General features: G+C 44.3%; 5 protein-coding genes across 9 annotated transcripts in view; 2 read left to right on the top strand and 3 right to left on the bottom strand.

The window, feature by feature from the left end:
- The window catches only part of LOC125292158 (E3 ubiquitin-protein ligase TRIM35-like), a 22,199-nt gene extending 14,651 nt beyond the window's left edge, over positions 1 to 7,548 (top strand). For all 3 annotated transcript variants that reach the window (XM_048239345.1, XM_048239346.1, XM_048239347.1), the window contains one exon: positions 6,706 to 7,548. In XM_048239345.1, coding sequence (XP_048095302.1) covers positions 6,706 to 7,247 — 542 coding nt within the window. In that variant the 3' untranslated portion in view covers positions 7,248 to 7,548. The remainder of the gene's footprint in view (positions 1 to 6,705) is intronic.
- Positions 7,549 to 15,830: 8,282 nt separating this feature from the next.
- Positions 15,831 to 31,383, bottom strand: LOC125292151 (volume-regulated anion channel subunit LRRC8C-like). Its single transcript, XM_048239338.1, has 3 exons — positions 31,217 to 31,383; positions 19,144 to 19,286; positions 15,831 to 18,804 (listed from the first exon to the last, which is right to left on the bottom strand). Exons 2-3 carry the CDS (start codon positions 19,279 to 19,281, stop codon positions 16,588 to 16,590), a joined length of 2,355 nt encoding a protein of 784 aa, XP_048095295.1. The 5' UTR covers positions 19,282 to 19,286; positions 31,217 to 31,383; the 3' UTR covers positions 15,831 to 16,587.
- Positions 31,384 to 31,563: 180 nt separating this feature from the next.
- ankzf1 (ankyrin repeat and zinc finger peptidyl tRNA hydrolase 1) lies at positions 31,564 to 53,610 on the top strand. 2 transcript variants are annotated; one of them, XM_048239336.1, is made up of 16 exons: positions 31,564 to 31,893; positions 32,781 to 32,950; positions 33,405 to 33,580; positions 38,634 to 38,736; positions 40,866 to 41,077; positions 43,014 to 43,129; positions 44,940 to 45,093; positions 47,113 to 47,335; positions 47,763 to 47,864; positions 48,900 to 49,094; positions 49,332 to 49,511; positions 50,318 to 50,621; positions 50,839 to 50,950; positions 51,219 to 51,386; positions 51,937 to 52,007; positions 53,368 to 53,610. In XM_048239336.1, the coding sequence occupies exons 2-16, from the start codon at positions 32,815 to 32,817 to the stop codon at positions 53,492 to 53,494; spliced, it is 2,379 nt and encodes a 792-aa protein (XP_048095293.1). In that variant the 5' UTR covers positions 31,564 to 31,893; positions 32,781 to 32,814; the 3' UTR covers positions 53,495 to 53,610. The 2 variants fall into 2 exon arrangements, with proteins under 2 accessions (XP_048095293.1, XP_048095294.1); XM_048239337.1 differs by lacking the exon at positions 31,564 to 31,893 and adding an exon at positions 31,911 to 32,070.
- A 577-nt stretch (positions 53,611 to 54,187) lies between these two features.
- On the bottom strand, positions 54,188 to 60,368 carry LOC125292167 (beta-galactosidase-like). The gene is made up of 3 exons (XM_048239357.1): positions 59,485 to 60,368; positions 58,949 to 59,167; positions 54,188 to 55,693 (listed from the first exon to the last, which is right to left on the bottom strand). The coding sequence occupies exons 1-3, from the start codon at positions 59,647 to 59,649 to the stop codon at positions 55,490 to 55,492; spliced, it is 588 nt and encodes a 195-aa protein (XP_048095314.1). The 5' UTR covers positions 59,650 to 60,368; the 3' UTR covers positions 54,188 to 55,489.
- A 4,518-nt stretch (positions 60,369 to 64,886) lies between these two features.
- The window catches only part of LOC125292156 (beta-galactosidase-like), an 8,206-nt gene continuing 1,324 nt past the window's right edge, over positions 64,887 to 71,768 (bottom strand). For both annotated transcript variants that reach the window (XM_048239343.1, XM_048239342.1), the window contains exons 4-11: positions 70,638 to 70,698; positions 68,934 to 69,028; positions 68,323 to 68,503; positions 67,558 to 67,616; positions 67,066 to 67,187; positions 66,337 to 66,377; positions 65,126 to 66,089; positions 64,887 to 64,949 (exon numbers count right to left, since the gene is read on the bottom strand). In XM_048239343.1, the coding sequence (XP_048095300.1) occupies positions 65,347 to 66,089; positions 66,337 to 66,377; positions 67,066 to 67,187; positions 67,558 to 67,616; positions 68,323 to 68,503; positions 68,934 to 69,028; positions 70,638 to 70,698 (1,302 nt within the window). In that variant the 3' untranslated portion in view covers positions 64,887 to 64,949; positions 65,126 to 65,346. The remainder of the gene's footprint in view (positions 64,950 to 65,125; positions 66,090 to 66,336; positions 66,378 to 67,065; positions 67,188 to 67,557; positions 67,617 to 68,322; positions 68,504 to 68,933; positions 69,029 to 70,637; positions 70,699 to 71,768) is intronic.

Below are 71,768 nucleotides of genomic sequence, written 5' to 3' on the forward strand. Positions count from 1 at the left end.
AGAGGCCCATGGGGAACAGGGGTGAGGAAAAACTCCCTAGAAGAGATACATATAGGAAGAAACCTCGAGCAGATCCACGCCTCAAGGGCCTGACCCATCTGCCTAGGGTCAATACAGGACCGTAAGGTCTGTATACATGACAAATGCATATGATAGTCAGGTGTAGAGAATAAGACATGGTGTTAAAAGCACTTGAGCTGAAAGTTACAAGAAGTGGGGTGATTATGTATCCGGTTTGATAATTCATTAATCCTGATTTAGTGACAAAAGTTCAAATAGTCCAGCGTTGGATTTGTCCAGGGGAAGGGAGTTGTCAAGGGGCATGTGGTGGGGCATGGCAGACGGGCCAGGAATCCGGGCAGAGTCATAGGCAGGTGATGGGTCGCTAGGCTGTACGGGCCAGGAATCCAGATAGGGGGACAGTAATAAGGCAATCGAGGATGGGACTTTAGGTGAGATGGGTGAGAGGAGGGCCAACACACGGATGGTTGATGACTGGTGATGATATACCTCACAAGTGAGGTATAGTAAGGGGAAAGAAAGAGAGATGTAGAGTGGGTTAGTATGACTGAGAATCAAAATGGTTAATGTCAATAAGTAATTAGTGGTACTATATATTGTTACAGTATATCATAGTGAGAATAGGCAAGAGAGGGAGAGTTGAGAGAGACAGAAGGGGAGAGAGGATTTGTTGTTGTTGAGAGAGGATTTGAGGGGTTGTACGGCGTGACACATGAAAAGTCCATGACAGCACTATGCTATAGCAGCATAACTAAGGCATGGTGAGGGGTAGTCGACACCAGCGCAGGTATGGTCAGTGACCACCATCGCACGCGCGACTGGGGTGCCAGTCACACTCCAAGAATCCCTGAGGTGGGTAAAGTTCCACACCGCACCATACCTAACTATGGGAGGCAGTAAAGAGGTATGTTTTAAGTCTAGACTTAAAAATAGGGAGGGTGTCTGCTAGTCGAATTGAGGAAGGGAGATTATTCCAGAGGAGGGGTGCGCGATAGCTGAAAGCTCTGCCTCCTACTGTAGTTTTTGAGATTCTTGGAATTACAAGAAGGCCAGTGATCGTAGTGGTCTGGGTGGGTTATATGGGACTAGGAGATCTTTAATATATTCTGGTGCCTGGCCATTAATGGCTTTGTATGTTAGAAGTAATATTTTGAAGTCAATGCGACTTTTAACAGGCAGCCAGTGTAGAAATGCCAGGATAGGGGAAATATGTTCATATTTTTTAGTTCTAGTGAGTGTGCGAGCAGCTGCATTTTGTATCTGTAAGCTCTTTAGACAGGTGTTATTGCAGCCAGCGTATAGAGCATTGCAATAATCAATCCTTGAGGTGACAAAAGCATGGATTAATTTCTCAGCGTCTGGTAAGGATAAAGACTTCCTTATCTTTGAAATGTTCCTTAAATGATAAAATGAAATTTTGGTAATCTGTTTTATGTGATTACTTAGTGATAGGTAACTGTTGCAGGCTGATTCAATACTGTGGTGAGCTTTGAAACCAGACTGGTATAATTATTGGATTTTATTCATATGCAAGAAACCAGTTTGTTTCGACACTATTTTTTCTAGTATTTTTGACAAAAAAGGGAGATTAGATATAGGCCTATAGTTGGCCAGGTTGTTAGGGTCAAGGGTAGGCTTTTTGAGGGATGGCTTAATAACAGGTAACTTAAACGACTGTGGTACATGGCCTGATAGCAGTGAGTTATTTATAATCTGGAGCAAAGCATTATCCAAGAAAGGGAGAGCAGTCTTCAGGAGATGGGTAGGAATAGGATCTAGTAAACTAGTTGTAGATTTTGATGAAGAGATTGTGGAAGTGAGGTCTAATATGTCGATAGGTGTAAATGAATTCAACATTGTTCGTCTCATCTGTGATTCAATTATATTTTCGCTACCGTTCAGCAATGGAGTATGAATATTTGGTGAGACTGATTGGTTATTAATCTTACCTCTAATTGTTTCAATTTTGTCATTGAAAAAGTTCATGAAGTCATTACTGTTTAGGCATATAGGGATAGATTTGGTTACTTCGGTGTGGCTCTTCGTCAGGCGGGAGATTGTGGTAAAGAGAAATTTTGTATTGTTTTTGTTTTCTTCGATCAGCGAGGAATAGTAGGTTGACTTAACTTCGTTGAGTGCTTTTTTGTAGGTGATAAGGCATCTTTCCATGCTTGGCGAAAAACTTCCAATTTAGTGGTACGCCATTTTTGTTCAAGTTTACGCGCTGTTTGTTTGAGTGTTTTTGTCTTTGTGGTATACCATGGAGCACGCCTTACTTGTTTTCTCATTCTCTTTTTGAGTGGTGCTACTGAATCAAGGGTTGAGCGTAATGAGTTCATCACATTATCAGTTAACAAGTTGACCTCGGCTGGATTAAGGAAAGGGCCTTCTGATAGGCCTACCACATGAGTCGGAATGGGCTGGATTAAGGAAAGGGCCTTCTGATAAATTTTTCTATGAAAGTCTGCATTAGTTTTTTTTTCTAGAAAGTCTGCATTCGTTTTTTCAGATAAGCCGCGGCTGTAGTATTCAGCTAAATTAGGTACTGCATGTTGCATGTAATGTCATTGTAAAAGTAATTAGATGGTGGTCAGTTAAGGTCGGGTGTTGTGGCAAGATTGTTAACTGCTCTATGCTTATGCCGTATGACAAGACTAGATCAATAGTATGGTTATCTCGGTGCGGTGTAGCCAAGCCAACTGCAATGTCTCAAACCTCCACAATAATGTTGTTTGGTCTAAACTGGGTTGTAGGGGTAACTGTAGCTCTCAAATAATATTATACCCTAAAGATAATAATAACAATTGAATAATTATATTAGAGCTTCCCCTTCAAAGAGTAATATCCACCACTGACACAATTGTTATACATGTTGGGATGGTGACTTTTTTAGTATGTAATAGATTATGTTTACAAGTTAGCCTACCCTAGTTAAATGTACTAGTAGTGTAACTATTTAAATTACTTTTCCAAATTTCTAATGAATGTTTTCAAATCTTAACCATTTTCAAATGTTAAAATGTCAAATGTCAACCTTAAAACAGTACTCAACACTGACTAACTCAGTCACATGAATTAAGAGCATCATTTAAAACTAGACTGCATTTCCGGCAGGAATTGCGAAAGTGTGCTTGCCCTGGTCCGGTCAGCAACGTGAGCAGACAGTGGCATACGCTATGCTGAACCTGGCTTGATCCAAGCATTCTAACAGTGCCTTTCAGTGTTGGGGAAAGTTCTGCGTCTGAAAAGTTTTTTGACCAATTTTCAAAACCGCACCCGCCCGCCATCCGCTGGTTAAATAATGTATATGGGTGATGCGGCGCTGCTGACGTGAGGCTAGAAAGCTCTTGCCTTTTCTAGAAAGACTGATCCAATGCAGCAAATATATTAAAAGGCTAAAGTCCTACATTGGCTATGTTGTAACCTATCCCCAGAATTTCAGCAGCAAACTCAGTCTCTGTCTCGCAAAACAGTCTCCAAATAAAACGCACATCGGCCTGTTGCCTATTCTGCCAGCTTGTGCCGATATATCGTCCAAAATGCTTGATTGCTTTGCATTCTCCACATTTTTAGCTACATTTTCATGTACCACATCAGCATTTTTGTTCAGTGAATCTTTTGTAAATTGCTTTACAATAGCGTCGGGCCCTTGTCAGCAGCCTTCGGCTTGCCTCTTGCCACTATTCACTCCTTCGTCTTCAACATTCCCTTTTCAATATTTTTGGCCTCAATGTGTCCAGTTAGTCAGTCTGTCTGTTTTTAGTCTTGGATTTTGTGAAGTAAATGTCTAAATATCACCTGCTTGCTGCAGCTTCCTTTTAAAACAGCATCTTTTTTTCTCTCTCGAGCATTTAATTTGCTGCCGGCTTGTGTCTCCACATCGTCCAAAATGCTTGATTGCATTGTATTCTCCACATTTTTAGCTACATTTTCATGTACCACATCAGCATTTTTGTTCAGTGAATCTTTTGTCAATTTTGACTCATTATATCTGTAACTCTATAAAACACTTACTTTCATAAAGGACGCACACCATCCAGCACATACACATGGAAACCGATATTTTAGGTACTTGGCCAACTTAAAACGTGTCTCTCTGAAGCTCTGCTCTAGAATCTTTGCTCTGAAGGCTGTTCCCAGTGTTGCTACATCAAATAAACGAGATTCTTCCAGGTATTAAGTGTACGTGTGATTATGAATGGATGTGTGTGGTTTGCAATTAGAATAAACAAGAAATAACATTTCCAATAATTTCCCATGATAAATTACATAATATTTGCACCTTCCTTACTTGTGAAGCTCACACTAATTCCACCGTATTGAAATCAGAGAATGTCTAATAAGGGGAGAACCGCCACTCTCGGGAAACTTCCGGTTTCTGAACTGGTTGCAGTTCCTGTTCTGGTTCCACATGAGGGCGCTCACGAATAAGTGCAGAATGAATGGAGGTCTATGGAGCTGTACCCCTCAAATCCACTTTTCTCGGGATATAATTTTTGCCCAGAAATTTGAATGTTGCATGCAAAAGAGGGGGCAGAGAAAATACAAACCGCTGAGTATTATATTTTTTTGAGTCACTTATTTGTTCTAAAAGCCTTTCAAATCGTCAATGACGTCATTGATTAGCAGAAAAGCTAGTGTGTTGTGGGCAACAACGACCCAACCTGTAAGAAATCAAAAGGGCGTAAGTACTGCGTTCATTCAACTTTTGACCTATAATCCATATTGATCTTGCAGAAACCACAATCCAATCTTCGATTTTTCAACGACAACCAGGTGAAAGAGACACATTTAGCCGTCTAGCTCCATAGGCCCCCATTGTTTTTGCACTTATTCGTGATCGCCCCTAGCGCAACTGCAGCAGATTGCAGGTACAATGGAGTTAATAGGGAGTGATCCGGCTCTCCGTAAACGGGCTCTGGTGAAATGTAATACAACGTTGCCACCTAGCATTCAGATGTATTTAACATTAACGTGACATTTCCTGCTTATTCTTTCGTCAACTCCATTTGTGCATACTTGGAAGGCTTGTTTGAGATCGACTGAGTCTGACTTGGTCTGGCTTTCTACGTAAACGTGATCTTCAGAGGCTAGCCGGGAGGAGCTACAACAGAGGGCAGCTCATCCCGGCCAGACAGGCTACAGTCTGCCTGACGTGACTCGCGGGAGATATCGCTGAATTTTGTTTGCAATAAATACAGCAGAACTTTCATTCTTACTCATTAAAATGAGCATGATGACTGACGAAATAAATTCTTATGATGTAGTTTAAATAAACCACTGTTTTCATACAGTTAACAGGCCTGCATTGTAGCACATAAATAAAAATAAAATATCAAGTGTTTCCCCTATATGTGTGTCTATTTATTTAGCCAACAGCAGAAAATAACAGAATATCCAAACGTTTTCAGTAGGCTAGCCTATCATTGTTGCAGAAATCACGTATAAGGTAAGGTATCCCTTCGATTTCTGTTTATTTTCGCATATTCGCAAGGAAGCAGCATGACACTCCCGTCAAAATCGTCATGAGGAGATTCCTCCCAAATGGCCCTATCACGTCTTTGAACTGACGTCATGAGGGCGTGTTTCAGCTCGTGCAGCTCGTGGAAGGCAACTGCAAGATCTGTCTGCAGGCTAAGACTCCCGCGATATTTTAAGGTCATGTGACATGGTGTCACGGTGGTAAATCCCTCCCCAGCTGACAGAAGTGTTCAACCCAGCATGCATCACATCAAGTCAGATCTGCACAGATCTGCCTGAAGTCGAACACGCCTATTGTGATAGTACAACTGCAAAGGTGAAAGGTGATAGTTACCAAATACCTGTGGGTGGTTTGCCAAATGCTGGGAACTTTTGGAATGTTTTAGCTTATGCACCCTCACATTAGAGTCCCGAGTTCATATACAAAATTGATATGGTATCGATATGTGACAGTGTTCCTGAGATATGGACAACTTCCTGTTTCGGAGCTTCGCCGCCGATTTCGTTTGGCTGTGACGGGCAAATAGCCTGGCGGGCCATCCTATATCATTGAAATGTATAGTCTGGAATCTAACCATTTACCTCGCTTAATCCAAGGGGCGGGCAGAGAATTGTCTTTCAAACTGCCTAGGCATGCAATAGGCCAGCCTTCACGACCATATCCCATATCCGGGTCGGCAAAACGGCAAATACATCCTTCTTCGAAAGGAATTACTTAAGTGCATTGTGTTGCTCAACTTTCAAAGAAAAGCACAATTAAAGAGAAAAGCTTAATTAAAGAGACACCACAAAGGAGACTATGAGATCATTCTGAGGTCACTATATACTCTAGATTTAAAATCATAAAAAAATACTGCTAAGAGTCTGTTTTTAAAATCATAGCACAAATCTTTCCGTAGATTGCTTTTAAATCAAACTTTGGCATTTAACATATGGGTGGCGCTGCAAATTCAAACAGGAAAACCAATCAAAAGCATGAGAATAGCATTAAACTTTACTAAATTACTGTGGCTGCAAAGGAAAGCATTCATGAAAACATGCAAAATAACAAATATAACATTCAGCATATAGCCTATAGCTTTTTTACAGAAAATATTCAGATGTAACCCCATTGCAATCATGAACATTTTCATAACTGTAATTCAACTGCACGTTATTTTTCATATTTTTCACCCAGGCCATATGTGTTTGTTCTCTCTGTAGCTCCTGTCACTCTGGACCCCAACACTGCACATCTACGTCTCATCCTGTCTGAGGATCTGAGCAGCATGACATTTGGTGATGAGTGGCAGCAACTTCCTGATAACACCGAGAGATTTGATTGGGTTGCCAGTGTCCTGGGCTCTGAGGGCTTTAACTCAGGGACTCACAGCTGGGATGTGGAGGTTGGGGAGAACACACGGTGGTATTTGGGTGTGATGACAGGGTCGGCCCAAAGGAAGGGAGACTCAACCTCTATGAGTGGACGCTGGATTGTGTATTATAATGATAGTAAATATGCAGCCCATTCTCCATCACAGCCCACCACTCTCCTCCCAGTAAAGCAGAAACTCCAGAGGATCAGAGTGCAGCTGGACTGGGACAGAGGAGAGCTGTCATTCTCTGACCCTGATAATAACACACACATACATACTCATACACACACTTTCACTGAGAGAGTGTTTCCATACTTTAATGCTGATAGTGTGTCTGCTCTGAAGATCCTACCAGTGAAGGTCTCAGTAAGAGTAGAGCAGCCCAGTTAGAGCTTATCGTGTCTCTGTGTGGACCAGAACTGATCAGCATGAGGAGATGAATCAGTTAGACTCTGAGTACTGAGAGAAAACACCAACATAAGACAAACTGACTCTTTTTTAAGGCTTTTTAAGGTTTTCATCCAATCGTTCTTTTCTCTGTTGTATGGATGCAGTTTCATGTTTTTTTGCCGACTCTAGAACTCCCCCTATAGAGTCATGATATATTTATATTTTTCTTTGACGTTGTAAATGATGGTTCTCATAGCTTGTTCCCCCTGTACACAATGAAACTGCTTTTGTTGTGAGGCAAAGGATCTCCAAAGAGCTATATCTAATGACAAGGTAATGTTTCAAGCTCTATGGCTATGTTAGGTGAACGATTCCCCTATTACAAGTTAGTTTACCATCAAATTGGCTTCGTAGATGTTTACCTTTAAAATATTTTAAAAGGGCTAAAAGTTTAGTAACATGTAAGTCAATGAGTAGCTTAAATTTCCATGGAAATAGTATGGAACAGTATCATCATTTAACTCACATCATGCATAAATACATACTAAAATAATTACTAGACAAACACAGGTGCTAGAGCATGAGGAGTAGGGAGACAAACACAGGTGCAGAGCATGTTAACGTAAGGGAGACAAACACAGGTGCTAGAGCATGAGGAACGTGTTCCTAAGGAGACAAACACAGGTGCAAGAGCATGAGGAACGTGTTCGTAAGGAGACAAACACAGGTGCAAGAGCATGAGGAACGTGTTACTAAGGAGACAAACACAGGTGCTAGAGCATGAGGAACGTGTTCCTAAGGAGACAAACACAGGTGGAGCTGAGGGCGTGTTAAGTAAGGAGACAAACAGGTGGTGGGAGACAAACACAGGGGCTTTTTTTTTGCCTCAGGGCCACATTGGGTTTTGAAAATGGGCACAACCCCCAAAAAAAAAAAATATATATATATAAATATATATATATATATATATATATTTTTTTTTTCATAGCCTAGCATTTAAATGATTACAATGACAAAAAATATCACGTTTAGTTCTCAATCTTCTGCCAGTTTAGCTATAGCTAGTGCTGTGCCTACAGCTAGTGCTGTGCCTATGGCTAGTGCTGTGCCTCCACAGTTTATAAATGGTCAGTAGTGGAAACTACTATTGCTTTCATAATTTACTTTTTAAAGTTTCTTATAAGAAGGAGATATAAATTATCAACAATGACAAGCCAGCTAGAACCTGCCGCTCTCTCTCCCTCTCATGAGCGCTCAGACGCATTCCCAATAAAATGGAGTAGCATAACGTTCAAGTTAGATCTGCTGCAATGTAACATGATGTTTTGACACTGACATTGTAAACTAAGAAGAGTGAAAAGCAGTTTGCAGCAAAGCTAACCAACGTCGTCACAGGAAAAAGGGGGACAGCCGTGGCCTACTGGTTAGGGCTTCAGCCGGAGGGTTGCTGGTTCGAACCCCGACCAGTAGGAACGGCTGAAGTGCCCTTGTAGTCTGGTAGGAGGGGGTCACCTGCACCCGAAAGGTATATTTTTTTTAACCTAGTTTTTTGTAATCCTTAAGGTGTCTAGAAAAGGAATTTTGATGTTCCCCACGCAAATTATTGTCCCATATGTGTTTTTTTGTATCATCTTTTGTGTCCGTGCTTGATTTCCGGCTGTAAAAAATGAAAACTTTAAATCTACAGTACATAGAATCTGAACAATACATCCTACAGACACAATCCACCCCAATTTCTCTTTGTCTTTCCATGGGGAATTGATAGATATGAGGATTGTCATGATTAGATGATGTATGGTGGTATTAAAACTCAAATAAACACCAAAAAATGTAACAAAATCGGTGACATTGGATCACTGGAACTCCTCCCCTATGGACCCTATTGATATATGTTTTCTAACTTTTGTATTTTTACAGTCTTTAAGATCTCTAATAAGCAAATGTTGATGATCCCTACTTGAAATATTGTCACATGTTGGTCCAAATGAACATCTCCGATAGTAAGGAGTTACTATTCAAACCGTTATATTGGTATTATATTTATTGAAACTAAACAGAAAACCACTTATATAGTCAAATATGTGTGTATATAGGGTATAAAAAATCCCCATTATAATAAACTGAAATAGAAAAGAGTGATTCTAATTAAAGGTCAAAAGGTCAAGGGCAATGATGTCTATACATAATACGACAGGTCTTCATAATCAGTCTCTTGCTCCTTGTCTTCTTCACCATACACACAGAACTACAGGACTACTGTTGGACTACTTTTGCACCTTCACCATGACACTCACTCTCTTGAGCACCTCACCATGCACACAGAACTACAGGCCCTGTCACTACAAGCGTCTCATGCGTGATCACCCTCAAGCACACTGGATTTTTTACATTTAATTTATATAGTATATTTAGTATTTAGTTTTGTTAGTTTTTCTTATCTCCTACTGTCTCTATTGTACAGTGGAGTTTGGTTATATGTTTATACTTATATTTACCATTTCTGCTGTAAGTGCATGTTGTGTGTGATGTCTGTATGCTACTGAGACCCCCTGAATTTCCCCTTGGGGATCAATAAAGTATCTATCTATCTCATCTCCATCCATCTCTTCGACTGTTTCCTCCAGAAAGTCAGTGAGTGAAGTGGGGAGGATAGGTCCACAAGATCACACTGGTTCCAGGGTACCCTCTTCAGTCTTTTCCCAGCCTTGACCAGGATCATGGGGCTTGGGACACCAGAATGTTGGTGTGGCTGCTCTCTTGTAGATGGCCAGACGGTGGTTGACACGGTTGATGTGTGGGACCAGGTTGTCTCTGCAGTGCGGGAGCTGGGGACAGATCCACCTTGGATCTGGTGGTAAGCATCTCATCCTCTCCAATCATTTTTTTCAGCATGATGCTGCGCACGTTGTTCACAGATTTTTCAAGGGCCTGGCCATACATTACACAATCTAAATGCCTCGATGTCTTCCACCACATCTGGCTCCACAGACCACTGATCACCAAGTTTTCTGAGGACATAAATAATTATAGTATTACAAAGTCACAATGTATCAATACCTATGTTCAGCATTAATTGCATACAGCAGGTGCAGAACAAGCTGGGTGTCAGTCTGTTCCTGGGTTGACTCCACCTGAGGTATCTCACATGTGGTCACCTGAAACAAGTTATTGAGTAAGGTGTGATAGTATATAGTAACACAACATTTGACCAGTTTCTCATGTATAACTGGGCTTGGCTAAATATTTCCCAAAAGTTTCTAATAAAGAAGAATAGTGAGAAAGACTGTTAAAATACTCACATTGCCACCCGATGACTCCAACTGATATGATTTGCCTTCAACGACTACCACTGCTGTTCCACATTTTTCCAGCCATGATGCAGATGCTTTGCTGACCCACACCTCAAGTAGCAGTTTACAGAATTGTGTCTTGTTGCAAGGAAGAGTTTGAAGTCACTCGGCTTCCTTGTTGCAGGAACACCTACTGTATGATGTACTGTTGGGACACGCCACAATGCAATCTCTCCATCTTCCATCAAGTAGTGAAGCATTGCAGCCTTGTTGGTCTTATGAAGAACCCATCAGCTGTGACTAGGCTGGGAGGAACTGGCTGCAATGCTTCACTACTTGATGGAAGATGCTCCTGAAGATATTTATGAAGTAAGATATTGGATATTACAGATTATTCTGAACCACAGGTGGGTCATTATGTTTGAACAATTCATGCTAGATGCTTGACATTTTCAGGGAATATTGCATGACTGTAGATGTTTTCGAATTCAACGTTATTAGGCCCAGAGATGATTATTCACGATTATGGCTTGCTATGGTGTTAAAATAGCAACTTTTGATGACTATATCCTAAAGCCGAACCACATCAGATCTTTTACATTTTTATATATAAATCGCATATTAGTGCATTATTAACAGGTAGAAATATGTCCGGAAGAAATCAAAATGTATGATTTATGACACATTAAAAATGCAAAAAATAATTTCACATTTATGTTTTAAGTGTATATTTCCCATGTATGACAATGTCTACCTTACAAACAATCATATGATAAATAATGTGTTTCATTTAGCACATGCAGAAAATGTTGAGTTGGTAGCTTTACTAAAACTATGTTATATGGGTGATTGTCTTTTTCCAAGGTTGCTGTGGACATTTGTTTACTTATACCATGTGATGTTTTGTTTATATAGCCATGTGTTTCAGTTAACAGTGTCTCTGTCCCCACCCCTCACCTGTTTCTGTTCATTAGCCTTATCACCTCACCCGTTTCTTGTTATGTTCATTAAGAGACACTTTCTGACATGTGACCCATTTTCTCCATCCAGATTTAGATATAAGGCCAGACAGGGCACACCATAATGTGTTTACTTGTTCAACACATGTGAGAATATTAGTTAGTGTCAAGAGCAATTTTATATTTTAGTACACATGTTGAAGCCTCAGAAAAAGTTATTAAGATATGATATCAACATATCAAAGTAGGTGCTTTGAGGGCAGCCGTGGCCCACTGGTTAACGCTTCGGACTTGTTACCAGAGGGTTGCCGGTTCGAACCCCGACCAGTAGGCATGGCTGAAGTGCCCTTGAGCCAGGCACCTAACCCATCACTGCTCCCCAAGTGCCGCTGTTGTTGCAGGCAGCTCACTGCGCCGGGATTAGTGTGTGCTTCACCTCACTGTGTGTTCACTGTGTGCTGAGTGTTTCACTAATTCACGGATTGGGATAAATGCAGAGACCAAATTTCCCTCACAAGATCAAAAGAGTATATATACTTAAAATACTTATATATAAACATGGAGTGCAACACAGGCATCAGTTTAACTTTCAGGAAAAAAAAATAGTGTCAAATTGTGTGGAAACTTCACTGACATCATACACCAACACAGAAAAGATATTATTCAACTTTATCGCCATTGTGCAGAGTACAGACAACAGTAGACTATTTTCTTTTTAACATCTAGTTGTGGTTGTTTCAAGTTGGACAGCTTTCATACTTAGTGGCTTGTCATTTTGAAATTCTTTTATAAATGTGGATTTGCTATACACATATACATTGCCATATATATACTACTTGAACTCAAAGTGCATTAAAACATAATTTAGCTTCACATGCTAGTCTTGTCCATCATGGTGACCCAATGCCTTAGTCATGATGTCAACATTGGGGGTGACCAAATCTGTGGTGGGGTCTGGGTTACCCCCAAACAGATTTTCAATACATTTCCTGCCATGCATTTCCTGGATTATGAGCCCCTAGGCATAGATGCAAAAAGCCCCTCCCCCAGTTAAAATGGGGGGTCTGGGGGTATGCTCACCGGAAGATTTTTCAAAAAATGAACCTTTAAAGGATGACTTCTGGTGAGTTTTGTGGAAAGAGAAGAGAAGGGTTGAGAAGAAGCAACTTCACGCAGAAGCTTGGGCTTCAGGGCACCCTGAGCTCTTGGGCCCAGTAGGCCCATTCAGTATTCCATCCCTGGACCTTTGGTATGACTCCATTTGTCTACAAAATGTAATTTTTAAAATACATTACAATAGAATATCTTGTTAACCTCTATATTACACAGAATGCAATGGCTCTTTGACTATTACTTACACCAGAGGATTTTTTAAACTAAGGCTTAGGCTCCTAGGTTTGGACCTATAGCCTAATGAGATTTTAGATTTTGATTTTATTATGCTGGCGGCTAATCACACAATTTTAACGTAGTTTGAAAGGGACAGGATTCAGGAATAGACTAAGACAGGCACCTCTTCTGTCTGACTCACCTCACGTTACCCATGCATTAGGCTGGTTTCTGACAGAAATTGTGGTTTGTACCAACATGTAGAAACACTACTACAGCCATTATTTGGTGAATGGAGGTACAAATTCCTTTCTTTGGTTATTGTCCGCGATTCACATTAAAGCCGCAGTTTTTTTGATCATATTCACTGAAACCGACACTATGCTCCGACAGAACAACATAAATCAGCCGGTTTTTAAAAAAACCACACTTCTACCTCCACCTAGAGCGTGTTATTTGTTTTGCAAAAATCCACAGCTCCCGGTTCTTCTGGTCCAACCATTGGGGTATACTACGAATCTCGATTCGTGGGTTAGCGAGGTATGTTGCGCTCAAAGCCAGGGTATGCTGTGACACGAAAGTGGATCTGTTTTAGTGTCGCTATATCACCATGGTATCTTATGCTGTCAACCAAACCTGGTCGGACCAATCAATTGTCTTAAAAACGAGGTTATGTGCTATATCTTACTTACTTATAGCTCAAATCGTGCTTTTAAATCTATCCCACTATGGACATGCATACCATACAACAACTGATGACAATGGATTTATTTGTCTTAAAACGAAGTCTCATGAATGCGTGTAATTCTGTCATCCCATATCTTAGTTTGACAAATATATCACAAGTACTAACATTTTCAATTTTGAACAGTCTGGTAGCCTAGATATGTCTGTGCTTCGTAGTATATACCACAGTGCTGTGTGAGATCTGACTGTCAATCACAAACTGGTGCAGTCTGATGACAAACTTCGAGGGTGATCGGTGGTAGTGGGGGAGGGGCATGAGAGTTATAAACATTCAACATTTTGGCTACGTCCCCTCAATCTGTCAGACTTGCCAACTGCAGATTTAACTGTAGGCTATCACCGCCAGTGCATCGTAAAAGTTTTTTCCAACTTGTGTGCTGTCGCCACATTTGAGCCCTACGTTTTGCCTGCATGGATGCATGACTGAGTGCACTTTACAGTTTTTCTCAGTCGCTTTGGTGCTATTCTCACATCACTATTAACATTTGCACAGCAGTGCATTTCTCAAAACAATTAGTGCAAACTGCAAAACCTAGTGGATGACCTGCAAAAGCACGTCACTTGCTCAAAATGGATAGTCCATTCCTCAAAAGCACATATTCATGTCAATGAAACTGTCAGTGTCATCAAAATGAGAAGTCTTGACACCATTGTTTATGAACAAGATAGTCAAATGGCTTTGTCATGTTTTCATTATGACAGTTCTCTCAGTGTTTTCCAATGCAAAAAAAAGTCAGAACTCGGTGACACTACCTGAACATGCTCAAGACAGCACTATACAGTACTTGTACAGCCATTTGAAAACTACAGTAAAGTTACACATTGCTGTAGTTAGGGGAGTAAGTGAGTACAAGACACTGAATCATGCATTTTTTACTGTATGCTCTTTGCAATTCTACAGCATTGTGACAGAATTTGATAACTAGTTCAACAATTTTGTATGTAATGACTCAAGCAATGAAATGAAGACTATTAGTTCTATAGGGAACGACTATTCAGTATCCATAAGTATAGTTCATTTTGACTGACATGACATAAGCAAATGGTAATGTTAAAAAATAGCAGAGAATTGTATAAAAGCAACTGATACATGTCCAATAGCATTTGCAAATTGTTCAGAGGAAGGAGAATTTGCTACTATGATGTGCACAAATGACTAAATGTTGTGGAGGTTGAACTAATAGAATTTTCATTCTGATCTGAAAAAAGCACTAAAGCGACTGAGAAAAACTGTAAATGTAACATGCAAGATGCAACAACCATTTCTAAGAGGCCTATAAACAGGTTCATTTCTGACATTACTACATGAATGTATTATTTATGTTGTTAGACATGTTTCACTTTCGCTATCATTGCGAGAAAATAGGCTACAATATGGAAAATCATTTAGATATTCTTAATCTAAATTAAATAATAAGATGTGAAGAGCTTGTGTACAGTGGCTTGTTTATCTCATTGCCCATGAAGAAGTATAGCATACCAATGGTAATCTCTCAGAATATCAGTTGACAGCTGCACAACTCTAACAACATTTTCTTGACATTTGACCTTTCAGCCCCCTAACACCTCTGAAAAAGCCTCTGGAATGTATTTTAAATAGTTCCAGTGATGAAGGAAATGCTTTTGCCTTGCCCTGTCTAATCCTAAAACAATATTTAACTGTAAACCGTATACACATTGGCTTTGAATTCACAACGTACAAGTGAAGAAATTGCCAAACCAGAAAGTGGCTAAATAACAGGTGAACAGGTGAGACAATGATTATGCTAATAAGCAGATTCAGGTGAGCGGTGGAGACAGAGAGACAAGGAGCGAAAATCAGCACATGGTATAAGTCAAATGTCCATAGGAAGCCAGGAAAAAAATCAATCACCCTCAGCACTGAAAACCATGTTTGATACCTTAATTGATATAGTTTGAGTCAAGGTACCAACACAATATTTTGAGCATGTAGGCCTACTAATGAAAAGATATTAATGTATTTCCGGTGCTACAGTATGATTGTTTTTATGATAGACTTTGTCATATATGGGGAATATGCACTTGAAAATTAGGTATGAAGTTATTTTTTTCATGTTTGATGCTCTATAAATGAGATATTTTCATTTCTTTTGGACATGCACCTAGTTGGTAAGGAAGTACTAAAACAGTAGTATTATATAAATAAATTCAAAACTTCTGATGGGATTCATTGTAAAGATATTGGGATCAAAACATACTTACATTTTTCATAAATGCAATATTCAGCAGGTCATAGCTTGACAAATATTCAACTGTAGGGCAATTATTTTAGAAGTTGAAGACAATTAACAGTGTAGAATACTCCCTGAAAATGTCAAGAATCTAGCTTGAATCGTTCAAAAGTAATGACCGAAGGAACTTAGTCTTTTAAAAAACAAAATTTTGTGAGCCTGTTTTTTAAGCTTCCATGTCTCAGACAATGAAATAGGTACATGCTTAAACTTTTGCACAGTTGTTGCTGGGTATAATAACATTATTGACCTATAAGTATAAAGCAAATCCAAGATGGTCAGGCGGGAGGCACGGAATGACCCACCTGTGGTTCAGAATAATCTGTAATATCCAACATCTTACTTCATAAATATGGGGACGAAAATATAACAACCCGGTCTCTGCTTTGCATGATTTTTCTAAAATCTGTTGATTTGGCACGGAATGACCCAGGTATGCTTGTGATTACAAGGACAAAATACATAAATTGTATTGCCAAATTGTAAGCTAAAATAATCAGTATAACATATGTAGCCGTCACCAACTTGGTCATTTCCAGTAATAATAAATCACATAAAACACATGCTTACTGAAGCTGCCATTCACATAGTTTGCACCATAACATATATTCTGAGGGTATCTCCTGCCAGGGCAAGCATAAGCATATAGGTTTACTTCTCCATTAGTGCTGCTATAGCCACCATAACATATGAACTCTATGACGTCTAAACATGCCCTGGACAGCACAGGATTGGAATGCACTGAAGTGTCAAAAATGCCCATTCACTCTGAAGTCATTTTTTCCCTCACATCTAAGGGCAGTGTCTCAAAAAGTGCATACTCCACTAGCAGACCACAGCGCTTTAGAAGCGGACAGCTGCCCAACTCACTAGGCAGGGCTACCAAGTGGTTTCCTTTCAGCTCTAGACAAGTCAACATATCCAGGTCGGAAATCTTTGATGAGAGCACAGACAGGGCGTTGTTGCCCAGCTTGAGCGTGTTCAGCTTCCTGCATAAGAAAAGCTCATCGGGGACGGTGGTTATCTTGTTAGATGTGACTGAGAGGTACTGAAGGTTCTGCAGAAACCTAATCTCAGGAGGGATGAAGCTGATGTCGTTGTGGGACAGGTCCAAGTACAACAGCTTGCTGCAGCAGAACAAGTTAACAGGCAGGACCTCGATCTTGTTAAAGCTGAAGAAGAGCCTCTCCAAGTTGACCAGTTTCTTGATGTGCTCGGGGATCTGTGCGATGCTGTTGTGCCACAGCTTCAGGCAGGTGAACTTGGGCAGGTGTTGGAAGCTGACGATCCCCTCGATGGAAGCCAGCTTGTTCTCCCTCAGGTCCAGCGACTGCAGGTTGACCAGGCTGAAGATGGCGTACGGGATGCACTCGAGGTCACAGTGCACGAGCTCCAGCTCACTCAGACTCACCATCTTCTTCAGACTGTTCAGCGTGACCAGCTTGGTGCCGTCGTTGTGGACGTACAGCCTCTGGAGGTGGCTGGACACGTCCACTATGGCCTGAGGGATCTTGGTGACATTGCTCTTGAGCAACAGAGTCTTCAGGCACCTCAGCTCCTGCAGTGACTCCAGCGTAATGATTCTAGAGGCGCTGGGACGCAGTGAGCCAATCAGGTGGAGCTCTTCCAGGTTCCTCAGCACGTACAACCAATAGGGAAGCTCGTGGGCGCCTACAAACCACACCCGTAACACCTTCAGGTTGGCTTTCAGGAAAGGCAGGGCAGCCGTGTCCACCCTCAGCGAGCACTGGTACAGGGACAGCTCCTTAAGTTCCTCCAACTGCTCGATGGCGGCCGGGATGGTGACGTTGTTGATGAGCTCCATCTTGATGGCTTGCAGCTCGGCCAGCTCAAAGAGGGCATCCGGCAGGCCCGGGAGCATGATCAGCTGGAGCTCCAGGCGGCCACTGGCGTTGGTCTGCAGCCGCCGGCGAAGCTTTTCAACCGACCACACGTGGTTCAGGTTGAGCTGCCGCAGCTTGTTCTCCGTCACCTCGGACAGGAAGATGGCGAAGCGCTTGGAGTAGAGCTGGTCGTACTGGTCCATCATGTGCAGCAGAAAGGCAAAGTCGTTCCTCACGTCCGGGATGTCGTTGACCCCAGTCTCCTTGCGCACATAATCAAAAGAGTACTCTTTCAGAGAGCGGTGGAAGAGCCAGTAGGTAGTGTAAAGGCATATGGCGCCACATATGACCACAATGAAGAGATAGAAGTAAGACAATTTGATGAACACGCCAGCCATGTTGTGAATGCAGCAAAAGAACTTGTACCCAGTCATGTCCTGAATATCCACGTTACAGGTGATGATGATGCTTATCTTGGGGACGAGGGCACCGTTTGAAACAATGATGAAGATGAACATGAACACCTTCATGATGGTCTGGCGAATGTATGTCTTGGAGAGCAGGTTGCTTTCCTCCACGTGCAGCCGGAACTTCTTGATCCGCTCGAAAAGGGCCTTTGCTTGCTCACACTCCTTCTTGTCCAAGACGCTGCCTGCCGCCGGTTTGTCCATCACAATCTTGCTTTGTGTGGAAGACACAGACTGGCTATTGACCAGGTTGATGTCCCCGGGGGAAGCCTCCTTGTCCTCCAGATGCTCTCCTGACACCTCAGACAAGGCCCGGGTAGTCCAGGGCGACTCAAAGCACTTCCCCAAGATGGAGACAAAGTGTTCGATTTTGGAGCTGGACTCGGGGAACTTGAACCAGAAGTTGCTGCACACGATGAAGATGATGGTCTGCATAAGCACCATGTAGGGAAAGACCTTGGGGAACCAGTGGAGGCTCGTCTGGTAGCAGATCTTGTGAATGAACTTATACTGCATCAGGTCCAGGTTGTTGTCCACACCCTTGCTCTCCAGATCTGATGCCGTGGGCGAGATTGAGGAGGAGTTGCAGCATTCAGCTGTGTCGTGATTCATGGTCAGCGGACATGTCGGACTTCTCTGAGGAAGACAGTACATTCTGTCATCCATCACCTACAGACAAGAAGAAACATCAGACATGTCCTTAAATATTTAGCCAAAATGGCTAAAGTGTGCAGGAAATGAACGTAGGCTACAACTTGACAAAAATGTCAGCAGTTATCACAGGGGACTAGCATATGTTGTAGAAATTAGAAAGATAGATAAACTAGAATAGATAGCCTACTTCATGAATGCTGAAGGAACCAAAAGTTCGCAGTAGGTACTCGCAGTAGACTACCATGTAAACACAAGCACACAACATAACTTGTAGCTCTCAGTTTTAATACCAAATTTCATTTGGGATGGAGTAGTAACTTGCAGCTACTTACAGTATGCTGCTCTGACACCCACCTGAACGGTGCAACCAGACACTGCTATCAAAATCATGATGAAGGACAGGATGTCGGTGAAGACATCCCACCATGGCTTCAGCACACGAAACGCTGGGGGCTGCTCTGAGAAGTGCCACAACTCAGACACGTAAATCATAACTCCTGACAGGACACAACAAGACACATCAGAATGGCAAGCAAGTTATACTGTAACACTGTTGTTTGATTTTATGTAATCACAGGCTTCCCAATTATACCCGTAAACGGGCGGACTAGGACCAAAAATGTTGCCCATGTTAACAAACAGTTTCAAAAAACTTATAATACATTTTTTGTTTGTCTTGATGTAAGTAATCAACTCAGTAATTTTCATGGTGATATCTGAAGGTTAATTTTTTTCCCCTATTCACGTGAGAAAAATACTGGATAGCATGAATAGGGTATATTTGGGTCTTTTCCGAAACTTTCCCCTATCGGGATTCTTCGGGGCTTTTTTTCCCTTACTCAGGACATATTGAGGATTCAAAATCAGTTAAGTTTGCTTGTGTTGCAATTTGTTCAACCTTGACCCCTATTTTGGCTTAAAATGACTGGACTTGTGATGCAAAGTATAGAAAGGGGATGCAATAGAGCTGCACAGTCCCGCCCACAGCCAAAATGCGGTTAGGTGCCGGATGTAAGATTCCCATTCATTTGTCCCATTGACGTTTGGAAAAATCCGTAAGAGTTTTACAGCATGTCTTAGGCTAACCAGCTACGGCATAACTCATAAGCATACAACATATAATTTTGTGTGAAAAAAAGAATAGAGAAAATCCAAAAAAAGTCAAAGGTACAAGACTGTGTACATATTTTCATTTCTGAGCGAAGGAACTACTTATCCCATAAACCACCGCGCCTCACTGAATAATATAGGCAAAATCGGCGCAATTTATTTTGCCATTTCCAACCGGCGACAGCACGCGAACCCTTTCCTCCAAACAGTGATTTTTATACAGTGAATGTGCAGTTAATAGCAGTTATTTCAGGAGTAATCATGTAAATAATAGTGTTTTGATATTGAATTTTATATTTATCATCGTGTATTTTATATCGTGTGTGTGTGAAAGCGGTTAACGTTAACGGCAGTGCTTCGTAATGTTACCTGACTCATCCTATGCTGTCATCACTGCTCAGTCGGGCTGATGCATGGACTGGTGCATGGTCTGCTCTTGGACCACCATATTCAGTTTATTAATTTGCCATGAATTATTACACAAAATGTTCATTAAATGCATGAAGTATTCCTAGGTTAATGATTGATATGAATCATACAGTGAAGGCTACAGAACGTTACCAACCTCCCTGCTTAACTCACCACAACTTTGTAGGTCTTGTCCCTCATGCTGGCCCTTACAAAACCCACAAACTGACTCTCGGACACACAACAGTCAATAATGTGACCCGATTTAAAGTGGCTTTCACCCCTTTGGACACTCACTAAAACATAATATATTTCATACCTGTGTTGCAGCATGTAGGCTGTTAGCTGCATTATGTAATGACATACAATGTCGGAAATGCTAAAGGTTAGCCTGTCGGCTACCTGAAAAGTTTGAGTGTTTAAACTAACATATACTGTACAGTGGTCTATTTGATAGTGTATTGGCCCTGACTAAGTTCTTGTGATGTATAAACCCCAATCCTTGTTGATACAAGTACCAATATTCGTCAAGAAAGTTTTTAAATCACATTAAGATTTTCGCCATAGGCAGTAAAACAACGCCATGTTTGTCAATATTGTAACAATCTTGCAAAGTTGTCTTAGAAAGGTCTTTATTGGTTACGCACCAAAACACACGAACGCATAATGCCGGGCCAGACCTGGCCCTTATGCTCCAGCACTAAACATCTATGTGAGGCTGTATCTACAACACACACTAGTTAGACCCGGTTATGAACACTGTAATCAACTATAAACATAAACCACGACAGTCAGGGGCGCACAACATTGGTAACTTGCATGGTTAACATTAACATTCAACATAACACATCAACCGAACAGCATCATGGGAGCACAGTCATCAACAGCTAGGCTCAGATCATTACACAGCCCCCCGAGACTTAGTCCATGTCCCCTTGACTCAAGTCTTACCCTACGTCAGTCCATGAGCCTGGCTGGGACGCGGCGGTGACTTCCGGTGAAGGCTGCACGGTGACGGTGTTAGAGCCACAGCTCCATTGTCACCAAGTTCCACAGAGTCAGTGTCAAAGTCTCCACGACCCTCAGCTAAGGCCAGGGGTCGATACGGGCCAGTCGATCACGGTGGAGAGCCACAATTCTCCGGCGGCTTAATCAGTCTCACACGATAGACCACATCAGACAGCTTCTCTAAGACATCGCACGGTCCGACCCACTGGCTAGTGAGTTTCAGGGAAATGCCTTTCTTTCTCTCCGGGCAGTACACCCAAACTTTATCGCCGGGCTGGAACTCCTGGCAGCGACAGCGCCATATCGTGGCTTCGCTTTTGGCGTATTCCAGCTTCACTCATAGCCTGCCTGGCCAACTTCGTGTACTCCTTTCAGTCTCGTAGCTGCTTGTAGTATTCCAGCCCTGGCTTACCTCCAATCTCCGCTTCCGGAGGCGAACCAAACACCACACTGGTGTGCGTAGCTCTCGCCCGAACATCAGAGCTGCCGGTGTGCATTTCGTTGACTCTTGCACCATTGTCGCGATATGCCCAGAGCACCAGGGGCAAGTGTAAGTCCCAGTCCTTTTGTCGGGCGGTCGGCCAATATGGCCAGCTGCACTGCTAGAGTCGATTAAACCGTTCCACCAGCCCGCCGCTTTGTGGATGCAGAGGTGCCGTTCTCGTTTTCCGGATGCCCATGCGCTGGAAAACCTCAGCAAACATCTCTGCCTCGAAATTCGCCCTTGGTGGCTGTGGAGCTCTTCTGGTGCCCGAACCGCAGAACATCTCAGTGACCAGTCTGTCCGCTTATCGCGGTGGGCGCTCTGATCTGGCACGCATACGCCTCCGCCACTTAGTGAAATAGTCCATGGCCCGCGAGCACGTGGCGATTTCCCCGCGCTCTGTGACTGGCAGTGGGCCCATGACATCGGCGGCTACCCGCTCCATGGGAGCCCAGACTGCGTATTGCTGCAGCGAGCGTCTGGCGTCAGCGTGGGGCCTTCTTCGCTGTGCAGGCGTCACAGTAGTGAACATGCAGTTCAACGTCCAGCCTGCATCCCGGCCAATAGAAGTGGCCTCTCAGCCCGGCGAAGAGTCTTTGCAATGCCGAAATGAGCTGCCCCCACTGCCCCATGCACATGTTCCAGTACACAGGCTCGTAATCCAGCAGGAACCAGCAACTGGAAAATGTCAGATTGCCTGCTCGGGAGCTCGCCAGTGTCTATACAACAGTCCTTGACGTGCTACTATTCCCCGCCACTGTGAACAAATGCGCTTTGGTCTCTGGATCGAAAGTGCTGATACGTCAGTCCATGGCGGTCGCTGACCGGCCGATCCATGACCACACTTTCGGCCGGCGTGGCGTCTTCGATTGCGCCTTCGGATCTCCTCCCTCGACATCACGTCCACCGGCGACTGCGCATCCGTGGCCCCAGCTGCCGCTCTGCAGTGCTGCGAGACAACCTCGGGGTGCTGTTGGCGAGCGTTGACTCTCTCGCTGGCGTGAAGCTGGCGAAAGCAGTGGTGGCGCACTCTGATGGCGCGGCGCTGGCGAGCGTTGAGTCTCGCTGGCGTGCTGCTGGCGGCGTTGACCCTCTGCTGTTGGCGGCGCTGATGCTGGCTAGCTGGCTAGCGCTGAAAACAGCGACTCTCTCTCTGCCAGCGGTGATGCAGCCTGTAGCCGACGAGCGGGCTCCGGTTGAGCCGCGGCCAGGCTCCTCTCCTCCCTCCGGTGGCAGTGTTGGCACTGGTTTGCTGCACACGGACGCCTGGACAGGGTGTCCGCGTTGCCGTGAAGGCGACCCGCCCAGTGTCGAATCTCCATGTCGTAGTCCTGGAGCGCCTCCAACCAGCGAGCCAGCTGGCCCTCTGGTTCTTTGAAGTTCAGCAGCCAGGTGAGCGACGCGTGGTCCGTTCTCAGCAGGAACCGTTTGCCGTAGAGGTAGGTTCGAAATGGCGCACTGCCACCACCACAGCCAACAGTTGCGTGTCATGCAGTAATTCTTCTCCTCTCGGTCCAGTGAGCGATTGAAGTATGCAACCACTTGCTCGCCCTGCTCGCCTGCTTGTGAGAGGACGGCGCCGACGCCCACGTCGCTGGCGTCGGTGTCCAGGATAAACGGCAGTCGAGGGTCAGGGAAGGTGAGCACTGGGGCCTCGAATAGCGCCCTCCGCAGCCGCCGGAATGCTGCATCGCACTCTCGTGTCCACTCGAAGAGCTGGCCTTTGTGCGTCAATCGATGCAGCGGGCTGGCGACTGTAGCAAAGTCCCGAATGAAGCGCCGGTAATATGACGCCAGGCCCAGGAAGCTCCGCAGCTCAGCACCGTCGCGTGGAACAGGCCAATGTCTCACCGTCTCCACTTTAGCTGGGTCGGTGGCCACTCCGGCAGCCCCCACGACATGGCTCAGGAACCCGGTTTGCCGGCACTTTTTCGGGTGCAGTTTGAGCCCAGCACCTCGTATGGCGTCGAACACCTTCTCCAGATGTCCTATGGCACCGGTGAAGTCTGTTGCATGACACAGGATGTCGTCCAGGTAAACCACGCAGCATGTTCGTGGAATGCCCGCCAGGACACGCTCCATCAGCCGCTCAAAGTTCGCTGGCCCGTTGCATAGGCCGAACGGAAGTACCCGGAACTGCCACAGCCCTTGCCCGATGGTAAACGCTGTCTTCGGCTGAGCTTCCGGGGCTAACTCAATCTGCCAGTAGCCACTGCGTAAGTCCAGCGAGCTAAACCAGCAGGAGCCAGCAATGCTGTCCAGTGCATCGTCAATGCGGGGGAGCGGGTAGGAGTCTTTCCAGGTTACCTGGTTGAGGCGCCTGTAGTCAACACAGAACCGCCACGAGCCGTCCTTCTTCTGGACGAGTACAGCCGGCGCAGCCCAGGGACTACTGCTTGGCTCTATCACTCCTGCCGCGGCCATTTCCTTGATCTTTTCTTCAGCTGCTTGTCGTTTGGCGAACGGTAAGTGATGAGGCTGAAGTTGAATGGGCCGGGCATTTCCGGTGTCGATATCGTGTTGGACCAGGCTCGTTCGGGTGCAGTCCTCATCTCTTGCGGCGAAGATGTCGGTGTACGCTGCTAGTAGTCTCCGCACCTGGCTACCCTGTGTTTCACTCAGCCCCTCACAGCTACGAGTGCAGAGTTCATTTACGGCTTGCCTTGTCTCTACAGAGGGCCGCGCTCTCTGAGCGGAGAGTGGTGTTTGCTCAACCCGCTCTCTTGGCTCCTCCCTGGTGGGCGTGAGCTGAGCAGTGGCGGCCTCAGCGAGCGGACCTGGATGAGACCTGTTGTTTTCGCGGGCTTGAGTTTCGCGGGCTTGTGTGGGGAGGGGCGGAGACTCAGCAAGCGGACCTGGATGAGACCTGTTGTTTTGGCTGGCTTGGTTTGGGCTTGTGTGGGGGGGGCTTGTCTTGGATGGATGCACTCTTGCGAGTTTGCACTCTTTTGTGAGGCGAAGTTGGAGAGTTCTTAGGGCTTGTGTGCTCTGTTTTCCGAGTTGGAGAGTTCTTCGTCTCCCTATGCGTCCAGCCAGCACTTCATGCTCTGTTTTAGTCCTAAAGCCAAAACTAAAACTGTACAACACTACGCTGCTTTCGTCCCCCAAGTGTAGTGTGAACCGGAAATGTCCACCACAGCCCCCCATTTCTCTAGCACGTCCAGGCCGAGAATGCAATCATCCTGAATGCTAGCCAACCAAAGCGGGCTCCTTGGTCTCGCCGTTTCACCGTTGATGCACACTGCACACCACTTTTGTCCATACAGTTCCGCACCACTTTTGTCTCTCGGTAACTGTTGTGATGCGTGTTTTTGTCTCTTCCCAGCCTCTGGGTCTGGCTACCAGCGTGCCGGGTAAGAGACCGGGGCGCACCAGCGAGATGGTGGAGCCAGTATCGATCAAGGCACGACACTGAGTCCCGTCTAGCGTACAGTCCACATAGAGTCCTCTTGTTTGGCCGAGCCGGCCCAGTCGTATGCAGTCCATAGCCAGGGAGGTAGTGAAACTTGAAGGTGGCATCCCTCCCGCCGTGCCACCCCCCTCTAGTTTGACTGGGGCGCGCGTGGAGGGGTGCTGGGGCGGGACAGTACCTCGCGATGTGACCCGGTTCGCCACACCGGTAGCATCCGTCTCCGCTGGCCGGCCTCTTCCACTCGCGTGGGCGGCGTTGTGGTGGCTGTGCTGTGGTCTGTCGCGTCGTCTCCAACTCCTCCCTGTCTTCCTCCATCGATGTCTGGCGTACGCAATGCCTCGACTCCGTTGTGTGGAAGATGTTTTCCACCCGTTCGGCCTCCGCGAGCGCCACGGCCAGCGAGCTGGGGGCGCTCAGGCGAAGGTGTTCTCTCAGCCGCTCCGGGTGGATGCCTCGCACAAACGCTTCCAGTGCCATCTCTTCATGTAGACTCTGGCTGTACGTTGGGTAGCCCCGCCGGGCATACAGCTGCAGGTCAGTCGCGAACTTGCCCAGTCTCTCGCCCTTGTGGCGCTGTCTGGAAGCGAGTTGTTTGCGAGCATCGCTGGTGAAGATCCTCTGGCCGAATCGTCGTTGCAGAGCGGCCTCGATTGCAGTCCAGGTTGCTTGCTCTGCCGGTGGCAGGTCTTCTAATACTTGTAGTGCTTCCCCCTCCAGAGCCAACGCCACCTGTGGCCCGTTCTCTCCGCCGACCAGCCATTCAGCTCGGCTGCCAGCCGGACCTGCACCAGGTATGTCGCCAGCGGCCTCTCACCATTGTAGCGGGGCAACTTGGCGTTGGAGCGCCCTTCTGCCGCCGTCACACTGGGGACCAGCCGATTTCCATCGCTCCCGTGTGGAGTGGGTTCCAGTGGCGGGATGCTGCCATTAGCCTGGTTCGTCTCCTCCTGTGGCGGGCGGGTTTCTTCGTTACGGTCACGCTGCAGGCTGGCTCCGTCTCCTGGGCCCAGCAGGTGGCCATGGGCGAGCGCACTGTCGAAGAGCCGTCTTGGCAGGAAACTCATCATCGCCGGGGTATTGGTCGCAGCTTTCTCCTCCCGTCCTGTAGTGGTCGGCATCCCACTTTTGACACCAATGTAACAATCTTGCAAAGTTGTCTTAGAAAGGTCTTTATTGGTTACGCACCAAAACACACGAACGCATAATGCTGGGCCAGACCTGGCCCTTATGCTCCAGCACTAAACATCTATGTGAGGCTGTATCTACAACACACACTAGTTAGACCCGGTTATGAACACTGTAATCAACTATAAACATAAACACGACAGTCAGGACGCATAACATTGGTAACTTGCATGGTTAACATTAACATTCAACATAACACATCAACCGAACAGCATCATGGGAGCACAGTCATCAACAGCTAGGCTCAGATCATTACAATATTTTTCGCAGAGAAAGTTTCAAACTATGACCATAACGGCCTTTCCACCAATCAGAGGCATCACTGTGGGATTGTGGGATTGTTCAGGATTGTGAACAATACTTATCCAAGAGATCGCGAATAAAAGGCATTTATCTCAAAACAAGGTTAGTGCCCCATGAACTCTTGGTGTCTATAGGAGCATATACAATCGCTTAGTACAGCCGTAGCTGGTTTTAAGTCTACCACGTGCAGTTAAGTTTTTATGGCTTATTCTATGGCTTAGTTAGGAACGTTTATTTAGGATTTTGGTGACTTAAGACATTTCTGTTATACAGCTTTCCTATCTGAAGTTAGGAAAAAACTGACTTTGGAGCGGCTGTTCTGTAAGTTAGCCTCCGGGGCTGAATAAGGTGAATACCGCAATTGTCAATGGAGAAATTGCATTGAATTTTTACATCCGGCATCGGCTGTGGGCGGGACTGTGCAGCTCTATAGAGTTCCGAAGCCATGACGTAGCGTTGCCAAGGCAGCAATTTCACTGGATCTAAACAAATCAATCTACCATTAGAAATCACCATAGCGGTGGCTTTCTTAATATATTTCAATCATTTTACAACGTTTCTAAGACAACACGATCAAATTCGTGACTACAGTTTTAATTTAGCATGGGTTTCCTCCGTAAAAGAGACCTGCATGTAACTTCACAGCATGCGGTTAAAATCCTTAAATTCTTTCTATTACACCTGGACGTGTTTGGCTTTTATTTTTTTGGCAAAAATCACTGCGTTGCTCTTAACAACCACCAGTCTTTGAGAAGGCGTGCAAATATCCACTGGAATTTTGTTTCTTTCTATTACACCTGCCAGGGAACCCGTGTTATGTGGCTAAGCTGCTGCCTAGCAGGTATTTATTTTATTATAGATTATTTATTTTTCACAAAACAGTGCAGCCAATCACATGCTGTTGTTTTTGTTTTATTTTATTGATTTTATCTTAGTCATAGAAGCTAAATTCGAAGGCAGGCCACAGGTAAAATCCAACGATCCCCCATAAGATTTAAATAGCCCTCTCCTAGAGCTTTGAATATTGCCAATGGTTAAATGCTTGCCCTCTCCTAGAAGCCATTTTAGATATTGCCACTGCTCAACACTGAACACTGTTATTCAAGAATCTGCTTGGATCAAGCCAGGTTCAGCATTTAGCGTATGCTATGGCAAGCCATTTAACATTTCTATACCCAAGACTAAGTTTGACTATCCAAAAATGACATTAACATTGTAGATATCAACAACGTCTTTCTGACTAATTTCGCAATTACATTTTGGATGGTTGGAATTGTCATTCAAGATATCTGCAGTAAATGCGTAATTTTGTGACTAGTACTGAAAATGTCAGATAGAAATATCTTGAAGTTTTGAATTTTTGTTTTGACTAGGCTATAGTTTTGACGTTAGTTTTAGTTTTGGCTTTAGTTTTGACTAGTTTTAACTGAATTACAGATATCTGTCATCACGTCATTGAAAACAACATTCAACTCGTCACACATCTTAAATGACAATTGACCTGTCGCTAAGCCCCGCCCCCCATTGTTACCGTGTGAAAACTCGGACAAACAAACCAGACTTGATTAGAAATACATTGTGGACAATGGCAGCTGAGAGTATATGAAAGCAGGCTTTGAGGACGTATTGGTCGATAAAGGATTTACTTTCCTCCAGAAGCTATCAAAAGGAACTTAATTATGCTATGGAGGGGTGTATTCAAAACTTTAGAATACATACAAGGTGACAAGCCGTTGTGGCGAGTAGCCGTGCAAAAACCACTGACGTTAATGCTAGCTAGCTAGCTAGCTAGTGGAAGATTGATACTAAGATAGGTTACGTTAATATTTGATGTAGTAAGAATATAGTAGTTGGTTAATGAGCATTTTCATCTTGGGATTTAACAGGGAACCTGTGCCCACGTTGTTGGCTTAGTAGCCTACATTACGTCGAGCTGTTTCAAACGCGAGAGACGTCCTGTAGGCTACTGTTGATGAAAATATACCCCGTTTTCTAGCCTCTCGGGGTACCGGCTATCAGTATTACACGTCCCCAATGCAAAATGTTTGACCATGGTTATCCGTCGGGGTTTTTTGAGTTAATAAACTCCATAAATAACCATTAATTTGTCATTTTATGCCTCCTCCCTGTTGTTTTCTATGGAGTTGTCCGAGCTGATGTCCGAGTCCCGTTGAGGCTGGCTGTCATTGGCTCATCAGCGTTCTAAGGGTGATGCTTAGCGACAGGTCAATTGCAGATATCTTTAATTCAGTTTTGACTAGGCAGAATGAAAGGTGAAGATATCTCAAACGTCATTATGACTAGTGCAAATTATTGTGCAAGACGTTGCTCTTTAGATCCGTAGCAGAGCCCGTCTACTTATTAGACATTCTCTGTCCATTATAGATATCTGTCTATGTTTCTGTCTAAAAGTTATAGATATCTCCAATTTCAGATATCTCTAATCAAAACTCATTCAAGATATCTATAACTTGATAATAGATATCTACAATCAAATTATGACTATCCCTAACTCCAGTTTGAGATATCTACAACGTCATTTTGACTAGTCATAATTCCGTTTACAGATATCTACAATGTCATTTCACCTAGTCAAAACTTTAATTGAGGTGAATTAAAGATCTCTTCAACTGGAGTTATGACTAGTCAGAATCAAATTGTAGATATCTCTAACTGGAATTACAGATATCTACAATTCAATTGCAGATATCCGTAATTCACATAGTGGATATCTGCAACTGAATTGTAGATATCCGTAATGATAAACCCCATAGAAATGAATGGCAAATGTGGCGTAATTTGTCTTAGGAAGAATGTCTTTGTGGATATCTGAAATGACAATTATGGATAGGAAGAATTTAATTGTGGATATCTAAAATGTTCGTTTTGACTAGGCAAAACTGAATTACAGATATCTGCAATACATCCAGTCTAGCGGGTAAATGTTTAAATGGCTTGTCATAGTATGCCACTGTCTGCTACTGACCGGACCAGGGCAAGCACACTTTCGCAGTTACCTACGGAAATGCAGTCTAGTTAAAAATGATATCCTAGCGGCCCAAAAGGTGCGTCGGCACACCGGCAGGGACGGATTAAACAAATATGGGCCCCTGTGCACAATATCAAAAAAGCCCCCCACCCTCCCCCTGACCGCGACGCGACAGAATTTCGAAATTTTCCCGGGGAGACACATGCGCATGCAAGTGACGTGCGCGTGCAGCCAGCGCTTCTCTCTTTGCTGTCGCTGTGCAGGCTGGTGCACAATTTCACACAATGATAATGTAGTACATTATGTTATATATTTTAACTCAGGCCCACACAGAAATGAATTCCAGCAGCTGTTTTTATTATTAGGCTGTAATCTCCCTTTGCTGGCCAAACAGTCTACAGCAACATTTTTCACTAAACGGACCGGACAACAGTTGTCATATTTCTGACAGACCGGTAGCAGGGACGTTGATAGTATTTTGTGAGAGGTGGTGCTTATCATATTACGGGGGGTTCGGTGGTGTCTCCCCGGGAAAATTTCGAAATTCTGGCTGTTAAATATAGCCTTTTAACACAGTTTGGAAGGGGCATACAAACTTTAACAGAGCAAGCAGGGCCCGTTTTCTGTCTGACTCAGGTGACGTGAACATTGGCTACCTGCATGATAATGTTTTCACTTCACTGCTGCTTGACACTACCTTGCATGGAGACATATTTCACGTTAACAGTGGAGATGTTAGCAAAACTATAGCGTTTGGTAAATGGAGATGCAGATCATCTCCCTAATTAATGTCTTTGCGCAACAGCCCACATTATGCGCTCACTCCAGCGAGACGAGTGAAATAATGTAGGCCTATCTGTCATCGGCATCGCCATAGGCTATTTGCTACGATATAAGCTACTGTTAGGCCTACAACAAGTCGCAATTTATTAGGCTATCCAATCGCTATGCTGTTTTCATGAACATTGCAGGAATCCACTTCATTCACCTACCCACGAGTGGGGACTCACTTTCACTTTCGCAAACACGCATACACATTGAATGAGCACTCATAGCCTACCACTTCCACCTAATGTTATGCCTCTATATTTTATGAATTAAGAAGTATTTATTGATCAGGAAAACATTTAGTTTATTTTTCTTTCGGTCCGCGGTTCCATAACACCATTCAGTTCAGTTGTGCCGCAAATTAACAGACAGAAGCACCGGGCATAATCTAGCCTAAATTCATGGCATTTTTTTTTTTTAATCCGAGGGCCCCCATTGGCTGAGGGCCCCTGTGCACGTGCACACTTGGCACAAGCCATGATCCGTCCCTGCACACCGGGAAAATGCCCGGTAGCCTATGGCAGATGGCCAGTCCGCCCCTGGGCCTACGCTACCAAAGCTTGTTTAAAATAAAATTAAAACACGTTTAAAGGTCATGAACTGTATGGAAGAGTAGGCCTAGACTATAATACACACACACCCTATGTTAGATGATGGTAATTTACATCAACATATAATACAATGACAAAGTGTGTCTTACGTTTACGCTTAGGCTACGTTACATTTCCTCTGGTCCACTCCATGTCGGGAAAAGCAAGGGAAAAACATATTATGTTGATAAGGGCAACTAAGGTTCGGTTGAATTTGAATTCGAATTCACAGGTTTCGCGTGCGTAAATCTATCTATCCGTCTGTTCCATTAACCTGTTGAGGAGTACGGTCACAAATATGTGATAAGAATGTTTGCAATCCAAGAGTTCCGTATTATGATGCGACAATTACCCTCAGAGATTTCCCCCATAGACTGTATTAATAACACTGAAACTATAGATTGTTTGCGTAGATTTAGGAACCAGGAAAATAATTCACTCCTCAACAGGTTAATTTTATTGAGTGCTCAAGTTGTCATAAGTTATTGACAAAAAAAAGCTGCATTGTCGCACTTATCCTTAACAGAAGAGCAGTGCAGCAATGCGTAGTCTTAGAATATATTTTTTATGACGATGGATAAGCCAAAGATAAGCACTTTTTAAAACGTTCAAAGTACTACTATGATGATCCATTATTAAAAGTAGAAATGAATGAAACAGCTGTCACGCTCAAGATCAAATAAGAATACGCCACGTCACGAAAAGCGACGAGTGGACGCAATTACATGAGCGCGTCAGCTTGCTTGACCACAGTTGAAATTTTGGAGCTGACAGACCCCGCTATCAAGTAAGTGGTCTGCCCAGTTGTTGGAAATTGTGACCTGTAATGCTTGACGTGTATTGTATTAGCTCTGTTTCTAAGTCATTCGTTGCAATGTAACACCCGGAAGAACCTCCTGTTAGAACTGCTGATGCTAACATGTAACACTATGTAGCATGAACATGGGGCTACCATGCTGTCAATGTGAGTTGACTGGAGGTATCTTTTCTAATAATAGTAGGCACTGTATTGTCGTAGGCCTACGTTAACCTATTCAAATTGAGTAAGTTAACAGAACGTTTGCTTTAGGTACAACTGACGTTAACTTTCAAACGTAGCAGCTAGCTGTTATTTTGTACGTGGCAAAGATAAGTTGGCCAGGTTACCTTCCAGAGTCCAGTCTTACATCATTCAAGTTGCATGATGATCACAACGGCCTTTGTCTTCTGTTTCGCCTCTTTCTAATGATTGTTTTTGAACGATGTACTGAGTGGTGAGATTCTATTCTTCACACCCTTCTCTCAAACTCTCAATCTGTAGCAAACCTTCCTAAGCATTGTTGTAGCTCAAAATATCTTGATATGTGCAACATATCAATTTGCAGTTGGAGTTAATATGTTTTTTGTTAAAGACTTTTTGAACACTGTCAACACCGTCTAGCTTTGTGGTTCAAGCAGAGACTATAGTGTACTAACCATAGGTACTAACCCACATAATTGTAATGGATTGTGTAGTTTAACTGTACTGGAGACTCTTATGTAAACTCAGGAGACTAGTGAGTACTAACCCTGTACTGAGACTAGTGTACTAACCTGGACATGAGACTAGTATGTAAACCTGTATAGGAGACCAGTGTGTACCAACCCTGGGCCATACAGGATACTAACCCTGCTGTGTGCACCTGTTTCCTTTAGCCCTCAGGTATTGCTCTCCTGTTGACGAGGCTAAATGATGTCGGCTCCAGAGACGCACTCTGTGTTCGATGCCACCCAGGACCTGGTTCTGATGGGGGGCCTGAGGGAGATCACTGATCCCCACGCCCAGGGCCTGGGCCAGCACACAGAGACCAGTGCAGGCCGCAGAGGTACGCATGAGCTACACATCAGTACGGGCTTCGAGGTTGAGGGATCGGGGAGTCCGGGCTGCAGTTACTGAACTAGGTTGTAGTTAATGTAGGAAATGTGGAAATGATTATCATCAACAATTGTTTATTCCGGGGCTTTAAGCTCTTTTATAGAAATGCCCTGAGTTTATAATCACACAACAACAAACATCCATACAATATATGGATCAGTATGTCAGCATGTACAGATTCATTCTATCCTCGTCATTACTAACCTGTTACTAGGGTAACTACCCATATTGCAGCTCTTGCTCTCATAGTCTTAGCCTGACTTAATGATGGCTTTATACGTTAACTGCATTTTTATGCAGTTGTTTAACTTGTTGTTTTGTCTTACATTCTGTCTTTCTTTTGGTCTTTTACCTACTTTACCTTGTCTCCCTCCAATCTCTTCTTCTCCTCTCCTGTGCCCCAGAGTCTCCCCCTGGCTGCGAGGAGGTGAATGGCGCCGGTGCGAGGCAGGCGAGTCCTGAGGGCGAGCAGAGCGGACTCACAGCTGTCAGAGAGGCCCGAGACGGCTCGCTGCCGGAGGTGTCGGACAGAATGCTCTGCTCCGCCTGCCAGTCGCCCTTCGACAGCCGGGAGGAGCAGGTACGCGCACACAGACACGCGCACACAGACACGCACAGTTATCAGTACCATATCATTACATTATCGCAATAAGTAATCATAATCGTTATCGTCAGCATGGCATGTCACACATAGCCTACCTGTTCCACCACTGAGTTCTTATCATAGCCTATAGCCTCAACTAGGCTTTCTCCACCACCTGCTCACTGTCTCTCTCCTCTGTATGCTTGCTTACATCTCCTCGTTCGAACTTAAACTTAATCATGTTTCTGACATGTGCTAGCCTACTTGCTGCATATTGTATTTTTGAAGCTGCTACATTGGTGTTATTTTTGCACAATTGTCACTACCGGCACCCGCCGCAATTTCGTGTAGGCAACTCGAATAACTTTTGATGCGCTCACAGAATCCTGGCTCTGTGCCAAAATGGCAGGGGTGGGGCCTGACGTGTACTAGTAGTGTAGTGAGCTGTTATTGGATCAGTCTAGTGTCAATATGGAAATGTAACCAATGGGCCGTTGATTGTCCTTCCTTTGGGCCGATCGTTGGCCAAAATAATTAAATTATATATCCTATGCGTTGGCCCACTGGGAAAATGCCCGGTATGCCAGAAGGCCAGTCAGCCCCTGCCCGCCCACACAGGTAACTGTCTTGGGGTGGACAGAGAGAGGGGATGGGCACACAAAGCAACTACAGTGTGTCTAATGTTGTGTACTTCACACTAGAGGAGGATGAATGTAAAGTATGTAAATGTAGAGTATGTAAATGTATGGAAATCAGGTTGGGTATACAAGGAATTTGGTCTACATTTATCCCATCTGTGAATTAGTGAACACACAGAGCACACACTAACCCGGAGCAGTGAGCTGCCTTACTTACTACAGCGGTGCTCGGGGAGCAGTGAGGGGTTGGGTGCAGTGTTGCATGGGTTTGGTCACAAGCGCCCGATATTTTAATCAACCCGATATTAATGAGGACAAAATTATACCCGACCTGCGATCCAACCCGCTTATTTACAAAATGTGTGCTTTTGGTCATAGCCTACCATGCAGTGTGACAGTAGGCCATTTCTGTAAGACAAACTAATTTATTTGCGAAACGTTATGCAGAAGAACTACATATGCAGGACATAATGTTTGCGCAGGAGAGAGAATGAGAATAAGAGCGCAAGCACACACGCAACCAGCAAAGGATAAGCTAAACACTAAGATAAGATTTCAAGGCCATGGACATACATTTTTCTTTCGAAGACAGAAATGGTGAAGGCAGCAAGGTAGGCAAGAGAGATACATTGGGGCAATTCCATGGAAAATAATTTTTTTTGTAACATCCATAACGCCAATACAATGTGATGGTATGGTATGATGTGAATGATTACATGAAATTTAAGCATTTGCTATTTTTGGCTGAAGAATGTAAAATGAGAAAAAATGCACAAAAAATTAATGTTCACATCATACAAATGCCAAGGTATTTCACTGGCGTTATGGCTGTGATAAAAAGTCCATTTTCCGTGGAATTGCCCATTGCTGGTCAAAACGTTAGCATAAGAACTGGTTGGCTGAATGAAGCACAAAGCTTTACTGAAGCACATACACTGTTTAAAGTCACAGACACAACGAACCAAAGTAACTTTTATGCATGCGCGAACCTACATGGCCTATACATACCGGTAGATATGGCTGTGTAGCCTGTGTAGCATGTGGACTCGAGTCACATGACTTGGACTCGAGTCAGACTCGAGTCATGATTTTAATGACTTCATACTCGACTTGATAAAATTCGGCATGTCTTGCGACTCGACTTGGACTTGAATACTATTCACTCGAGACTTGACTCGGACTTTGTCTCTTTAACTTGTAATGACTTGACAGGTCTCGAGTCAAAAATTAATTTCCTGATCATGGACCAGTCACCCCAGAGATGCTTTCACCTGCAAAGCGAAAAAACAAAATACACATAGTGGACACAAACAGGCAGAGCACAGTGATCAGTGCTGCTGTTACCACCACGCATCACGCACTGTGTGTAGGGCACCAAGAGACAGAGGAAGGACCAATAATAAATAAATATTATTATTGCTTTACTGCAAACTGATTTGCATTTTTGTTAGAGAACGTTTACAATGTCAAAATGTATCAACAGCATGTTACATAAGGATGATCCAACTTGAACGTATGCTAGCGGCCTACTCCATTTAATTGAGAACGCGTCTCAGCGCGCACGAAAGGGAGAGAAACGTGGGCCTATGAAGGGAACTCATGAAGGAAATAAAGACGAGATTAGAGGAAATTGCGGATTTATCCGGTACTCACTACTGTTATAAACTGTGAGAGCCAGGGCACTTTGACATAGGCTGCAAATGGACAAGAATATGAAGAGTTGTCTTTGCTTTTGTGTAATGGAACTGGTGAGTCTTGAAGTCTTCAATAATTCGTTTACATGAAGCACATGATATTATGCCGATTGAAACGCATTCCAAGTAGCTAGGTGGCTGGCTATACCAGGCTCATAATTCACTTTTAATTGCAAACAGAAAATGTCTAGCAAGCATCATGTCATACATGCTTTTATTTCCAAAGGAATGAAAGCTGTTTGTGCCAACTTAATATCATGAGTATCGTTGTTAATATTGTGCTATACATGTGGCACAAACAATGTTAAAGTTTGTGGACTAGGCTAGCCATAGCTATATTTGAATGGAGCTGGTAAAAAAAAACATCATTAGGAGAACGTGTGGACAGTGGCACACAATGGGCTTAAAGTGACAGTGCACCTTTTACAAATGAGTTAAACAGCATCACATGTATAGTATTTAAGAAATGAATACTTTAAAACAAAATTACTTTGTCATTATTATCCTTTAAATAAATAGAAGTGTTTTACTTTTACCTTTGTGGTTACTCAGTAATTTTGTGATTTATGCTGTATTTAATATGCCATATAAGAAGCTTTAATCACAATTAATCTAGATTAATTCATTTCAAAATATGAGAAATTAGTTTTTTTTTTTTTTTTAATTGTTTGACAGCCCTAATAAAAACGTAAAATATTTAACTGCAGCAATTTACTAATGTAGCCTATGTGACGATTCTTCTCGTCACCATTTATTGTAATCATTAACCATGACCTTGGCTTCCCTTATGAGTCCCCACTGGCAGACAGCCTAATAAATTGTTTGCAGGCAAATCTGTGGCCTAACATAGTGAAATGCCATCAGTCAAATTAGTACTCATCCTTACAGTGGACACCGCAATTTGGAAAAACAATATAATTTTGCTGCTATGAGTGTCTTGTAGCTATCCGTTTCGTACAGATTACTCAGGTATGCTCATGCGTATATTTCACAGGTATGCGCATGCATATATCGTAAAAGATTTCAAGACAAAACCATTGAACATATTTTAATCTGTATTTATAAAAAAAAAAAATACTGTAGATTAGATTGATGTGTTAAAATTATGATCGATAGTCTAATCTTGGCATTATTAAGTGAAGAGTACCTGATGACTTGTTCAGGACTTGAAAAAGATTGGGACTTGGACTTGGACTCGACTTGGCTTTGAGGTGACTTGGACTTGGACTCGACTTGCCCTTCTCTGTCTTTACTTGGGACTTGACTTGGACTTGACTGCTAAGACTTGGGACTTACTTGTGACTTGCCAAACAGTGACTTGGTCCCACCTCTGCTGTGTACCATAACATTTATGGCCTGCTCACTAGCTTAGAAATCTAGATGCACCCTAGCGGTAGCAACGTGGGTCTGGCTCGTCAGTCTACCTGCTCACGGCTGTAGGCTAACATTTTAACATGGGCAGGTGGCAAAGTATCAGCATTATTTTACTGAGCGACTTGTCATTATGTCTTGTACCTAGTCTAAAAAAGCTGTTCCAGGTCAGTATATAAAGCTATCTATTGCTTGCTTGAGGTCTGGGAATTGCACTTACTCGGTTTGGCTGGGAGGGCTAGTCTACCAGTGCCGCGTTTGTGATGAGTTACTGTATGTTGGTCGTGCCTGTTTTGTGGCTGTCATAGTTTTCAAATGGCTTCGCAAGAAGTACATAGAACATAACTTGCACTACTGTCATCTTCTTTAAGAACCTTTCCAAATATTCCCCATACTGTATATCGCTTTTCCTGGAGGGGTGTCTTTATTATTTTAACTTCTCTCGTTTTCAGCTTCTTTACCATCTCCATCTCTACCTTCTCCACCTATCTCCACCTATGTGGGAAGTAGGTCTACTGTATGCTTCAACCAATGATATCTTTGAAAAGCAATTATGAGTTAAATATTGATGCTAGCCTTCTCGTGATACCTTAAGTATTTTTAAAATATATATATATGTTTAATTAATTTTAACTGACCTGCCCGCAAATTACCCAAATATCATTAAAATATTTTTTTTATGACTCTTAACCGCGATGACCGCTGAACCGCGGTGACCGCTTAATTCCGGGTGGACCGCGCAACATGGCTAGGTGCCTTGCTCAAGGGCACTTCAGTCGTTCCTACTGTTCGGGGATCGAACCTGCAACCCTCCAGTTCCAAGCCCGAAGCCCTAACCAGTAGCCCACGGCTCCACGGCTGCCCCCCAGTAGGCCACGACTTCCTGAGCATTAAGGGGTGGGCACGTTGGCACCGGCATTGGCAACGCCAGCACATCCCTAGTCGGAATGTCGTTTGCCAATGCACGCTGGCAACCCAAATCACTAGGCTACACAGAAGTTGGTTAATCTCGTCACCACGGATTTTCTTGAGCGGCGCCGAAAAAATCCCAGACACAAAGTGTAATCTACATGGAGTTGGACGCTGGAGTGTGGGATTCTGTTGAGAGTAGCGGGATCGAAGTGATCAAATGGTGTGCGCCACAGGTTAAAGTTGTGAGTTACATGTACGGGTCTCCAAAAGCCATGAGCGCACACACACCACACACACACACACACACACACAGTTATGGCTCTCCAAATGCCATGAGCACACACACACACACACACACACACACACACACACACACACACACACACACACACAGTGCGGCTCTGACCCCACCTGTATTCTGCGTTGTGTGTCCAGACAGAGCACTACAAACTGGACTGGCACAGGTTCAACCTGAGGCTAAGGCTGGCCGGCAGGCCCCCCGTCACAGCGGAGGAGTTTGAGAGAAGAACGGGGACAGGTGATATAGATACATACATACATACATACATACATACATACATACATACATACATTCAGATACACACATTTTACATACACGCACACATTCACGCATACATTCACGCGACGCGACACACACGCGACGCATACACACACACACACACACACACACACACATTCAGATGCACACACGCGCACATATTTACGCGCGCGCACATACATACACGCACACATTTACACACGCACACATTCACGCACGCACGACACATTCACACACACACACACACACACACACACACACATTCAGATGCACACACACGCACATACTGTATTCACACACACACACACACACATTCAGATGCACACACACGCACATATTTACACCCACACGGACACACACAGTATTGTTGCCCATAATAATCCATTTTGCTCTGTCACTACCATCTATCGGCTCTCAGTGAATCATGAATTATTGCTAACTTTTTATCTATAACTTTTTTTTTTTTTTTTTTTATTTTAAATTGTGTTTTTTTTTCCGTCTAAACTTGGAGTGATTGTTACATTGGTACATGTCATCAGCCTAGCCATGCAAATAAATCACTGTTTAACCAGGGCTCTACGCTAACATTTTTTTCCAGGAGCACTTTTTCCACTTGCGCCCAAGTAAAAAAAATTTAGGAGCACAGACAAAAATTTGGGCGCAGTCAGTTCTGTACTTAACTTACACATAATCTAACACTACACTGCAGCTAACAGTTAAACATGCCAGTGCACCAATTGCGAATATTAAGAATGACTGACAACATTTAGGCTACAGGAAACAGGATTTTAAAGATCAGTGCCTACTTTATTTTCAGTCTGTTCTATTTTCCTACATTTTGTTAATAAAAAATAATATAATCCATTGCCATATTTGCATTTAGCCTGTATATCAAGTATCCTGCCAAATGTAGGCTAATTTATTTATTTGTGAATCCATCTGTAGCTAATCCAAATATGCCCATGCTGACCTATCTGACTACATACTGCCTAATACTACTACTAAAACAGTCCATTTTCTCTTCCACAAAACCCAACATAGATATATTTTTTATCCTTTTATTTTTTATTTGAAATATCTGCATTGATGGGGGGACGGCAAGGCCTACTTTCGTTTTGCACTTCAGCTTGTATTCGGTGTAAACAAACAAGCATGCGTGGAAGCCTGGAGTTGTTAGTAGCGTTCTACCTTTGAATAAAATGGGAGTATTACGGGAGGCTACTTTTGTGCCTGTTCGCTACAGCTATATTTTGCATATTGCAGCCAATACGTCAACTGGGCTAAAAGGCATGTTAGGTTACCTTTCCTTCTCTCACTACATTCTCAGAATCTCATCCTGTTCCTCCCATGTCCGATGAATTCGGGTGGATAGAAGAACTAATTTCAATCTTTGCATTTCTATTTCTTAACTTTCCGCTTTTCTTCTTGGATTTGATAGAAGCGATTACTAGCGCAGTCACAACACTTAAAACTGCTAATGTTGATGGGAGGTGTAGTTTTTATGCTGCATTCGCGACGTGATTCTATGGTTTGCACCAGTAATGTTTCTCGATGTTGCGGTGTATTTTGTAGACAAACATTGACATGGTTAGATTGCAGCAAGTAGGTTGTAGTAGTAGTAGTAGTAGTAGGTTGCAGCAACTGGAATCCATGCATTGCCACAGAATTATGTTTTGAATCTGATCCCTTATCATACCTGTTCTCCAAACTTCTTGAAGGTACTGTCTGTGTAAATCGTCTTGTAAATAAACTACCAGTGCTTTTTCAAAGTTCTCAATGCCTCATTTTAAATGTCAAGGCCCTCGGAAGTCTACCAATGAAGTATGGAGCTACTTTGAGCCTCGTAAATGGTGTAAAACAGTGATTTTATTTGCATGACTAGGCCGATTCCCAAGGCACCCCCATCGAAAAACTGTTGGTAGCATCGGCTAACTAGCGCCAGATTTCTGAGTGCAGGGGACAAGCCGAGATGAGCTATGAGACATACGTTCACACTCGGTATCATGTTTCAACACCACATTAGGTCAATATCACACCGGAATTCTCCTTTAACCTACACCATCAAACCACAGGCCAATCACGTGTCCTAATTGGTCTCCTCCTTTTAGGTGACATGTCCAGCATCTCTGGCTCAGATTCGGATTCTGACTCGGACTCTGACAGCGATCAGGGTTTCCGTGTAGACAAGGTGACCCCTGTGGGGTCATGCAGCCCGGTGGAGATGGAGGCACCCGTGGGTCGTGCATCCAGTAAGGTTGTGTTCCAGAACGCCCAGGGCCAGTTCCTAAGTGTGCAGCGCTGTATTCTACAGGGCAAGAGGGTACGTCAGACACCAAGCTATTGGTCAACCCAGTGTCAACCCAGCCCAACACAACCTCAACCAAGCCCAACACGACCTCAACCAAGCCCAACACAACCTCAACCCCCAGCAACAACCCAGCCCAACACAACCTCAACCCAACTTAAACCAGCCCAACACAACCTCAACCCAGCCCAACCCAACCTCAACACAACCTCAACCCAGCCCAACACAACCTCAACCCAGCCCAACACAACCTCAACCCAGCCCAACCCAACCTCTCAACCCAGCCCAACACAACCTCAACCCAGCCCAACACACCCTCAACCCAGCCCAACACAACCCCAACACAACCTCAACCCAACTTAACCCAGCCTCATCCCAGCCCAACACAACCTTAACCCAGCCTCACCCAGCCCAACACAACCTCAACCCAACTTAACCCAAACCAGCCCAATTTAACCCAATCTCATCCCAGCCCAAAACAACCCCAACACAACCCCAACACAACCTCAACCCAACTTAACCCAGCCCAATACCTCAAACCAGTCCAGCCCAACACAAACCCCAACACATGATATGCCTCAATTAGTCCCACCCCAACACAAGAACCCAACTTTAACAAACCAGCCCAGTCAACACAACCTCAACCTCAACCCAACCTTAACCCAAACCGCCCAATCATCCCCAGCCCAAAAGCCTCAGCCCAACCCAGCCCAACCCCCCAACACACCCCCCAGCCCAGCCTCATCCCAGCCCAACACGACCCCAGCACACCCTCAACCCAGCCCAACACAACCACAACACAACCTCAACCCAACTTAACCCAGCCCAACACAACCTTAACCCAAACCAGTCCAATTTAACCCAACCTCATCCCAGTCCAAAACAACCCCAACACAACCCCAACCCAGCCCAACCCAGCCCAACCCAGCCCCAACCCAGCCCCAACCCAGCCCCAACCCAGCCCAACACAACCCCAACCCAACCCCAACCCAACCCCCAAGAGGTTTCGTTTTCCGGACATTTTGATGATATGCCAGTATTATCGCTTCTTAATTAGTCAAACTGGAGACAGGCTATGTAGCTTAAATTCATGGATAGCAAGAGTCTGCTTCGTTCGTTGTTCTCTCAGATGTGCACACACAAGAACCCAACTTTAACCCAAACCAGCCCAGTCCAACACGACCTCAACCCAGCCCAATGCAACCTGGTTTGAGGTTGTGTTAACCTAACCTTAACCCAAACCGGCCCAATTTAACCCAACCTCATCCCAGCCCAAAACGACCTCAACCCAGCCCAACACGACCTCAACCCAGCCCCACACAACCTCAACCCAAACCAGCCCAATTTAATCCAACCTCAACACAACCCCAATACAACTTCAACCCAGCCCCAATACAACCTCAACCCAGCCCAACACAACCTCAACCCAAACACAGCCCCAATACAACCTCAACACAGCCCCAATACAACCTCAACACAGCCCCAATACAACCTCAACACAGCCCCAATACAACCTCAACACAGCCCCAATACAACCTCAACACAGCCCCAATACAACCTCAACCCAGCCCAGCCCAATTTAACCCAACCTCAACCCAGCCCAACACAACCCCAACACAACCCCAACACAGCCCCAACAACCTCAACACAGCCTGAACCCAACTTAACCCAAACCAGCCCAATTTAACCCAACCTCAACCCAGCCCATCACAACCTCAACACAGCCCCAACACAACCTGAACCCAACTTAACCCAAACCAGCCCAATTTAACCCAACCTCAACCCAGCCCAACACAACCTCAACCCAACTTCGCCCAACCCAACTCAACTTAACCCAACCTAAACCAACTTAACCAAACCCAGCTCACTCAAGATGGCGCCAGCCCTTCTGTTTTTCAACGTACTACTCTATACATTGTGTGTGTGTGTGTGTGTGTGTGTGTGTGTCCAGACTGTGGAAGGTGAGGATGTGGATCTGATGACGTCTCTGCTGGCCTTGAGCAGTAAGAGTGTGTGGGTCATCCTCATGACTGGAGGAGGACACTTTGCCGGGGCAGTGTTCCGGGGGTGAGTGAACAATTCCTGGGCAATGTTCCGGGTTGAGTGGACAGTTTTGGGGTAGTGTTCTGGGTGACTGGACAGTTCTGGGGTAGTGTTCCGGGGGTGAGTGGAGAGTTCTGGGGCAGTGTTCCGGGCAGAGTTTCCGCTAGAAACAAATGGTGCCGGTCAAAGTGACCGGCAGAGGTTTCGTTTTTCCGCTTTTGATTTGATGATATGCGGTATTATCGGCTTCTTGTTAGTCAAACTGGAGACCAGCTATGTAGCTTAAAGAATGACATAATCAGGCTGTATAGAATGCAACATGTTCATTAGCCTAACTTAAACATGCCTACATGTACCAAGATCTAGCCAGTATCTATGTTTTCATGGATAGCAAGAGTCCGCTTTGTTCGTTGTTCTCTCCAGTGGTTCCAATGTTTAACTTGCACAGATGTGCGCTCACACCACTACCCCCTAAGGCTTTGACTCTTTATTTGATAACAATAAATTATGAAATGTTTCCTATTCTGGGAAATGTTTTAGTTTCTTTTTCTTTCGGTCCGTAGTTCAATGATACCGTTTAATTGTGCCGGAAATTATCCGCGGACCAGCAATCTCCTCATAGAGGAGGCCTAACACTGCAGATCATAGACAGAGACAGCATAGGCCGAATGTATGCTTGGGTACAGAACACGGTTGCGTGTCCAGTGTACACAGAGAATGACAGTGTCTTGCACGGCCACACCCCTTACAACTCCACTTCCAAAGTCACTGATTCTGACAGATTCGCCCGACACTTCTGCTTTTTATCTGGTGGTGGTGGAGTTGACCGGTCATCTGAGGCTTCAGACGTTACCAATTTATCATCTGGCCTCTGAAAAAAGGCTAGTCCGCCTGGGCCTGGCCATGTTTGAACCGCCTCACTCATTTGTTCATTGTTTAACATGGACGTTTTCCTATTTGAAATGCAGCATAGGCTATGGGTGTTGTTTAATAACTTTCAAACGGTAGACCCTGTTCATTTAAAAACATAGCCAGATGACATATTGCTTTAATATAGGCATACATTTCTTATTCTCAGATTCAGATTGTGTTAGGGGCACGGGATTATTAGCCAGTTTCAATCGGACAATTTGACCGGAGATATTTAATTTTTCATTTCATTTCGTTTCATTTTTTTTCCGGCCAATGTCCAGTAATTACTGGACAACGGAAACCCTGGTTCCGGGGTTAAGTGGACAGTTCCGGACCAATGTTCCGGGGGTGAGTGGACAGTTCTGGGGCAGTGTTTGTGGAGTGACTGCTATACTACTAAACAGCTTCTCTCATTAAAGCTGCAGTTGGCAAGTCTGACAGATAGAGGGGACTTAGTTTAACAAATTTTGAATGTTTATAACTCTCATGCCCCTCCCCCACTACCACCGTCTTATCGAGTTTGTGCTCGTCAGTGCACACCAGACTGCACCAGATTGTGATTGACAGTCAGATCTCACACAGCCCTGCTCTGATTGGACCAGAAGAACCGGGAGCTGTGGATTTTTGCAAAACAAATAACAGGCTCTAGGTGGAGGTAGAAGTGCAAGTTTTTTCTAAAACCGGCTGATTTATGTTCTGTCGGTTTCAGTGAAAATATGATCAAAGAAATCTTGCAGCTTTAACTGGTTAGAAAGATTTATCATTTTGAACCCACACCTTTAGTCACTACAACCTTTAGTGGTTGCTTGACCCTTTTGAGGTGGGACAACTCTAATCTAGCCTTGGTCAGGTCAAGTTAATTTTGCAGACGAGTGCTTAGTTGCTCCTTGTTGTCTTGTTCTAACCCTGTGTTGTATTACAGGAAAGAGCTCCTGCAGCACAAGACGTTCCACCGCTACACGGTCAGAGCCAAACGCGGTACCGCTCAGGGCTTTCGAGACTCGCAGAACCGGAGCCACGCCCCTAAATCAGCAGGCTCCACTCTCAGGAGGTATAACGAAGCCGCCCTGGTGAAGGTACGAGTCTCCGAGGCTTTTCCCCCGATCAAGGTCAACACAGTTGTACAGTTTAAGGACTAGTATGTAGGAAATAATGGAAAATAAATTGTAACCATTCCAAAAATGATCACCATATGTTGTCAGAGAGTAAAGAAACACGATGAATTGAAGTAATGGCTTATTTGACAACATTATTATAACCCGTAAAACACATGAAAAAATGTTGTTTATGTTTTGAACGATTAATTCTAGAATAGCGTATTAATAATGGGTTGGCGTGTCCTCCTATTTGTGTTGCCAAAGCTAAGGCCAACTGTCAACTTGCTGTCAGTTGTAGTCATGAACGCCTACGAGAGGCAGGCAAATTTCCAAAATTAACACAAGAAACAAATTAAGCAGGAGCTTCCTGAGATGGGGACGTCTTCGTCAAACGAAGAATATCAAGTCTGACGCAGAGCTGGCCATATTTCTCCACGACAGGTAGCCTAGGCTAAACTTCATCTGCATCGCTAACTTCAGCTAAATATGTTATGTTGGTTAGAGAGGTATTTTTGGCCTACAGAACGTTCGGTAACAATCCTGCAAATCGCTCCTTTAAGAACAAAATGATTCATACCCCTGGCAAATATTGATGTGACGGACCAATATGTTTGTTCTGAACTTCTGACTGAAAATGACATCGCCACATGCCAAAAGGTTGTAAGATAATGTGGTAGAAACATGCAATCAAAAAATTTTTTTTTTGAATCTTTTTTTAGCATTTGTATGAAAAATGGCTAGTCCAAAATTATTCATACCCTTTTTAATTAATCAATGGAAACATGGACATGGTGTCATTGGAATTTAATGCTTCTTTTTTATGCCAATCTCAGGCCATGTCCCTGGGTCAAAAAGAAATCCAGCGAAAGCTAAATTCCTTGTCCAGGTTAAGCTGAGTTGTGCATGTTTGGAGAAGAGTGATCCATGATCAGCATCCGAGATGACCAAGTGATCCATTTTGATCTGGAGTCAAAATTTCAACCACCAAAACACCATCCACAATGTGGAGAACAGCTATAGAAATGTATTAGTTTTGGGTGTTTTTTTAAACAATGGAACCTGGTGAACTTCTCAAAGTAAACGGTAACACTAAAACAAGGGGCTACATTGAGATTTTTGGTGGAAAAGATCAGGCAGTCTGCTGAGAGACCTGCCCCAATGGGCATCACTAACCACACAATGATCCAAAACATACAGCCAAACAAGGCAAGAAATAGTTAACTGAGAACAATATCAACATTTCAGTCAAAAAAGTTAGCACAAGTCCAAAGTGATGGCAAATAATCGTTCCTGCCTCAAAACCCAGATTGCTGCTAAAACGGTGCAGTCTAAAATCATTGTGGAGACATGGAGAGGCTTGGTAGGTACTATAAGAACCATTTTGAGAGCTTTGATGGTAAATAAAGATGTTTCCATTGATTTTAAAAAGGGTATGAATAATTTTGGACGTAATTTTTCATAAAAATGTTAAAAAAAGATAAACGATTATTTTTTTTAATTCCATGTGTCTACCACATTGTCTTACAACCTTTTGGCATGTGGCAGTGTCATTTTCAGTCAGAACAAACATATTGGTCAAGAGAAAATCAACATTACTGTACATCAATATTTGCAGGGGTATGAATAATGTTGTTCTTAACTGTAATTTGAGTCGTAAATCCAGCCATAGCTATAAAAACATACAGTGGAGCGCAATGGTTTGTCAGGACCAGCGTACATACAACCAGGCCTGTGTTGGTCGCAGTCAGTATACACTGCAGGGTGCACCCTATGATAGCTCTAGTCGTGTTTTTTAATATTATATACTTTTATTACTTTTTCTGTTGTTAGTGCATGTCGTGTGTGATGTCTGTATGCTACTGAGACCTTGAATTTCCACTTGGGGATCAATAAAGCATCCATCCATCCATCATCCGTATATATCGTGCATGGGTTTTATAATATATTTAATATATCACATCCGTGTGTGTATCCCTCCCTGTGTGTGTGTGTGAGTAGGACATCCAGGAGCTGCTGGAGAGCTGGGCGTCTCTGCTGCAGGAGGCGGGGGCCATCTTCCTGCGGGCGCCCAGCTACAACAAGAGCATGTTCTTCGGGGGCCGGACCCCGCCGCTGGACAGGAGGGACCCCCGTGTCCGCACGCTGCCCTTCGCCACGCGCCGCGCCACCTTCAGGGAGGTGCAGCGCGTCCACGACCTACTGGCCACACTCCACGTCTACGGTGTGTGTGTGTGTGAGACTGAGTAAGAGAGAGTGTGGGGGGTGGGGGTGGACATGTGGGGTGCTTACTTATGTCCTGAAACAGTTAACTGATGAATGCTAAAAATTCATTATGATATTGAACTTGATATTGAATGTAATTTTATTCCAACTTGGCTATAGTAACATGCAATATGGGATGCATAATGCAAATATGAAGTGTCGGTAATGTAGTCATATAAGTAATATATAAAAATATATAATATAAGGTTTGTTTAAATGATGATAATTGTTTACAAATTATGCTTTGGGCCTCTAGAAAATATAGAGAGCCCCAGTTATCTAAGATGTGTTATCATGTTCGCATCAAGAGAGTGTCACGGAGTGAGCTGTGTACTGTTCTCTGCCTGTACTAGGATGTGTGTGTAACAGTACTGTGTGACCCACAGGTGGCGACGCTGAGCTCTCCAACATCTTCACTCCCTCTAAGAAGGTGTGGAAGAGGAAGGCCAGAGCGGCAGCTGCCATGACTACGGGCACAGAGACCACGGGTGAGACACACGCTCTCCCCTCTCCACAGCCCCTGCCCATCTGTGTGGTCAACCATAGAAACCTGTACTGCAACACTTGTGTCTGTGTCTGTGTGTGTGTGTGTGTGTGTGTGTGTGTCTGTGTCGTTTTGTTTGTGTCGTTTTGTTTGTGTGTGTATGCTAGAGGGCTGCATTGGGATTGGGTCCCGCCGGATCCCGCGGGATTTGGGACCGGGCGGTTTGAACTTTGCTGCGGGCGGGAACAAGCCGCTGGAAAAAAAACACTGCGGGATCGGGATGTAGCCTAGTGTTGTAAAATTGTGCTGCGGCTCCTTTAAGAGAGCTGTGTGTGTGTGTGTGTGTGTGTTTTTTTTGGGGTGTAGAGCAGGAGTAGAGCAGGAATAGAGAGAAAGAGGAAGCAGACGTGTGTATGTGACCAGAGCAGAGTTGGTGGAATAAGTCTTGTAGTCTACAGTGTGTGCAGTGTCCGAAATAAACCCCAGGCTAAAAGCCAAGCTTATTCATTTGCTCACCAGAAACGGGATTTTACCCCGACGTTATTTATTTTATTACGTCGGCCCTGGAGGTAACAAGTCTCCCCTGGTTTTCTGACCACGGTCAGAAACAAAGCAATCAGGAAAGGTTAACACTAGCGACAGGATGGAGAAACAAACATCCCCATGAATCTCTTTATTAATAATGACTTGTTTTCTCCTGCGGGACGGGAGAAGACACAAAAGTTGTTTTGCGGGAGTGGACATGCACATTGTGGAAGCGGGCGGGAGTGGACATGCACATTGTGGAAGCGGGCGGGAGTGGACATGCACATTGTGGAAGCGGGCGGTAATGGTGAGAAATTCAGCGGTAGCGGGATGAAGAAAACAGTCCCACGCCGGGTGTGTGTGTGTGTGTGTGTGTGTGTGTGTGTGTGTGTGGCTGTAGTTGTCTTTACCCTTTGTGTCCCCTCTGCTGTGTGTGTGTGTGTGTGTGTGTGTGTGTGTGTGCGTGCGTGTAGCTGTGTGTGATCTTGTCAGTGTGTTGTGTGCTCTGCCTCAGGTGAGCAGGTGAAGCCTCAGGGTGAGGAGGAGGATGAGGAGTGCGGAGTGGAGCTGCGGACGGTGGAGGTCACGCTGGACACACTGGACCTGCGGGAGCACGAGCTCTACCCCGCCAGGAGGAGGCCCCGACGCCGCAGGAAGGACAAGCAGCCCAAACACAGAGCAGACACGCAGCAGAGCAGGGACACAGAGGGTGAGGAGGACCACGCACACACACACACACACACAGTACATACACACACAGTACACACACAGTACACAGTACACGCACACAGTACACGCACACAGTACACGCACACAGTACACACACACAGTACACACACATAGTACACACACACACACACACACACACACACAGAGCAGACACACAAAAGACATGCAGAAGGAGAGCTACTTCACAAATCAAGTCTCTCTCTCTCTCTCCTCTCAGGCAGCAGGTTGAGCCCTAATGAGCAGGTAGAGGAGGGTGATGAAGAGGAGGAAGAGGAGGTAGCCGCTCCCTCAGAGCCGTCAGACGAGCAGAAGAACAGCAAGGGCCGCGGCAAGAGGAAAAACAGGAGGGCGAAGGACAAACCACAGAATGAACACGGACACACACAACCACAGGACGGTGAGAGAATAGAGAATAGAGAATGAACATGGACACACACACACACACAACCACAGGACGGTGAGACCAGCCAGAGAATGAACATGAGAACACACACACACACACACACACACAACCACAGGACGGCGAGACCAGCCAGAGAATGAACATGAGAACACACACACACACACAACCACAGGACGGCGAGACCAGCCAGAGAATGAACATGAGAACACACACACATAACCACAGGACGGTGAGACCAGCCAGAGAATGAACATGGACACGGACATACACACACACACACTCTCACACACCACCACATGACGCTGAGACCAGCCAGAGAATGAACACAGTCACACACTGCCACAGGACGGTGACACCGTGTTCAGTCTCTGGTGGTACATACGGTACCACTGTCACACACACTTTTCAGAAAAACGGCAGTGAAAATTCAGAATCCAATAACAATTTCAAATAACAATCCTCACAACCATTAGCAAAATGTATTTTCTATTCTTGCAAATAAATGTTTATTTGCATTATAACTGAATGGGCTTACAGTGAATATAACGGGGCAAGGTCAAATATAACAGGGCAAGGTCGACTAAAATGGGCCAAGTTCATAACGTAATGGGCAGCTAGTGGTCGTGAGGAGATGATTACTGAATGTGACAAAAAAAATGTTATGGGCTTGAAATCGTGTATGATTACTGACTACCTTTGTGTCACCCCTGCCTCACCTGCCTGCCTTGTTCCCTCTCATTTCTAATGTGTGCGTGTGCGTTTGTGTGTGTGTGTGTGTGTGTGCGCGTGTGTGTGTTCAGATGAAGCACTGGAAGGTTGGGACTACAGCCTGAGGGACGCTCTGTTCACGGCGTGTAAGACGGGTGACCTTCAGTCCCTACACGCACTCCTGCAACTTCCTCCTCCGCTGGACGAGGAGGACCAAGAAGAGGAGGACGACGAGAGCAGGACAAGGGACGATCAATCAAAGGTCACAACGGCACTGACCTTTCTAAACCAACCCATCGACCAATCAGGGTTTACTCTGTTGCACGTGGCGTCAGCGGCTGGTCAGAAGGCCGTGGCCACACTGCTGATGGACGTCGGATGTGACCCAGCCTGCAAGTGAGGACACACGCATACACACACACACACACACACACACACACACACACGAATGCTGACATGCATGCATACATACATACATACATACATACATACGATTACAAAGAACCACTTAGCATATACATTCACCCAACACATGCACAAAGAGGTACAGTACAGACTAACTATTTTGTTTACTGATAAAGGTGTGTGTGTGTGTGTGTGTGTGTGTGTATAGAGATAAGAAAGGCCAGACCCCGTACATAGTGGCCCCTGAGAAGGACACAAGGAACATGTTTCGCAAATATATGGGAGACCATCCGGACAAGTATGACTACACTAAAGCACAGGTAAGCCCGCACACACATGCATACACATACACAGACACACACTCACACATACATACAGTATGCACACACACATACACACTGTCTCACATACAACCGTCACTTAGAAATATGTTCAAACTTTGTGTGTCTGTCTGAAGGAGCATATGTTTACTCAAGTGTGTGTTGATATTAGCATTTAGAGGAAAAGCATCTGATCTATTCTATGTGTTTCTGTGTTTATGAGTTAACTAATTAATGTAACCTGTGTGTGTGTGTGTGTGTGTGTTAGGTGCCAGGGCCTCTGACGGCCGAGATCGAGGCCAAGAAGGCTGAGAAGAAGAAGGCCCTGAAGATGGCCAAGAAGCAGCGAGAGAAAGAACAGAGGGAGGTGAAGAGAAAAGAAGAGATGGAGAAAGAGGAGAAGAAGCGCTTTGCGTCCCTGAGCGATCGAGAGAAGGTAACCACAGACACACACACACACACACACACCACCCCACTCGCTAAGGATTCTGGGTAACCAGACCTGAGCTCACTCTCTCAGAGCCAGGATTTAGACTTAGGCTGTGTTCAGAGTTGGCCAGGGCACTCTTTTGACTTGGAAAAACCACTGACATTATAAAGCAGTTGAGGCAGTTTTACTGCCCTAACAACGTGTGCTAATCACGAGTTAATGATGGCTAACATGCTAGTTTTCGTCCCTCCACGTCCAGTTTAACTGTATTACCATATTCATTTAAGGAGTTAAAGTCTCACGTTGTCATGCTCAAAGTCGATCGTAATATGTTTCTTCACTTCTACTGGATACAAAAGCCTCATTACTCAGCTTGTGATTGGTCAGCTGTCAAAAAATCATGTGACGTAGGGCGCTTTTGTCTGAGAAGTTGATCTTTTCTCAATTTTAGAAAGACACTTTGAGCTGCAGAAAAACGCCGTTGACAGTGTTTTTAAAAAGTGAGAGACAACTTTGATGACCTGATTATCTGATTTCTTGTCCTGTGATGTCACAGCGGGCGTTGGCAGCGGAGAAGCGGCTGGCAGAGCAGATGGCCTCCACTGGTGCCCCCATCAGCAACGTCAAGTGAGCCAATCAGTGCCCTCACCACCCTGAGCCCCACTCACCATAGCCAATCAGTGCCCTCACCACCCTGAGCGCCACTCACCATAGCCAATCAGTGCCCTCACCACCCTGAGCGCCACTCACCATAGCCAATCAGTGCCCTCACCACCCTGAGCGCCACTCACCATACGCAACATTTATCTGTATTCTGTAGAGACAGACACCATCCTACCGATGGGGAAGACACATGTTTTTCAAATCCAGTTAAACAAGAGAAAAGAGATCTGCACACAGTGCAGTTTAATCTGTACAACATTTCGACCGCTCAGTGGGGTATACTGCGAAGCACGTTAGACATATCTAGGCTATGTAGACATATCGAGGCTTGACAAAGCCTTGACTCAGGGGTATACGTTAAGTGATACTACGATTGCAGTTATGTGATATATTTGTCAAACTAGGCTTTCAGTTCAGATCTGTGCGCGTTCTCGGTGTTGGGATGACTTTGGCCAATCGTGTAACGTGGAGACGCACAAGATTGCCTCTATTTAAAAACAATTACTTCTGCATTCATGAGCGATAGCTTAATCTACACTGCGGTCATTTTTTGTGTCTACCCTAACATCAAATAAATCAATTGCCATCAGTTGTTGTATGGTATGCACGTCCATAGTGGGATATTTGCACGCACAGCACTATTAAAGCGCATTCGAGATCCAAAATGTTAGTAGAGGCGGAGCTCCACCTGTAAGATATATGACAGAATCCTACACGTGAGAACTTTGTTTTTAAGACAATTGATTGGTCAGTGGGCGGTAGATTACACGATTTGAGCTATAACTTAGCACATAACCTCCTCCCGACCAGGTTTGGTTGACCGCATAAGATACCATGGTGATATAGTGACACTAAAACAGATCCACTTTCGTGTCACAGCATACCCTGGCTTTGAGCGCAACATACCTCGCTAACCCACGAATCGAGATTCGTGGTACACCCCACAGGTCTACGTCAAGTACATCACTGTGTTGCTTCGCATTGTTTTACCAGTATCTGGCACCTGTTGAAATATATAGATGTGCGTGCATTACTACACTGCGTCTCTCAAATCCAGTTGGACATGAAAACTATGTTCCTGACATAACCAAGGTTTTAAAGCATTAATCTTTTGTACTTGGCTGCAAAGAGTGACTACAGAGACTGAGTAGTTTTAATGTATTTAGACAGTAAGTGGGATATATTTGTTGTTGTTGATTCACTTCTTATTGAGTCTGAGTGTATTGTTTGTGTGTGTGTGTTGTGTTGTAAAGTGTTGTGAGTGTGTGTGCTAACTGTGTTTGTTGTGTGTGTGTGTGTGTGTGTGGTGTGTGTTTTGACCCAGGCGGTGCTGGATGTGTGGGGAGTCTCTGCAGGGCAAGGTGCCCTTCCAGTACCTGGACTTCTCCTTCTGCTCCCCATGCTGCGTCCAGGCGCACCGCAAAGCCAACAACCCCACAGGGAAGCCATGACCTTTAACCTCCTGACCTCTGACCCCTCACCTAACCAATGACTCTCAAACTGAGTCACAGAAGTGATATGATCCTGTACGCTCTACAACTGGATGAATCTCAAGAGTCCTCTGGACTGGAGTGAGTGAGTGAGAGAGAGAGAGAGAGAGACTTAAATCTGAGACTGTCCCAGTATTTTAATAAAGGAGCAGACTGGACTGCCACTCTTAATCCAGCACATTTCACAGATACCTGTAGGACTGCCATAAACTCCTTCTCCACCTCTCCAGTCATCTTGGTCGCACTCAGTTGACCCGGTCCTGTCTACTGGCCGCCCTCATGTCTCCTGTGCTGACGTCAACAGCCTTCCAACCAGCTCATCTACAGACACTTAAACACCTTCAACAGCCTTCTGTCTGTGAATACGCTCACTGCCGCTACAGCAGGACTGATGATGGTCATCCTCATCCTCCAGCTGCCAGGACTGACTGCAGACCCATTGAAGACTTTAAAAAACAGACAATCCGGAGTGTCAGGTCCTACACTATCACGTGCTGACCACTATGACGTTCAGATACTGTCTGGATAGATACCAGCTGTAGTTTGTGTGTATTGCTAAGCCTCAATGTCTTAACTTTTTCCTGACGTCTCAGGTCTGTCGTGTGTGTCATTGTCATATTTTATTGAAATGAACAGTTTCACACAGAGAGGAACTTATTTAAAAATCGGTTTAATTCTATCTCAAATGAACAACATATTTACAAAATCTTGTATATGAAATGAGGAGAAGCACAGCAAACATCATGTTCATGATCACAACAGTTGAACAGCAGAGTTCCAGAACGATGACACTTCCTGTATCTCAGTGAGAGTTCCTGGCACATCAGCCTGACGTGTGTCTCCATACCTCACCATACTCCTTACAATTTGGTGTTGTCCATTTGTATATTTCCCAGCCAGGGTCTCTTTCAACCACAATGTTGGGACATGGTGATAAGACTCCGTGGTGGTTGTTGAGATGTATAGTGTCACATAACATGAATCAACCAGTGACTTACGGTTTACCTCTGAGGGGTCTCTCATAAAGCATCCTTGGTCAATCCCAGCGTGTACACACTTAAGAGTGTCTTCTGGGGGGTGCCCACAGATGCTGCTTTGAGAGATAAACCCCCTTGGTCTTTTACAATGTTTACATGAATTGTATAAAGCTGCTTGAAATGTGTCTGGATGGATTTGCTACAGAGAGATGAAAAAATAACCAAAAATAAATGAATTATTGAGCGCAGAATCCTCAATTGACTCTGTGTGTGAATCAGAAAACAAGTTTGCAGTTTGATCAGCTGATCAGCAGTTATATAACAGGACCTCAAATAGGGATTGCATTATCTTACCAGTTCATTTACTTAACCTGACATCAAGCTAATTTGGCTTGAGTGCTAGTCCTGATTGTCCAGTCTGTTACTGCAGGACTTCAGTGTAGTTGTCCAGTCTGTCGACTCTGCATTACGTTGGGTGAGAGGTCATGACATTGCAATGAGATCACATCACACGCTCCTTCATTAATAAAGCACTTCACTAGAATACTTATATGGCATTTAGTCTAATCTTTAGCTTCATGTGTGGGCACAGTTTTGGTAGATGTGCACGGTGATGATTGGCTAAGATCTGGGGAAGGTGGAGAGTTTGGGGTTGAATTTCTCCCTCTACCTCCAGTCAGGTAGGGAAGCAAACATGCTGAATGATCAGTTGTGCAGCAGCAGCAAAGTGTGTGTGTGTGTGTTTGACCTTTATGGCATTGTAGCCATGGCACCTCTATGGCAAGTTGTGAGTGGTCCATGAAAAGAGTGTGTGTGTGAATAAAGAGTGTTTGTGTGAATAAAGAGTGTGTGTGTGTGTGTGTTGTGTGTGTATAAAGAGTGTGAATAAAGAGTGTGTGTGTATAATTCCACTCAGTGGTGTTGAGTTGCGGGCGGTCCACGTGAAGTGTGTCTGTTTTGTGTGTGTGTGTGTGTCTGGTCATGGTTTCCCAGGTGTGGTGTTGAGTTGCGGGCGGTCCATAAAGAGCACTCGCGGGTGGGCAGGTGCCGCCTCCAGCTCCAGCACTGTGATGTTGTTGGGTCGGGACTGGCTAAGCAGCGGCCCCGGCACGTACAGCGTCTGCTGCGGACCACGCGTGGGCCAGTACCGGCCCAGATTCACCCCGTTAATCCACACCTGACCCTGAGGACGCGTGCGCACACACACACACACGCACAGAGAGAAAGCGAGAAGTTATCGAGTTATCAGATAGCAGCAAGTCACACTAGTTTTTCCTGATTGTTGTTCAGCACTGGTGTTAACATTACTGCTAGTGCTAGCTGTTAGCAGCGCGTGTTCCACCTTTAGATGTTGTATCCACAGCAGAGGTGTTCTTTAGTCCAGCTGTACACACCCCACGTCACAGTGGAACAGGTGTCATTTCCAATGACGTACTTCCACACATAGCAACGTCTAGCCCATTTAACCATGCTGTCCACGACTAAGAGACAGCACTCAAAGAATCCATAGAAATTCATGGGGTTAGTTTGTAATGCCTTACTGTCATATGGCCGTTTCTACAGATATCCCGCCCCTTCCTGTTTGCCTCCCTATTCACTTGAATAGGAAAATAGCTGCCCGATGACTGCCCAAACTGCTTCGCAAAATGGCCACAGAGTGGACGGGACTTGCCTAAAAAGGTTTTGGGGCTAGTTCTGCCTACAGCACAAACTAGCGATTTGAATAGCGGAGTAGTTTATGAAGCCCCTAGAGAGCACCCGTCCCTGCTGCAGCTCCAGTACCGATGGGCCAGGCATGGGCCAGATGAGAGCCAGATCAGAGCCAGATCAAACAGAAGCAGTCACTGTAAGTATCTAACTAAGGGCCTGTCCACACGGAGACGCTTTTTAGGTTAAACGCAGAGGTTTTGCTTAGTCTTGGCCGAGCGTCCAAACGAATCCTGTAAACGCACTGCCCGAAACCGCAGTTTTCTGAAACCTGGTCCCAGAGTGAAAAAATCTGAAACCGTAGCCCGCTTGAATTAGTTTAGACAGCCGCATCCTGTTTATGTGTCGATGATGTCATCGCCACACCTCAGCTGCCCTGGACTTGCACTTATAGTATTGCCTAACAATACTAGTTTTCATACATGACATTACCTACGATTACACTCCGTTGGGATAAATATCACAACTGGTGCTGCGCGGCCCGATAGCTTATGACTTGGTGGACTGAACACTGTTTTTCCCGGTGTTTTTATGCATTCTAGCTACTGTCAGTGACGCGAAGAGAACTTAAGTTATTAGGAAAGTCGCGGTGTAAGTTTAGGCTACATTAATTTGTGCGTAGTGCCAGTGTCATTCATTTATTTTACATGTCTTACAACATATATACATGCATTCACAGTCGAAAGTGAAATCAGATATAAGCATACAAAGACGCTTTAGAACTCACGTTAAGCCGATGGTAGCACACTGAATGCAAATGCGCGATTTGATGCAGGCAAACGTATTGACCGTTACTAATGAAGGTTTTATAGCAATATTATAAATGTGGCGACAGAATAGCCTAGAACTTGGGTAAGCCTTGCGTTTAGTAGCCTAATTGCGGTGATAGCCAAAACTAATGTGAATCACGGACTATCCTACAATCAAATAAAGTAAAGGTGATTAGTAGGCCTACCTGCGTTAGCCAAATAAAGGACGGGACTGCACCCTTCACAAACCGTAAAATAAAGTTGATTAGTTTTACTGTTGACTACAGTTGACAGTTCACCATCAGTCCACACAAACAATTCTAGTTTCCTTGCACAAGCCATTTCGTCGTAGCCTATTCTGTCTGTTTGTAAAGCGCAAGTTTTGGTCAATTTCTGTAAAGAAACAGTGCCACCTATAGGCCTGGGGTATGAAGTAACGTGTTGAGTCGTGTTGAGATGGATCCGTTTGGACGCAAATATTCTTGATACGGTTCCTGGGAAGACGGAGGAAAAAAAGATCGGTTTGGTACGTGTGGACTAGGCCTAAAGACTCCAAAAATTATTTCAGACAAGCAGCAGGACAAAGAAGTTAAAATGAGGAAGTGACCAAATTGTCACGGAGGAACTAAAGTCATCTGAACCTCACACACACACACACACAACAGGAGTTCACTTGTGACTTTATGATCCATCTGCTGTCTACCCAGAGAGAGGGAGGAAGCTCTCCAGATGTCACTTCAAGTCAAGTCACTTTTATTTACAGCACATTGAAATACAACAGGAGTTGACCCAAAGCGCTTTGCATGGTAAAAAGACAGGGTTGGGCAAGACAGTTGATACATAGAAAGGGGCCCAGGGATACACCGGTCTGACTAAGCAATGCATAAAATAGATAGGAAGAAATGGGATTAGGCCCTCCAGTGTATAGGGAAATTGAGACATTGGTTTGGATACTGTCAGATGACATTTCCACAGCGCTGCTAACTGTACTGCTCTGTCTGTCATCATATAAAGCCCGCCCCATGCTAGATAAGCGGCTGTGATTGGTTCCTGGGTGAATTGGAAGATGGCCTGATGGATCTGCAGAGCAAATTGAAATGTGCTCACAGAGTTGTCTGGGTTTATCCAGGGCCAGGCTACAAAATATGGTCAATAAATGCTGGAGCTCAGCTCATTGTCACGTATGAAATCAGCCTCATACGTGACAATACACACAAGCCAAAATGCTTAATTACAATCAGCCACGTAAGAGGAACAATACGCAAGCCAAAATGCTTATTTACAATCAGCCTCATAAGGGACAACACACGCAAGTCAAAACTTCCCTCATCCGGGAAAGGCATTTCCTGCACTCTCATCATTCACACAACAACTCCTTATATTTTTATAAACATCTAAGGGTACGTTCAGACTTAGCGTCTTTTTCTGACAAAAGAAGTTATGCAGAACACTTTTTCAGTTTGGAAAAAAATCTGCCAGCGCTCTTGTTCCAAAAAGCAGCCGGAAGCGGGTTTTTTTTGCGATAGGCAAAGTAACTAACGTTACGTGTGGATACAAAATATCGCGGAAGAAAGAATTGGGGTTGGCTATTGCTTTTGGTATGTTATGGTAAAGTCATGTCAAACAATTCCCTATGCTCAGACACTAAAACGAGTCTCTCGATCGGTGTTCTGTCACCTTCTCCATTTTTTACTTGTTGTCATGGGAAACCACAGGTCTCGGTAATCCGCTTGTGATTGGTCAGCTGTAAAAAAGACAGCATGACGTATGGCGTTTTTCCGCTAGAAGTTGAATATTTCTCAACTTCTGAGCTGCAGAAAAAGACAGTTGCGGTCACATTTTAAAAGAAGCCGATGACTTTTTTGAAAACACGGCCTACTCCATAGGGTTATAATGTAAAACGGACGGCGGCAGCTGCAAAAAAGACACTTAGTCTGAACGTACCCTAAGGTGGTTAGATTTACTAGTGTGTGTGTGTGTACCTTGGTCCAGCCGGTGAGTTTGAGGTAGGTGTCCCAAGCCAGGCCATTGGGCGGCAGAGTGCCCATGTAGACGGTGGGTCCCGTCCCATCGCCCGGCCCCTCGGAGCCTTGGAGCACCGTGTGGGGCCAACCGCTAGAGATGGCGCCGTCGATGTCCAGAGGGAAGATCAGCCAATCGGTGAGCACGTTCCTTCCCAGGATGAGCTCACCCAGGATGCCCTGTGTTGGACAGCGAGAGAGCAGCTTTAGAGAGAGAGAGAGAGAGAGAGAGAGAAAGGATGACAAGAGAGAGAGGATGACGAGAGAGAGAGAGAGAGAGAGAGAGGATGGAGGATGACGAGAGAAAGAGAGAGAGAGAGAGAGAGAAAACAGATGACCAGTGGCAGAGAGAGAGGGAGGGAGAGAGATACAGAGAAAGAGAAAAAGGATGACCAATGGCAGAGATTCAGGGAGAGAGGGTGAGAGAGACTGAGAATGCTCCATGACAAAGCTTCAGAAAGGGAGAGAGAGAGTGTGAGAGAGAGTGAGAGACGTGCCTTGTTGTCGTGGATCTTGCTGCCGAAGTTGACCCGCCCCATGTTCTCCACCAGGACGTCCAGCAGGTCTCCCTCCTGACCCGTCACGTTCATGACCAGCTCCGTGTCTCGCTGCAGCAGGCCCTGGTACACCTGAGAAACAGAACCGACCCAGCCCAGACCCATGTCAACAGTCACCGAGGAACAGAACGACCCAGCCCCTGAGGAACAGAACCGACCCAGCCCGGACCCGTGTTAACGATCACTGAGGAACAGAACCGACCCAGCCCGGTCACTGAGCAGAGCTACACTGTGGCACGTGGTACCTACGCACACATCACTTAGTTTGCTCCCTGAGAATCAAAGCCACAAACAGCAACCAGTGCACTAATGTACCAATGTAACACAATACAGGTGCAACATCAACTAGTGCAGCATACGCTAGGTCTTGTACATCAACTTATACATCATCAGCTAGTGCAACATAATTACTAGGGCAACTGGTACAACATCAATGAATCATGATGAATAAATAGACATCAGGAAAAGTTCTATTATTACTCATAGATCCTTAACTGAAAACCAAAGATAATATCAGGGAATCCTGTGAGTGCACATCATAGAACAGGGTCATGCACAGGATTGACAAATCATCTTATTATTTACTGGGCTTGATTATCATGTCACTATTTAATGAGCTGGATTATCATGGCACTATTAACTGGGCTTGATTATCATCTCACTATTTAATGAGCTGGATTATCATGGCACTATTAACTGGGCTTGATTATCATCTCACTATTTAATGAGCTGGATTATCATCTCACTATTTACTGTGTGTAACCTGCGTTGTGTTGAACCTGCGCGATTCAGCCCTGCACACGCCCGGACTCGAACCCGCGAACAGCAGCACCTCGGATCGGGAGGCGAGCGCGCTAACAATTGAGCCAATAGCCCAGGCTACTGGCTCGCATGCCAGCAGCACTCTTGAGGCGTCGTCGGGGAGTGAGGTTTACCAACGTTCCACAAGCACAGCTAAGCTAGCTGGCATCCGTTACATGTGCTTGATTATCATCTCACTATTTACTGGGCTTGATTATCTCTTTGGAATTTGTTTCTCAGTGACCCCTGATTGTAGTCAGTGCAGCATTAACTTCTTCTAAGATATGGTCCACTTTCTCCACCCTGAAAGCCACTGATCAAGGCTATAACTAAAACACAATATCAACCAGCCATTACTACAACCCAAGGATAAAAGCCATTGCTACAACCCAAGGATTAAACACAATATCCAGCTATTACTACAACCCAAGGATTAAACACAATATCCAGCCATTACTACAACCCAAGGGTAAAAGCCATTACTACAAGCCAAGGATTAAACACAATATCCAGCTATTACTACAAGCCAAGGATTAAACACAATATCCAGCCATTACTACAACCCAAGGGTAAAAGCCGTTATTACAAGCCAAGATTAAAACACAATATCCAGCTATTACTACAAGCCAAGGATTAAACACAATATCCAGCCATTACTACAACCCAAGGGTAAAAGCCATTACTACAAGCCAAGGATTAAACACAATATCCAGCTATTACTACAAGCCAAGGATTAAACACAATATCCAGCCATTACTACAACCCAAGGGTAAAAGCCATTACTACAAGCCAAGGATTAAACACAATATCCAGCTATTACTACAAACCAAGGATTAAAACACAATATCCAGCCATTACTACAACCCAAGGGTTAAAAAGCCATTACTACAAACCAAGGATTAAACACACATATCCAGCTATCACTACAAGCCAAGGATTAAACACAATATCCAGCCATTACTACAACCTGGGTAAAAGCCATTACTACAAGCCAAGGGATTAAACACCATATCCAGCTATTACTACAAGCCAAGGGATTAAACACAATATCCAGCCATTACTACAACCCAAGGGTAAAAGCCATTACTACAAGCCAAGGATTAAAACACAATATCCAGCTATTACCACAAGCCAATAATATCCAGCTATCACTACAAGCCAAGGATTAAACACACATTCAGCCATTACTACAACTCAAGGGTAAAAGCCATTACAAGCCAAGGATTAAACACAATATCCAGCCATTAATACAAGCCAAGGATTAAACATAATATCCAGCTATTACTATGTTGATTAAATATAATATCCAGCTATTACTATGTCAAGGGTAAAAGCTATTACTACAAGCTAAGGATTAAACATAATATCCAGCCACACATTACAAGACAAGGGTAAAAGCTTGTCACATAAGCCAAGGATTAAACACAATATCCAGCCATTACTACAACCCAAGGGTAAAAGCCATTACTACAAGCCAAGGATTAAACACAATATCCAGCTATCACTACAAGCCAAGGATTAAACACAATATCCAGCCATTACTACAACCCAAGGGTAAAAGCCATTACTACAAACCAGATTTAAAATATAATATCCAGCCATTACTACAAGCCAAGGATTAAAACACAAATATCCAGCCATTACTACAAGCCAAGGATTAAACACAATATCCAGCCATTACTACAAGCCAAGGGGTAAAAGCCATTACTACAAGCCAAAGGATTAAACACAATATCCAGCCATTACTACAAGACAAGGGTAAAAGCCATTACTACAAGCCAAGGATTAAACACACATCCAGCCATTACTACAAGCCAAGGTAAAAGCCATTACATACAAACCAAGGATTAAACACAATATCCAGCTATTACTACAAGCCAAGGATTAAACACAATATCCAGCCATTACTACAACCCAAGGGTAAAAGCCATTACTACAAGCCAAGGATTAAACACAATATCCAGCCATTACTACAAGCCAAGGATTAAACACAATATCCAGCTATTACTACAAGCCAAGGGTAAAAGCCATTACTACAAGCCAAGGATTAAACACAATATCCAGCCATTACTACAAGCCAAGGATTAAACACAATATCCAGCCATTACTACAAGCCAAGGGTAAAAGCCATTACTACAAGCCAAGGATTAAACACAATATCCAGCCATTACTACAAGCCAAGGGTAAAAGCCATTACTACAAGCCAAGGATTAAACACAATATCCAGCCATTACTACAAAGCCAAGGATTAAACACAATATCCAGCCATTACTACAAGCCAAGGATTAAACACAATATCCAGCCATTACTACAAGCCAAGGGTAAAAGCCATTACTACAAGCCAAGGATTAAACACAATATCCAGCCATTACTACAAGCCAAGGATTAAACACAATATCCAGCCATTACTACAAGCCAAGGATTAAACACAATATCCAGCCATTACTACAAGCCAAGGGTAAAAGCCATTACTACAAGCCAAGGATTAAACACAATATCCAGCCATTACTACAAGACAAGGGTAAAAGCCATTACTACAAGCCAAGGATTAAACACAATATCCAGCCATTACTACAAGCCAAGGGTAAAAGCCATTACTACAAACCAAGGATTAAACACAATATCCAGCTATTACTACAAGCCAAGGATTAAACACAATATCCAGCCATTACTACAACCCAAGGGTAAAAGCCATTACTACAAGCCAAGGATTAAACACATTATCCAGCCATTACTACAAGCCAAGGATTAAACACAATATCCAGCTATTACTACAAGCCAAGGGTAAAAGCCATTACTACAAGCCAAGGATTAAACACAATATCCAGCCATTACTACAAGCCAAGGATTAAACACAATATCCAGCCATTACTACAAAGCCAAGGGTAAAGCCATTACTACAAGCCAAGGATTAAACACAATATCCAGCCATTACTACAAGCCAAGGGTAAAAGCCATTACTACAAGCCAAGGATTAAACACAATATCCAGCCATTACTACAAGCCAAGGATTAAACACAATATCCAGCCATTACTACAAGCCAAGGATTAAACACAATATCCAGCCATTACTACAAGCCAAGGATTAAACACAATATCCAGCCATTACTACAAACCAAGGGTAAAAGCCATTACTACAAGCCAAGGATTAAACACAATATCCAGCCATTACTACAAACCAAGGGTAAAAGCCATTACTACAAGCCAAGGATTAAACACAATATCCAGCCATTACTACAAACCAAGGGTAAAAGCCATTTCTACAAGCCAAGGATTAAACACAATATCCAGCCATTACTACAAGCCAAGGATTAAACACAATATCCAGCTATTACTACACCAAGGGTAAAAAGCCATTACTACAAGCCAAGGGTAAACACAATATCCAGCCATTAAGGATTAAACATAATATCCAGCCATTACTACAAGCCAAGGGTAAAAGCCATTACTACAAGCCAAGGATTAAACACAATATCCAGCCATTACTACAAGCCAAGGGTAAAAGCCATTACTACAAGCCAAGGATTAAACACAATATCCAGCCATTACTACAAGCCAAGGATTAAACACAATATCCAGCCATTACTACAAGCCAAGGATTAAACACAATATCCAGCCATTACTACAAGCCAAGGATTAAACACAATATCCAGCCATTACTACAAAATTAGGGTAAAAGCCATTACTACAAGCCAAGGATTAAACACAATATCCAGCCATTACTAGCCATTACTACAAAGCCAAGTTGATTAAACACAATATCAGCCATTACTACAATTAAACACAATATCAGCCATTACTACAAGCCAAGGGGTAAAAGCCATTACTACAAACCAAGGATTAAACACACATCCAGCCATTACTACAAGCCAAGGATTAAACACAATATCCAGCCATTACTACAAGCCAAGGGTAAAAGCCATTACTACAAATGAAGATTAAACCAATATCCCCGTTATCCAGAGGAGGCAAAATGATTGTACCCGTTAGGGGATGCCATTCAGAGGATGCCATTCAGATGAGAGGTTGGCCGTCTGGAATGCTCCTCGGCAGCTTGGTTCGATACAGCACAAATCCATAAAGCTAGAGGGAAACAGCATTATGTTTATGTTTAATGGTATTGAGCAGATGCTTTTGTCCAAAGCCACTTACGACATCAATAAACATTACATTAAAATGAACAGTTTATAGTAAATTCAAATAGCCTAAAGATACCAGTATTAGACTAAATAGAATACAGAATACCACAAACATATGCAAACTGTCATAATAAGGACAAATTAATTACTTTTAATTAATTAACAAGGTACAGTATTCATATTGCAGTCCTGTCCTGAACAGTCAATTTAAGGCATATTTATTTAAGTATTAAATTAGGTAAGGTCTTCAGTGGCATGACTCAGTATTAACATGGCTAAATATGAGAAGTTTAAGCAGGGTTATGTATCGGTCATTTAGTAGTGTAGTGGTAAATATTGGGTAGTGTGGTTGGTCTACTGGTGGATGTCGCTCACGTGTTTGATCTCCTCGAAGGTGAGGGGTTGGTGGGACTGCACAGGGCCCTGAGGGGTCAAGACGTCCAGCAGGCCACTGGTGTTGCCCACCTGACAATGTCCAACAAATACATACACAATAAAACCCGACAACAACAACAACAACTACAAACACATGGGCCGCGCTGGAGATAACATTTTAAGGAATTATGGGAATTCATTTGGCCATCAAAACGTCTAGGCACAGGCTGATGTCCAAGATCTTACAAATGTGAAAATACACACACCCTCTGAAGCGTCACAAAGCCGTACTCCATCTTGGGCGTGGCTGGAGGCATGGGACCTTCAGGGACCTTCCGAAACTGGGAAACGACAAAGAACCGATAGATAGATAGATAGATAGATAGATAGATAGAAGATCCCCAAGGGGAAATTCAGGGAAAGGGGAAATTCAGGGCAGTAAATAGGCAGATAAGCTTCAGGCTGCGGTCTAGTATCAGCTACCTCATCAGGATCTCCCTTTCCATGTACACAGTCTAGCATCAGCTACCTCATCAGTAGTCCAACAGTACTCACCTACCTTACCGATGACGTCTCCGATATCTACCTTACTGATGACGTCTCCGATATCTACCTTACTGGCAACGTCTCCAATAACTACCTTACTGACGACGTCTCCGATATCTACCTTACTGGCAACGTCTCCGATATCTATCTTACTGACGACGTCTCCGATATCTACCTTACTGACGACGTTTCCGATATCTACCTTACTGATGAAGTCTCCGATATCTACCTTACTGACGGCGTCTCCGATATCTACCTTACTGATGACGTCTCCGATATCTACCTTACTGGCAACGTCAATGTCTCCGATATCTACCTTACTGATGACGTCTCCGATATCTATCTTACTGACGACGTCTCCAATATCTACCTTACTGACGACGTTTCCGATATCTACCTTACTGATGAAGTCTCCAATATCTACCTTACTGACGGCATCTCCGATATTTACCTTACTGACGACGTCTCCGATATCTACCTTACTGATGACGTCTCCGATATCTACCTTACTGATGACGTCTCCGATATCTACCTTACTGGCAACGTCAACGTCTCCGATATCTACCTTACTGATGACGTCTCTGATGACCAGTAGCTTCTCTGTGGGGTCTCCTGCTTCGTTCAGAGGGGCGTTGTAGTCGTAACTCGTCACCACTGAGCGGTACCTGGAGTCGTGGTCCGCACCTTGCAGCAGCACAGATAGACAGGGGTTTTAAACATGTTTACTTTTATACTGTTTACAGCTATACGGTTATTATTATTATTATTATTATTATTATTATTATACACACATTTTATGTGGACATACATTACAAAGACTACAAAAAAGAGGAAATAGCTAAATCAAACATGAGCTACTTGAGCTTCCACTGTAATGCAATCTAGTTCTCAGTAAGTAGTCGACAGAAAGAAAACAGAACAACGGTACTACCGTTCCAGTAGCCAAAATTTGTTCCTCCTTCAAACATGTACCTGCAGAAACAACACAGCATATTACACTTAAACCAGCAGAGCAGCAATCAGCTATTAGCATCAACAGGGCATACGCACTAGCTACTAAGGCCTACTTGTTGCGCACAAAGGTGGTTTTATTGGTGATTTCGTGTTTGCTGCTTTGGTTCGTTGAAGTAGTAGTAGTAATAGGTAAATCTCCCACCTCCCACTACACTCCTGTGTATATTTGAAATGCAGGCTGCTGTGGACGTTTTTAGGTGATGTGGACAGGTATGTAGTAGGGAGAGAGATTTTGAACTACAGGTTAACGTCTAGCATCAAAGGTAAAACAAATATGTTAAGGGTAAGGTTAAACCTTGCAGGGCGACTTATACAATCATACAATCGGGAGATGGTGATGTTTAGGGCACGTCCACGATCACATTTGGGGGAGGTAGTGAGCATTCAGGCAGTGAGCAGCCAGTGGGCCGCGGCTGAAGTGCCCTTGAGCAAGGCACCTAACCCCTCACTGCTCCCCGAGCGCCGCCGTTAAAGCAGGCAGCTCACTGCGCCGGGATTAGTGTGTGCTTCACCTCACTGTGTGTTCACTGTGTGCTGTTTGTGTTTCACTAATTCACCGATTGGGTTAAATGCAGAGACCAAATTTCCCTCACGGGATCAAAAAAGTATATATACACTTATACTTATACATTCTGGGGTGATTTACATGTTGACGTTGGCCCCCATGGCGAGCATATCCCCCAGCATCTTGCTGACCTTCTGCGCGTCCACGGAGGCGTGCCGGTCACCCCAGTGGTCTAGCCAGCCTGTGTAGAACTCAGAGTTCACCTGCACGACAGGTATGCCGCCAGGTGAGAAATCAACAGGTAAGAAACTCCTCACAGCAGATGGTAGATTAGACAGATAGTCTTCACTGTAATCGAGATCTAAGGGTGGGCGGGGCTGGAGAGACCACATGTTTTCATTTCATCCAATCAGAGTCTTGTTTGAAGACAAAGGTGAGTACCCTGGGCCAATGAGATCACAGTACCCACTGTCCACCTCTGATCTCTGACCTAACTCACAGCACAGACATTTTGTAGAGCGAAGGGGAACAGGGAACAATGTTGTCATGTTGTCTTCATACAGGCGGTCAGTGGGCTAGCGGCCACAGCTGGCATAGGTACCTCAGCTGGAGTTGGATGATGAGTGGACTTACCAACGGCCCTCTGGGTTCAAACCTCCTCTGGCGATCGAAGGCAGTGCTGATGTTGGTGTCTGAATGTAAAAAAAAATATTATAAAAGGTATCAGCTACCTCATCAGGATCTTCCTTTCCATGTACACGGTCTAGCATCAGCTACCTTATCAGGATCTCCCTTTCCATGTACACGGTTCTAGCATTAGCTACCTCATCAGGATCTCCCTTTCCATGTACACGGTTCTAGCATTAGCTACCTCATCAGGATCTCCCTTTTCATGTACACTTAATTAACACTTAACAACTCCCATTGCTAATTGATAATTTCTCTATAATGATGAACTAACACTCTCTATCCATCTATCTCTTAGTAGCCACTATAGTTGCTCAACACCTCGTTCTGTCCCAAAGACCACAAACTTTGTGTTGACACTGGCAAGAGATTTGTGTTGTAAAGATGTCTGGCATAGATTGAACATCTCTGATATGGAGACACCCCCCTCCCTCTGACTCCAAACACTGCTGGCCTTAATTAAACAGGGACCTTACATTTAGTTAGTTGAAACTCAAGTTCAGTCTTTAAAATTGTTGAGCAATTACTTAACAATGAACATCACCTCAACCGAACCCAACCCCTAACCATAACTATAACCTGTTGAGTTTATGGTTACAGAGTGTGAACTGAGAGTTTGTTTATAATCTAAGTGTCTGCAAATAGGAGACTAGACTATACAAGCCTGCCATGTTCAAAACACCCTTCCCCTGCGGTCTCGTTCCTCCTCACCAGTGCCGAAGTCGATGGTGGCGTAAAGGCCCTGCAGGGTTCCGCAGACCATCTCGCGGTCCGTGTTCCCGTCGGTGGTGAAGAGAACCGTGTCCTCGCCCAGGAAGTTCTGGACGAGTGTGCGCAGGTGGCGCAGGTAGTTGTAGTCGCAGGCGAAGTAGCTTCCGTACTCGTTCTCCACCTGGGATAGCCCACAGGAAATGTAGGCAACGTAGTAGGCAACGTCACTCTTATTCAGTTTCAGATGGAGGCGATCGTGTTTGGTTGTTCTTACAGCTTGATGTTAGTGCTTATTCCATCTCGGTCTGTGTTTATAATCTTTTGTACGTTAGATCATCATTAATACAACCCATAATATGTGGCCATCGCAGAGCAGAGGTAACCTCACCACCTGACCACTGGTTTCTCTGGATAAAAGCGTCTGCTAAATACCAGTCAGTCAGTATACTTTAAAGATAGTTGATAAGAAGGTATGGCAAAGTGCCCTTAACATGGGGAAACTACTGAGTCATCAATGTATGCTTTTTCACCATCTCTCTGAAGCTCCGCCTTCCGGTTACCTGTTTGATTGTTTACTTATGTATTTATTTATATGTTTGTTTGTTGTTTACCTGCACAGATATGATGTTGCCCCCTTGGCTGTACAGCCACCGCTCCATCCTGGGCAGCAGCATGGCAAACCAGCTGCTTACCGCCTGCAGGTAATCTGCAAGACCAGCAGCAAAAACCTGCTTTAACACTCACTCAGCAAAAACCTGCTTTAACACTCACTCAGCAAAACCAGCTGCAAAACCAGCTGCTCACCACCTGAAGGTAATCTGCAAGACCAGCAGCAAAAATATGGGAGGCCAAACAATTCAAAACCTTAAGCAAAAAAGGACACCACCCATCCAGCTGGATGTAAGTAAGCTTACTTATCTAATAATAGTGTATGGCATCTAACGTTATTATTTCATGTTTTGATATGATATGCAAACGTTTAGACTATGTTACAACTAAGAGCATAACAGTGACCAAATTGCTTTGCAATATTTTATCCCAGAAATACTTTTGGTGGTTGATTGACAGTGATGTTAACAGTAAGCTACGATCTAGCTGACCTAACAATATTAGTGCTGTTATCACCAGTTGTAATAACTATTTTTGTAATCATGACCAATACCATCTAACACCATCAATGGCATGTTTATATGACTATCAGACCCTGAACAAAGCAATACATTGAACTACAAAGATGTTAAAGTAATGGTGTTTACTTCATCATAATGTAATTTGCCGCAAGTTTCCATCTTTTTGCCATCTGAAGTTTTTCCAGATCATTGACTGTAGGTCCAGATCATCATCCAGATGCAACCTGGTTGGCGGACGGCGCGCGATGGTCTCTGGTTAGCGCAGCTAGAATAGGCGGTGTCTGTGTTCTGTGTTGGCCAACTCGATAGCGCAGTTCTTGGACAGTGCGCGATGATTTCTGGTTATGTTGGCGCAGACTGAATAGGTGGTGTCGGCCAACACGATAGCACAGTTGTAACATTGGACAGCGCACGATGGTCTTAGGTTAGCACAGCTTGACTTGATAGCCTGAAGTGCTGAATAGGTGGCGTCTGTGTCGGCCAGGCTTTTGATTTGTTTGGCTCGTCAACCTGCTTTAACACTCACTCAGCAAAACCAGCTGTAAAACCAGCTGCTTGGTGCTTACCGCCTGCAGGTAATTTGCAACACCAGCAGCAAAAACCTGCCTGTAACACTCACTCAGCAAAACCAGCTGCTTACCGCCTGCAGGTAATCTGCAACACCAGTAGCATGTCATGCTAAAGAGCAGAGGTGCGTTCAAATTTGGCAAACGTTTGTGCCGAAAATGTTTTCTCTGAACAATTAAATGAGTGATTATGTGGAAACATTACACTTCAACGCTAAACCTTCCTCCAGCTCCATAATATGTTTGCAGAGAACTACCTCCTCAAACTGTTAGTGAGTGTAGAGAACTACCTCATCAAACTGTTAGTGAGTGTAGAGAACTACCTCATCAAACTGTTAGGGAGTGTCCGTAGCTGAGAACTCAAAGGAAAATAGAAAACTGTTTGCAAATGTCCATTAATGTTCACCAATGTTTCCAATTTCAACGTATCTCTATTTAACTCCTTAAGTAATCATGTGTTATCATAGTTTACACCAACACTTAACAGATCATAATTTGTGTACCACGTACAATGTTCCATATTGTGTAGGCCCTAATGCCTTCATGAGTAGTGATTTTTTTACCACAAGTTTATCCACTGAAGCGTGAGAGGGCGTAGAGAAGATCGAAGAAATGATACCTGTATCAGCTGTCCGCAGCATAATGTTTGGCTTCTCCAGTAACCACGCAGGCAGACCACCCTGAGGGGAGACAGAGAGGAAGAAAGAGAAAGAAAGAAAGAAAGAAAGAAAGAAAGAAAGAAAGAGAGAAAGAGAGAAAGAGAGAGAGAGAGAAAGAGAAAGTGAAAGTAAGAGTAGACTCTGTAGAGCAGTGCTCCACATTAATGGTTGCCAGGTTGCCCTTGGCTACCAAATTATCACAAGTGGCAACCAAAACCATGGATTGCATGGTTGCCAAGCTGGCAACCACTTTTAAAAGTTAATATTGAGCCCTGTGGTAGAGGTCGTTTCAGGCCGAGTCTGCAGCGATCTGTAACGACCCAGCTGAGGCACTAGCACATGATATGCCCATGATATGAGCGCAGCAGCATCCTCCTCTCTTATTAACCCCAGAGCTCATAGAAAACTACACTTCAGGGCCATACTGTATAAACCACACTGGTAGACACAACGCCCAGGACAGTGTGCAGTTTCTGTGGGACGAGCTGAAACAGGGTTGGTTCTAGTGTGGTTCTGTTCCTGGGCCCTGACTGAGTGTGCATCTTTCTAACAGGCAGGCTACACCAAACACGGAACTCTTGGGCGAGCAGATCACAAGTGGTCAGCTGTTTACACCATGTCTGAGGTGTACAGCCAGAGATGTTGCTGACCTCCTGTGTTCAGACATTGTGACTGACTTCACTTACACTAGAAGTCTCCCTGTGGGAGACACATGAGTATGCATTAGTGTTTACACTACTGAAGGTATGTGGTGGTCAAATGTATCCCAAACTACCTCTGCATAGGAGTTGAGTGATCAAATCACAAGGCATCTTGGTGGTCATTTTCTTGTAGTGCTGTCCACTTGCAATCCAATCACACAAGGCGTATTTTAACACCACATGTAAACGGTGTCTAAGACGTGAAGTGACTACGTACGCCAGTGGTTCATACATCAGTAGCACATACATCAGGCGAACACACGTCAGTAGCAAAAGCATCCGGGCAGCAACAGGCCGGCGCAGACCCCACATCAATCAGGACTGGCTGGCTCCACGGCTCAGTCACCTACCTGTCTCCTGAGGTAATGGTATACTTGGATGAGCTATTAA

This window comes from Alosa alosa, chromosome 3 (assembly GCF_017589495.1).
Source record: "Alosa alosa isolate M-15738 ecotype Scorff River chromosome 3, AALO_Geno_1.1, whole genome shotgun sequence".
NCBI classification, from domain to species: domain Eukaryota; kingdom Metazoa; phylum Chordata; class Actinopteri; order Clupeiformes; family Clupeidae; genus Alosa; species Alosa alosa.

Excerpts from the sequence above, each read along its gene's own strand:
- LOC125292151 (XM_048239338.1), bottom strand. The coding sequence starts at position 19,281 with ATGATTTACGTGTCTGAGTTGTGGCACTTCTCAGAGCAGCCCCCAGCG. Across the intron at positions 18,805-19,143 it reads TGTCTGGTTGCACCGTTCAG|GTGATGGATGACAGAATGTA; the intron begins GTGGGTGTCAGA and ends TCTTGTCTGTAG.
- ankzf1 (XM_048239336.1), top strand. The coding sequence starts at position 32,815 with ATGATGTCGGCTCCAGAGACGCACTCTGTGTTCGATGCCACCCAGGAC. Across the intron at positions 33,581-38,633 it reads TCGACAGCCGGGAGGAGCAG|ACAGAGCACTACAAACTGGA; the intron begins GTACGCGCACAC and ends TTGTGTGTCCAG. Across the intron at positions 49,095-49,331 it reads GCAGAGCAGGGACACAGAGG|GCAGCAGGTTGAGCCCTAAT; the intron begins GTGAGGAGGACC and ends CTCTCCTCTCAG.
- LOC125292167 (XM_048239357.1), bottom strand. The coding sequence starts at position 59,649 with ATGGGTCTGGGCTGGGTCGGTTCTGTTTCTCAGGTGTACCAGGGCCTG. Across the intron at positions 59,168-59,484 it reads GCAAGATCCACGACAACAAG|GGCATCCTGGGTGAGCTCAT; the intron begins GCACGTCTCTCA and ends TGTCCAACACAG. Across the intron at positions 55,694-58,948 it reads AACTCACCGGCTGGACCAAG|GGTCAGGTGTGGATTAACGG; the intron begins GTACACACACAC and ends ACGCGTCCTCAG.